General features: G+C 36.7%; 3 protein-coding genes across 3 annotated transcripts in view; 1 reads left to right on the top strand and 2 right to left on the bottom strand.

Moving 5' to 3' along the window:
- Positions 1 to 1,432, bottom strand: part of LOC140229608 (uncharacterized) — a 5,021-nt gene extending 3,589 nt beyond the window's left edge. Inside the window, exons 1-2 of the mRNA XM_072309853.1 lie at positions 1,372 to 1,432; positions 149 to 232 (exon numbers count right to left, since the gene is read on the bottom strand). Of these exons, the coding sequence (XP_072165954.1) occupies positions 149 to 202 (54 nt within the window). The 5' untranslated portion in view covers positions 203 to 232; positions 1,372 to 1,432. The remainder of the gene's footprint in view (positions 1 to 148; positions 233 to 1,371) is intronic.
- Positions 1,433 to 40,994: 39,562 nt separating this feature from the next.
- Positions 40,995 to 42,242, bottom strand: LOC140229607 (allatostatin-A receptor-like). The gene has a single exon (XM_072309852.1). It carries the CDS (start codon positions 42,240 to 42,242, stop codon positions 40,995 to 40,997), a length of 1,248 nt encoding a protein of 415 aa, XP_072165953.1.
- An 11,378-nt stretch (positions 42,243 to 53,620) lies between these two features.
- LOC140229606 (uncharacterized) lies at positions 53,621 to 55,722 on the top strand. The gene is made up of 2 exons (XM_072309851.1): positions 53,621 to 53,984; positions 54,614 to 55,722. Exons 1-2 carry the CDS (start codon positions 53,621 to 53,623, stop codon positions 55,720 to 55,722), a joined length of 1,473 nt encoding a protein of 490 aa, XP_072165952.1.
- Positions 55,723 to 72,089: the final 16,367 nt, after the last annotated feature.

The raw sequence follows: 72,089 nt of genomic DNA, 5'->3' as shown, positions 1-72,089 counted from the left end.
GGAACCCATTACATGGGAGACCAGCTATAGTACAGACGAAAATACTGTGATATCCAATCATCTTCTCAAATGGTAAATGAAGCAAACAAATGATTTTTAAGTTAATAAACGGAATAGAATTAGGAACTGGCGGGTATGCATCCCTTACCATTAGATTCTTGATCTTTGCATCCCCTGCGGTCAGCTGTTCCTTGACATTCATCACTTCTGCTGTGGAGCTCTCAGTCTGTGCCTGGATATAATATTAGTAAGATTGGTCTATTGAGATTGATAAGAGGTTTAGGACATTTTTCTCAGACATATAACAAATATATTCATAACGGGACTGCAAATTACAAGTGACGCTGGTGTCATCCCACCAGACCGACACCAACGAGTCATACATCTCACGAGTTCGACATTGAAAAAAAGGTCCATGAGTTATACAGCTCACGAGTCATACATCCCACGAGTTCGACATTGAAAAAAAAAAAGTCCATGAGTTATGCAGCTCACGAGTCAGACATCCCACGAATTCGACAATGAAAAAAAAAAAAGGTCCATGAGTTATACAGCTCACGAGTCATACAGCCCATGAGTTCGACACCAGCAAATAAAACCCATGAGTTCGACACTAGGTAAAAACAACCAATGAGTTCGCCAGATACAACACGGGGCTGATGTGTCGGTGTCGTGGGCCTTGTTAGCCTTAGTGTCAAACTAATTGGGCTGTATGACTCGTGAGCTGTATAATTCATAGGCTGTATGACTTGCGAGCTGTATGACTAAGTGGGATGTATGACTGGTGGGTGTCGGTCTCGTGACGTGCACCCGTGAAGAATTTTAGAAGTCCCCTCAATTTCGAAAAGAAAAGTCTGTCACGCTGTTCATTTCACCTCATATGCTTGTATTTCATTACACTATATTTTCCCTTATCATTATACACGGGTTTCTTTTATTTTGTATGATTTTGTTTTAGGAAATGTTATGCTGTATTCATACTTTGTTGAAAATAAAATAAATGAAATGAACAAATGAGTAGAAGGCGTACTCAATGGTTATTCTCAAGTTTAAAGGAAAAAAAAAAGCCTCCGGTGGTAAGTTCTCAAGTGAGCTTATCTTTGTGTTTCACAATTTGAAACCCATTGAACACAAGAACAATACCTTTGTCAGTGTTAAGTCCCGGGGTTAAGTCAACAAGGATGGGTCGTACAATACATAATCATATACAACAACGTGAGTCCAAGTTCAGAAATAGCAGCATGATAATAGTATTCTTACATTATGATACTCTTCAACCAGTATTAACATTTTGTTTCCTTAGGAAAAATAACAATTCAGTATCCACACAATTTCATCATCTGACAAAATGCGCCGCAATGCTAGTCTCACCTTTAGATTCTGAATTTCTGCGTCCCTTGTGGTCAATTGTTTCTTGACCCTTGCCACTTCCGTTTCGAACCTGTCGGCCTTGGCCTTAAGTCAGTGTGAAAAACACGGGAATATAACACCAAATCATGCATCGTGGAATGAATTAAAAGGAAAGTAAAATAAATATTACACGTGCAACATAATTATTTTGAGTATACAAAGAAGTCGATCTTGTGAACGCAACTCATTCAGAGTGCAGATTGGGATACATACGAGACTATAAATAATATTAATTCTGAAAACATCGGTTCTAGTAAAAGATATAATATTTTTTCTTTATCATATATGGAGATAGATGAAATTATATGTAGAACTAAAGAACAGCTGGTATGCGTCAGCATAAACACTGATGGGGGTGAATTGTGCAATGTATAATTTCATGTAATCAATCATAACTGAGTAATTGTTTCATGTCATTTCATACAATGTCTTAAAATTTCAGCTCCTTCTAACATCTAAGACAGTACAACTGCCAATAAATGATATTCGAAGTGTTGTTAATAAGAAAGACTTTCAAACCTTACCTTGATGGTCCTAATTTCTGCCTCCCTCTTGCGTAGATGAATCTTGGTCTTGGTCAGTTCACCTTTGAAACTGTCGGTCTTGGCCTATGAAATAATATATATTCCCGTCGATATAGTAGGGTGGTCAAGAACAAGAGGCCTTAGCGAAAATTATGCACTGAAGTGTAGTCGCTACGCATGAATTCCTATTGAAAAAAACAAGGAATTCTCATACTAAAAAACAAACAGACAAAAAAAAAAAAAACAAACTACGCGTTATAATGCCGGTATAGATATCTACCTTTTCTTTTCTTTTTTGAAGCACCATGAGCACCGAAATGTTGGACTGTGCCCTGTACAAGAAGCTATTATTATCATAATTATCATTTTTATCATTATTATTATTATCATCATCATCATAATTATTGTTTTTATTATAATTATAATAATAATAATTGTTATTGTTATTATTATTATTATTATCATCATTATTGTTATTATCATTATATGTTTGATGATTACAAAATTCTCGTGTGTGATTCTTAGTAATCGCTTACCTTGATATTCTTGATCTCGGCCTCTTGTAGGAGTAGTTGCTCTTTGGCTCGAGTCAGCTCCTCCTCTAAGCTCTTGGCATGTGCAGCCTATGTCAAGTACGTAATAATTATTACAAAGAAACGACTGAGAAAGAGACAAAGTATCAGAATCAACAAAACCTACAATTATCTCCTCCTAATCGATATGCTCAACGTTGTGCATATAAGTCCAGACTGTCTTTTGTTTTTGTATGCATCTTCTATGTGTTTGCTTGATTGATAGCCTGTATATGCCTCAGGAAATTTGTAGTGTTTTGTGAATTTCACAAATTATGCCATATTACCATACAAAAGTAGAGTTTTAAACTTCCTAAGGATGAAAAACAAATACTGTTTATCATCTTTCGTTCTTCGACACGTTGAAAAAAAAAAATACGTTTGATAAAAGAGTATACATGACGCGAGTAAGATAATGACAAGAATATTGAACAATGTTCCATTATGATATTTAGATGAGTTTCTACAACTTTTGTAACAAGGTCTTCTTTCTTCAAAGGCCTGTGCGATATTACGACGAAAAAACAAACAAACAAACCACCAACAATAACAACAACAACAACAACAATAACAACAACAACTCTTTGTCGGGGCTATGAATCTTAACCTATATTCTGAACAAATTCATTAAACTCGCGATATTCACCAACCTGTCTTCTCTCGAGTTCTTCCCCTCGTTGCTTCTCCTGCTGCCACTTATCATGGAGAAGTTTGTTCTTCTCTCTCTCCTCGATTAGTCTGTGTTTCAGACTGGTCAGTGATCTCCGCTGTCTCTTGTCCAGTCTGCGTCCCCGCCTTTTCTCACGGCGGGCTTCCGACCCGAGCATTTCTTCGACGAATCTCCTCTCGTCGAAGATCTTCTGACGGACACCTTGCTCGAATTTTTCAAGCTCATTGGCCTAAAGTATCCACACCAAGACGATAATTTTTATTATGATGTCATTCAGATCAATTTTCTTAAATCTTGCGTTGAGTTGTATGGAGGTGATTTCCTTAAATGCGGTCTTGAGGACAGTTAAGACATACATTATTCTTATATTATTTTCATAGCTTGCGTGTAAGGACGTATTGATATCTTTGAAGTGAAGATCTAAGTAAGAGGAAGTAAGGTAGGAGCAGATCTAGCAGTTCATCTTACTTTTCTTTATTCATAAATACATAATGCTTAGACTAACTCAATTGCTTGCATGTGATGCAATTAAACCACTACAAGCATTAATCAAGAAAGAATGGTATTAACATCAGTCATGGAGGATGCGGTTTGAGTTATATGCAATAATTTCTGCACATGAATGGTTCTGCATTTAGGCCTACTTGAAACAGGAAAAAGAAAGCAATATTGAGTTGTTTTTACTGCAAGCATGATTCATAAGTACGATGAAATATTTGAGATCATCGCAGTCTTTCAAATCGCATGGCAAATTATGACTTGGGTGTACCTTGATGGTCAAGATATCTTTGTCCGTCAGGAAGTGGACATCACCTCGGGCGAGTGTTCCGTCCAGAGATGTAAAGCTGATGACCTGTCGGAGGTACTCCTGGGTAGGAATGTAATTATAAAAATGTCATTGAAATACTATAAAAAAACACAAGGAAAATCTACATTCCCGAGAGGTGACTGCAACCCATCATAAAAAAACCAAATGTGAAAATGCTGAAGATGACTAGCAACTAGTTCTGCACACGATATGTAGCACCTATAATGTACATCGATGGATTACTAGTATTACAAAGGAATTAATAATAATCTAAGTTCATGAATGTAAAACTCGGGTATTGAAGGCTTTGATACTCGTTGACAATAAATTTGGTTGAGTAGAACATTTTCTTGATCCATGTTTCCTTTTTTTTTCTATCTTCTATGACAATTCTATTTTGAAACTCATAGACAAGTACCTTTTTCCTGTCCAAGATGTTTTGGCGGGAAGTGGTGTACACATCCTCGAGGTAAAATGCACTGGTGACATGATCTTGAGCCTGCCCAAAGAGGGCGCTGTCAACCAGGCCTCCCTTTGGAAGCAAATGTTCCACGAGTTCTGGAATCAGACTGCGGTAAATGATATGGAATTTCGAAATTAAAAGAAACAAAACCAAGGGTGGGGGGGGGGGGGGTCCCTTCCTACGATGTAAGATTTAGCATGTTACCTTTAAGACTCAGCAGCTTTAACATTTATAAGGTCTTATATTGGATTTACAATGAATAAAAGACAGAAACCATCCGGAATAAGTGCCTGTGAAGAAAATGCATTTTATCACATATAAATTATCATATAAATAAAAGTAAATATGAACTTGCAAAATATTCCTCAAAATATCACTGTTTGCGTAGGACAATTACATCGTACAAAACGATATAGTTTGACTGACTTTCCACCATGGCAAGGTTATTCGTATGCGAGGATATCAAATCGTTATTACCTCATTGTGGAATGTTTCCGTGAAGGAAGATGATAGTATTGACAATTGAACGCCGAATTCAACGAAAAGTTGTCAATGGAATAACTTGATCGCACAGCAACAAGTCTACACTCGTCAGCTATAAAGAGCGAAAAAGCAAGTGATAGTAACCACTCAATACAGCCTGTAATATGAACAATGTTGCTGCAGACACGTTTTTGAGTCATAGCAACGCGTACGCAAATTCATTGACATCACAGTGAAGAGAGCGCATAGCGCGTCATATTCATTGTTGCGTACATCTTATTACAACGCATTTCTGCAGTGTCAACCCAAAGCGCGCATGAATACACATAACAAGTCATGCAAATAATAATGCATCACTCAAATACGCGCAAAATGAGATGGCTAACTTTAGGTTCAGACTGTGGCCAGAATGATGGGAGAGACGCCCGTTGAATTATAGATTGCAAAGAATGACTTTCTATATATCATTATTCATCAGCGACATGCAATTCATCGTCGTATATAGTGACCTCGATGATTTGACTTGGGTTAAACATGAATGATTAGAAATAAGCTATATTGGCAAAATTTGGCTTGAAGATTTAGATATCTATTGTAATGGATAGGCAATTACATCAGCTCCAAAACTGGTTTATTCACTCGAACTGGTGAAGTAATCTGAAAAAAAAAAAAACTTTTCTATTGCATTTTTAAAAATAATTTTGTGTTTAGTCCCAATTAATTTTGGATCTTTCTTTTTTCCTGTTTTTTTTTTTTTTTTTTTATTCGAATGAACAAGCCAACACTTATTTTGCCTCCTTGGAGCTGGTTGTAGATGACACAATTTAAAGTAAAAGTAGATCAATGCCACCTGTCCAGTTTGATGTTGTAGAATGAGTGGCAGGGCACCACTGTACATATAGGTCCACCCCCTTTCATTGATAGACATGTAGATATGTCAAGGTTCAATTCTATGTTTACATAACATACCCCTCTATATAGATATAGTCTATATGATATGGTTGGCATCCATTCGTATTGAGAAAGGATGACGTAGCACTTGGAAAGAAGCTTGCATGGCCTTGAGTGGTCGAATCTAGTACCACTCTTGAATGACAGTCTCTGGAGGTTTATCCAATAAGTGCTACTTCTCACGTTCTGTCGATGTCTTTCGACGTTGCTAGAGTGTCTGTTTCAGAGTGCATTCTACCGATCTGGGCTAGTAGCGTCACACATTCCAAGCTTGTACTTTATCTCCAATTTTAAAAAGCGCCAAAATATAATTGTTAGATTGCCCGTGGAAATAAAGAGGTCAAAAGGTATATAGCAGATCTTCAAAACATGAGTGACAGTAAAGTATTTGAACATAAAGGAACGTTTTCTCTATGATTCAGACGTACAGGTAAAAGATATAGCTCACAACAGCAACATCAATATGAACATCTACGTCTGAAAATAAAACAAAATGATCCTTGAAAACATCAAAGCATTTCTACTAACTTAACAAAATGTAAGCAGTAATTAAAGTGTGTGTTATGCGCTGCTGCAGGGAAAATGCCTTGAGTCTCAAAGCCGGACTATGGTTACACTTATAATACAAAATACATTATCAAGATCTTTAACTCACTCCAGTTGTACTATTGATAAAATAGCACACATCACTAGCTAGAACCTATATAGGCATGCTACATAAACTTGTTTTTTTCTTTTGCGTAGCTCATGATTAATGCGTCCAAAATTACATTGAGTTTATAAACAGCAAAGACATTGTATAACAATTTTCACCACACATATCAATCTATCATAATTCAAATTGAATAATTTGGTTGATATTTTGTTTAACTGCATAGAACTTTACACCAGTGGAACCCTAACACCTGAACCTGCATGCTTTTTAATTCATGTGACTAACACGTTCCAAGTAATTTCACAATATTATGATGTTTATTAATCGAAGTGCTGACATTACTGAATAGCTTAAAATCACAGAGGTTTATGCTGAGATTTCAAAATTGTATGTAGAGAGAATACGTCTTTGAGTATGAGGTGTGGACCCTACTTACAAGCATGCAAACTTTGAACAGGGGAATAAACTTCTTATACTATCCCGCAACAGTGAATACCCCTGCACTAAGCAAACATAACATATTAGCGAACAAATTTCATTGAGAAAATACTGCATAACATGCTTTACATGGATAACACATATTCGAATTGATCTTGATGTCATTTCATTTCATTACGTGCTTTATCTGATGTTTGAGTAACTTTACTGTAGTCCGTTCTTTAATAAGCAACCATGTCAACTGTACTTTGTATGTCACATGCTCGTGATAAAGTTACTTTAATTGCCAAAAGTAATCAAACAGATATGTTGTAAGTAAAAAATGAGCAGCGCGACACGGCGTTTAATCCTCGGGGCCTTGTTGCATAAAGATACGATCAAACATGAATCAGTTATCAACCAATCATTATTGAGCATTCAAAGATTTATGTTCTGATTTCTAACGTAACCTTTGATCTTAACATTAATGTAGCAGAGCTGTTGGCTCCCCTTGTACTAGAGTCCTGACTGTCTCCAAAGAGGATTGACCAATACTGGATGCATGGGTGTGTTTGACTATCGCCTCTTTTGGAAAATTGTGATTTGACAGGCTGGCTGATATCACTAACAAAAACATATAATATGCCGTTCACTTTCTTCTCTACGTAAGCTGTCTCTGTTTTTGGCTATCTGCGATGGATAGAGCATACAACCTCGTTCTGTGGCTAGCATTGGTTGTTTCTGTGTTCTGTGGCCCCGCTGTAGAAGGTTAGTAAAACTCTCCAATCAATAACCAACACTCGTTTCAGTTGAGCGTTGTTGAGTCTTATAACCTACAACTGACAATATAAATGCAAGATGTAGGCTAACATTTTTTTTTTTTTATTACAGTAGTTAATTTCAGTGGAAATGGATTGCTCAGACTTCGTTTGGCTTTGTTCGTATAAGCACACCACACTATTAAAACCTGAGCATTATTTTTCCAGTTTATGTATATAGTGCGAACTTCGTAGCTTTCCGGACTTTAGGCGAAAATGTATTAGAATGGATCAGCTTACTTTGACTCTTCATGACTCTTTATTTAATTTTCTATAATAAAATGTTAACCACGCCATTTCTTTCTTTCTTTGTTTGCATTAACACAGGAAAGCGTTTCATAGTAACTCTGTTCAATCCTTTAGTTATTTTTATAAACATATTTTCTCCTTTTTTTGCGTAATAAAAGAGCACCGACGCTTGCTCGACAGTTCCGCTCTTCCTGCTGGATTTAATCAATAGTCGACTCTGAGCCTGATCTCGACTTCTTCGGAAAGTAGTAAAATCAATGATAGTTATCATGGCACGCCACATTCGATTTTAGAGCAAACTTTTCGGATAATTCGTGTATTTCACCAATAAATAAATTATAAAAAGCTTTCTTGAGATCGAGAAAGAGAAAAATTGTGACACGAAAACATCTGAAATTATACGTCATTTAGATTTTCTGTACCCATGTGTGATTTGTGGGAGTCAGCAAAACACACCTAACACAGAAATGTCCGTCTCAGTTTTATCTAAACTTCATAAAGTGCATGCGCTTATAATTTTTGCATCTGCCTTCGAAAGAAGTATTTGGGCATTTTTCAAAACGTCTTCTGTGTATGAAGGGCGCTGGTTTAGATTTTTTAAAAAGTCCTCCTTCAGCGTTGAACCTAATAGCGCGTCTGGCGCAGAATCAGGATTCGCACAGTTCGAATAGATCTAGGTAGGTCGGAACCGTTTGACAATCACTGATAATGGCTGGAAATGTTCTTGAATAAATATAATGTGGTTGCAAAATGCTTGAAATCTACACTTAAAGGTGCTAGAAATTAAAAAAAAAAATCGTCTCATGTACCATTAAGTGATCTTTGACCCCTGATAGGAAGTTGTACGTGACAAGTAGGCATAAATCTTGCAGTCAATGGGCATCCAGCCGTGCTGCACTGTTGAGACAGTATGTCAGCAAAATGACTATCATGCCATTCAGTATTAGATATGTTATCTTCTAGTCATGATTTTTTCCAAGATGAAAAAATGAGGTTTTACAGAATGAGCAGTGATTGGATATTTTAATACTCTATGTGTAACTTAAGTGTCCTCGTGGGATATACATTACTATAATTATGTGAGTTTGTGTGTGTGTGTGTGTGTGTGTGTTTGTGTGTGTGTGTGTGCATTTTATGAGTATTGATATACCAGTGTTTACGGACATATTGTGTGTATTAGTATCATTATATAGGCCCTTTATGAAAAGCACGAATATGCTTCTTTTAAAAGAACCAAACAAAAAATGCCATTTCCTGTCCTATCAGCTTTGAGCTCACTTTTCGATATCAGATAAATCTTTTCATATTAAAAATCCAAGTTTTTCGCCATCTGGCAAAGTAATTGCAGGCAAAAAAAAAATAATAATAATAATTTGAAGTAGAAACGTTGTTTTATCCTAAATGCAAACACATTTATTGCTCACATAAGCAATGAATTGAGGTCCAGATTATTGCATCTGTCCAGGAACATATATCTAATGCATCCAAATTAGTACGTGTACATGCTCATCGTAGTTTATAAGGAGAAGACTATGTGTAATGTCAGTTGAATAAATAGGAGGGTAACCTTGTGATGTTTTTGATATGATATACGTCATCTTCATATTTCTGTTATTTTTCTTTCATGGTGAATTATGGATACAGAGAATAAAAAACAACAACATATCGTTGCATCGTTAAGGTTTTTAGATAAGCACTGGTTACGTGATTGATTTTACCCGAATCATTTGTTACAACTTCTCTCAGGTGAAAAAAAAGAGAAAAAAATACTTTAGGAGTTTAAAACCTTGGATGTAGAACTGAGCTCCCTCAAAGATTTGCGCTACGAGATCGCACTTGAAAGAGATTGTTCATATTTTCATAGCGTACTCTTTTAGGCTTAGAGGGGAGGTCAAACAGCAAGTCTCTAAACATTTAAGCATACAGGGCATAACTGTGATCCCTCTGCTGTTCTAACAGCTTGCCCGTGCCATGGCGTTGTTCAGATAGCATACAAAAGAAGACATAAGATAGATACAACCGTTAACATTCATACACTGGGATGAAATTTTTTACCAGTACATGGACTCACATTTCTATCGCGTAGCTTCTGTGGTAAGCACTGCCCCCAACGTTCGAGGATGGAAGGGGGAAGACATTCGACTGCCATGTGACACCCAGGAGGAACCCTTCGCTGTGTTCTGGGTCAAGGAGAGCATCTCAAATCAGCAGGTGAGGGAGAACAAAGCCGGATTCTTAGATGGAAATTTCCAGAGCACTGAAGAACGGTTCGACATCGACAAGAACTTCAGCCTCGTAATCGCTGACCTACAGGTGGTAGATGAGGGTCGATACTTTTGTCAAGTTGTGCTGCAGGATCTAGAGAATCTTGAAAATTCCACCTTCATGACGGTTAACTGTGAGTAATATGTTTTCACAACTGTCAATGAGGGGTAGGAGGTCATCTTATAGGGAGGACATGAAATCTCAATTAATTTTGTGAAATAACCCAGTTTGCTGGACGAGCAAGCTGAAGGAATTAAGAAGCACCGAAAGAATCATGCAGATATAAGCTAAGGATATTGAATGGGCTTGAAAATCTTGTTTGTATCTATTAATAATTTCATCTGACTCCGTCTTCCATTTGTATTCCATTTGAACGTTGAACATATAGGTTATAGAAATCTTGTCTAAGACATAATAATTTTAATAACACAAATAACATAGATTTCCAACAAGAAATGATCTAACACAAATTATCCTGCAGAATTGTATACAATTATTGGGTATGTGTCTGTGAACATGAGTTTTTGTTTTGTTTTATCTTTTTCTGTTTTTAAATTTGTACTGGCAATTTGCCGCAGTTTCATTAATTCACTACATTTATTTGTAATTATATTGCACATGAGGGGACTGCAAATTACAAGGAAAGCTGTTCAGCCGTCTGCTCCATTTTCAAAATGTTTTTTTTTTATATATATTCTTTCATACTGTAAACTCCACAAAATTTGAATGTATTTTCCCTTATCCCAATGAAGTAACTCTTTGATCTTGTGTAACAATGTCATGCAGCATTCATACTTTGTTGGAAATGTATAAATGAAGTGAAACAATATGGAAGAGTTTAAGAATGTCAAGGAAAGTAAGCCACTTGGAAATTTGGTTAGTGAAGTAATTGGTAAGCAGAAGAAAGGGTCAATATTTCAAATTGTATTCTCTCATTCCAAAGTTGTAACACAATGTTTTAATGATTGAGTATATGAATATAAAAACGACCCAAGTCCAATTTTTGGCCAAATTCAGTTTGACATGGGAAATTGTAGCTTATGCATGGACTCATCTTGTGTATAAATGATAAATCCTAATTACCCCCGGAAGTGGCTGAAATAAATGAGTTAAATCTTATATGAATGTAAGAATGAAGGACTTGGGTCATTCTTACATTCATATTATAGCGCCCTCTCTCGTCCTTCTCTCATCTCTATAGCAAAATATCATGCATATGAATCAAAGAACGACCCAAGTCCATCACACAAAATGGCCTCTCCATAATTAATGTTAATGTTAATTGTCATAATAATATATGTTCTAATTTGTATATACAATGTTGCCTTCCCATCACAGTTAAATAGAATATTATTGGACAAACAAAAATGATATGAAGTTTTTTTTAGTTTACTCGAAATGGTCTTCCATGGACTTGGGTCGTTCTTATATTCATATACTCGATTGTTTCGTGAGGTCCTTGTCAAACTTCGAACATGGATTTGACTCAATTTTTGTTTGAAGTATTTAGTCAAGTCTAATGACGATCTATCATTTCTTAAACTAACAAATCTTAGTAAAAGCTGCGACTTGTTTATTCAATAAAATCAAGCTACTTGTGGACGTTTTGAACAAGATGACTCGTGTGACATATTTTTTCATAGTCTCACATTTTTCTTTACTTTTTTTCTTCTATTACGTAATAGGCAGAATTTAATTCCCGTTGACTTGTACATGATGAAAAGTCTTTTTTTTTTTTACCGAAACTGTCGGGCGATGAAAAGACAAAAGATATCATGATTACATTATGTTTAGAAAATATAACCGCTCCCTTTACAGCAGCAGCAATTATATGTCATCTAGATATTTGATATCACTGATGTTGTACAGATGGGATGTGTGTGATTGTGAGAGCTCTCTCGTTTTGTTTTTTGTTTTTTACATATATTTTCCTGTTTCCCTATAGCGATGGCATTAAAACATGAAATCGAAGAGTGCACCGACTATAAGAGTGAATCTCACCAAAGCCTGTGTACATACCAACCTCCTTCAAGCGGTCCTTCCTTTAATATTGACCTTACCTGTGTCTTGAGTGGATTCAAACCGAACGTTTCCATGCTATGGGCCGATGAGTCGGGAAAGAGACTGGAGTCGACGGTTTCACAACAGTCAACACTACCTGATAATACATACGAGAGGTTCGAGGTGATCTCTATTCACGCTAAACATGGGACACAGCAAACCTTCACGTGCATGGCTAGCGGTGACGCGGTGAAGAATGGAACGTCGATCACGGGAATCATCGTTCTGCCTATACCAGGTTTCGGGATACGTTTCCACTTCTATTTTTATCATAACAGCTTGTGACTTGTCTTCTCCAAAATGCTAATGACAGCAAAAATCCGACAAATGTTTCTAGTGAGATTTGCAATGATTAAGTTTAACGTGCTTCTGCAGCATTTACCTTATTGTATTGTTGTACAAGATTTTATTCATTATTTTCAGAGACATATGCATACGGGAAATATTCATAAACATACTTCACAGTGACTTCTAATGTAATTGTTATCTTTCACCAGAATAATGTAATGATGTCAAAATGTTTGTTATTGTTCAACTCTCATCTTATTGATTGAAAAAGAACTAACAAACATATATAACCGAGAATTTCATCCTCATTATTTCACTTGATATATCATGTATATTAGGTCTAAACACATTAAAGCACACTTACATTAGTAATAACTGAGCAATTTGTTTTGCCTCTGTGTGGATTAAGTTTCAGCAAAGTGCACTAATTTTATCCTCATTATTTCACTTGATATATCATGTAGGCCTCTACATTTACATTAGTATAACTGAGCGATTTGTTTTTTACCTCTGTGTGTATTAAGTTTCAGCAAAGCGCACTCATTTCATCATCATTATTTCACTCGATATATCATATAGGCCTATACACATAAAGCACATTTACATTAGTAAGAACTGAGCGATTTGTTTTGTCTCTGTGTATATTAAGTTTTAGCAAAGCGCGCTAATTTCGGTCTCATCATTGGACCAGTCGTCGGTGTACTTGCTGCCATAGTTATCCTAGCTCTTGTTGGAAAGTTCATGCAGGAATGGTACCCGGATCACCTACCGCGAAAAGGTGTGAACAATTGACTCTTTTAAACAATGCTAACCATTTTTGTTGAAAGAGAGAAAATCTGTATTCAACTTACACCCTTAAAAAACTGAAGAATGGTCTACTGTGATTGAAATGTTGCATATGTAAGCTTCGATTAATATGATAAGAAATGGAAATTGTACTATCAAACCAGTTTTAGATGATCGTTCAAGCAACATACAATAACAAAACAATACGATCAATGGTAGGTCTGCAACAGTGAATTCTCAGATGTTTGATGATACTGAGTTACATCTGGTATACAGTCAAATAAGACCAACCCAATGTCTATTATAGCTATAGTGAAACGACGATCGACGAAACCATTGTTTCTACGACAGAAATAACCGACACACCAATCATAAAGGTATTGGTCATTCTCACATTTACTGAACATTCTCGTGGTTGTTGTTGTGGTGGTGTGCACAGGATGTGGCTGGAATCCCTGCTGGCGGAGACCCTTTACACCTGATGTGGAAGAACACGTGCCACTAATGAGCACTGGTAGGAGAAACAGTGGCATAGATACTAAGTCTGGTTAAAATGATAATGATGATAATAGTAATAATGATAATAATAATAATAATAATAATAATAATAATAATAATAATAATAATAATTATTATTATTATTATTATTATTATTATTATTATTATTATTGTTATTAATATAATGATCAATTTAAAAAATGACGGTCTTTGGGTGCCCAGTGACATCCACATTGAAGTCTCATTGTAAGCATGATACTCCACATAATTTTGATTGTCGGATTATTATGACTTTTCATGTACTTAATTTTTTTTTAATACCTTTTTATCAAAGTAAAAGAAATCTCGAAGAGACATTTGCTTGTTTGCTTCTTTGCTCGCTTATGGAAGAAGATGGTCATATATTTCATATCATTACACGAAGTCTAAACGCAAACAAAATACACTTTATGGGAAAAGTCTTTATCAGCAGAAATCTCGAAGCTGTCTAAAGGCTCTTTCAAATTGTAACACTTTTTTCATCGTTGAAATGTGTTTATCAGTGTATGGGATCAGTGCAAATCAGGGCCTGAAATATGTCGCAATACTAGTGTTGTGCAATACTAGTGTTGTTTGACATGTTTAATGTAATGGTAGATTGCATCGTCCAGGTAGCCCATATAGAGTGCATAGAATGTTTATATTCCAAAGTGATTACCTAAAACTTTACACATTGCTTACTAGTATGATGCCGTTATAGTTTATGGGGATTTCGTGAACTCGTAGAGAACATATTTAACGTGGTTGTTTTTATTGGTCATGCGATCTCTTGTTATTCTATCATGTAATGTAATTTCAAGGAATACTTGTCTAATATATTTGTTTACTCGTAGCATGAATGACAATGCAACTATAAGGTCCCAAAAACTTGGACCGTGTTCAAATATTGCGATCATTGATTGCCCATACGTATTCGACACTACCAAGTAATTTTGTTTATTTTTTTCTCTTTATTTCAGGTTGGTTCGAAAAAAAAAAACCCACCTCTACATTACATTAGTTGAAATAACTACCGAGACACAAAATTCAAATAAAGAGTTTAGCTCGAATTATGTTACATAAAGGTAGTCACCTGTACGCGGTACTACTAATTCTGTAATGAAGCATTTTTAGTTTCCTGCAATAATCATTTCATCGGAATCAAAGCAGAAAATCAAAATCGCCTAATAACTTAAAAATTTTATTTGATTCATTCATTGTTGTTGTTTTCATATCATATATTGTATGCATGGTTCCAGAGCGAATACGTTGTAGAAAGGAAATATTTGCTGGATTTATTTTATTGAATGTTGTTTAATCATCAATGACAAGGAAAAATAGGTATCAATTCGTCGAATGCAGCTGCAAATTCCACCAAGTATCACAAGCCGATGTGAAGAACTTGGACGTTTATAAATTATCGACAGATGCTTTACTTTTTCGAGATTATATTATTAATTTCTTTCTCCCTCCCTCGCTCTCTCACTCTCTCTTCCCACACACACACACCCTCACACACACACACACACACACACACACACACACACATATATATATATATATATATATATATATATATATATTGAGTTTCTTTCTCTTCACTATAAACAAGGAGATCCATGGGGCTCGTTGCCTCTCACAAAGGAACAAGTACAGCAGTGCAAAGACGAACTGAAGAATTATTACGAGGAGTCACGACGCAACGTTGCAGTGAGTCCACTGGACTTCAAGGAAAGTGTAAGATTAGAAGACATTTACACCACTTTGCGCCTGACAGATGAGAATGCCATGCGTCAAAAATCAATAACTTATGAAGATCTTGTGACCGACAAGGAAATTGGAATTATTGCAACGCGCCTTCTGGTCCAAGGTGAGGGAGGTGTCGGCAAGACAACGCTTTGCTCCAAAATCGCCTGGGACTGGTGCCAAAAAACGATTCTCCAGGATCTGGACATGGTTCTAGTAATTCCTCTTCGAGATGTCACCAACGGTATTAGTATTGGTAGTATTGTGAAGAAATATCTCTCAAATTCAAATGCAGCAACTCCAAACCAGATACGCCACTATATCTCAACAAATCAAGAAAAAGTTCTTTTTATGTTTGATGGGTTCGACGAGTTTAAGGGAAAATTGAATGAAACGAACAGCAGTGAGGTCATTCGGATCCTGGGATTAAAGCAATATGCGTCATGCAAGGTACTTGTGACCACACGACCTTGGAGAACAGATGAATTTAGGGAGGACAAGAGTCTTGCCAAAGCTTACACTTTGATCACCATCGAAGGATTTAACAAGGAGAATTTAAAAACTTATATCAAAAGGTATTTTAGGATCAAACGGAAAGAAGCACTTGCAGACAACTTAATCAGTTTTATGAAAGAAAATGATGTCATCTGGTCAAACATGGCCCCGTTTCCAATTTACTGTGCCATGCTTTGCTTAATGTGGAAGGACTTCAGTGAAGAGAGACGAACGAAAATGCAAAGATTACAAACTTTCTCCGAGGTATTTGGAGATATGATCGCTTTTTTGAATGAACACTACGCATCAAAAATGTGTTCGAAATATGAGAACGCTTTTGAGTTTGTAGGGAAAGCTGAAAGTGCAATACAAGACATAAGCGAGCTGGCACTGGTCGGTTTAATGGACAAGATGCTTTCATTTCCTCAAGAAAAATTTAAACACTGCCGGAATGCAATTGAGACATGCTGTCAAGTCGGAGTTTTGACAAAAGAGACAGATGGAAAGAGTGAATCTCCTGGTACGTCAAGGGTTTTGTTTCCCCATAAATTATTCCAAGAATATATTGCAGGAATTTATGTGAAGAATTTATTCATCAATGATCATGTCAAGTACCACATCCTGAAGCACCAACTCCTTTCCCGATTTAAGGAGTTCCGTTACCTACTCTATTTCAGCTCAGCTTTAGAGAAAGACATTGGTCTTGATATCGTTGACGGTTTGATAGACCATGCTGACCAACATTTTTGTGTCGACGTTGCGTTTGAGTGCCATACTGTGGAGGCCGCTCGAGCAGTGGGAACACGATGGAAAGAATTCACTTTCTCTCATAGTATGTCAGCACATACAAAGTCGGGAGTTGCTTTCATGGTGCACCATAACAAAGTTGTGAGTTATACAGCTTGTATATCAGTTTGAATGACCTCATTTATTATCATGAAGAATGGAGATGCAATTCTGAGGGTGTGTGATATCTGCAATTGAATTTTCATCTTATGAGCACAAATTCCTTATATTCACAGCCGTGGTAAAAACCGACAAGGAGTAGGGAACACATTCTTAATTACAAAATCATGCAAAAGAGAAATACTCAATTCAAAGTTATTTTGCAAAGTTTTACAATTGTCAAGTGGATTTCTCTCAAAATGTCGTAAGATAAAGTAAGTGAGAGTTAAAGGGACTGTCATGTCATTGCTTTTGCTATATACCGTGTTTTGCGAAACAAAAATTGAGGGCTGCGTTGAATAAAATCAATGCCTATTCACGAGCCTTTGTATAAATTTGATTCAGTCAAGTTATGTGTATTATGCCATCATGACTGGACAATGACATTTCATAGGAAGAGAATTGCATCTCTACTTTACGTTCTGATAATGTAATCAGACCGATCTGCGAAAAATTTCAGTTGCCAAACGGCTATTATGTTAGTGTAAAAAAAAAAAAAAAAAAAAAATCAGGTTTGGCCATGACGCGGCTGTAGAAAGTCCTGTAGCTTCGTATGTGTACAGGTAATGTGTAACGGACGCTGATGAAATCTATTACCTCTCTGCCGTGGCTCATTAAAGAAGAAGAAAGAAAGAAAACTAATTGACCACACGCTCTGTTCTTGTCAAACTTTTATCCTATTTCTAATCAGGAAATGAATTCAATGTGTCGAATTTATTGCATTTGCCTTGTTTTTCACTACTCCAAACATATGCAAACATCACGCATTTGCATGTTAAATTACTATTCCTTACTGTCGACACCGTTCGTTCTAACTATAGGAATCGTTATATATCAACTTTGCAAACTGCGGGAAAACTGTGTCACGTGAGTTGGCGGATGGTATGTGTTCCAGCTGGGTGCTTCGCAAAATGGAAATAAGTGACTCAAAATTTCACACCGACTTTTATTTGAATCTCAGCTCAAATGCTGTGCAGTGTCAGGTAAGACTCTATTACAATATTTCAACATCACGTATTATGATCATGCAGACTGGAAATGAAGATGTTTCGCAGTACGTTGCAAAGAAGTGTAACAATTGTTTGAGTGTTTAATGGCTGATGAATGTGGCATGTGCATAGAGCTTTTGTTTCCCGAACAGGGTAATTTTAATGTAGGTGTTCGCTTAAGAAATAAAGTAAGCGATGTGTGAATTCAGTGCTGTGCATGGGAGTAGAATAATAATAAATATGCAACAATAGAACATTGACGAATACGTCACCATGGATTTTTGTTGTTGAAGTGAACACTCTTGCTCTTTTTTTTTTTTTTTTTTGGGGGGGGGGGGGTTCTATCCAGAGGTCCCTATATCAGAGAATTAGACGAGAAATCTTCATGGAAAGCTCAACCCCTCTATAATTATGTTTATCCAAGATCCATGGCAGGCCCTAGGAGACCAAATTAGGGGCCAGTTTCCATATGATCTCTCGTGCATTGTCATCTTTTAAACAAACTTTACAGGTATTGAAATCGTCAGTGTGCCCCCAAAACATTCACCGCCAAGTTTGCTGTGTCTTGAAATTTTAGTAATAGTTTGATATACCGATAAAAGTATTGTAATTGTCAGTGTGCCCCCTAAAGCATCTCCCCCTCCACCAACTTTGCCTATGTGAAACTGCGATACTCACGAGAGCCCTAGAACTCTTGCATACGAAGGTGGCAGATGTTTTCGCCAGTGTGATGTAACAATAATACAATGGACACCAAATGCATGGAGAGTGAATTTGAAATTCTCACGCGAGTGTAGTGGGCCTCTTGTTATGAATGAAAATTGAATCTGGAAACCACTTCGGATGGAATATTTTGAAAATTATCAATTGAGCAACAACACCTAAAAAAAAACGATCGGAGAGAGATTTGCATGACATTTGAGGATGTAGGAATTTACGAAACATGCCTTTTCAATGCTTAGTGACCAAGGTGGTGACAATGTCTTACATTCATAAGTTTTAGAAAGTTAAGTCAAGCCATTATCAAGAATTGTGAATTAGTGAGTGGATACACTTGTAGGAGTGAAAACAAGATTTGCTGTCACTGGCATAAGATAACATTTAGAAGAGAAGATAAGTTACTAACTCCATTATGCACTGTAAAAACATCGGTGTTAAATATAACACCACGGGTGTTAAATCTAACACCGATCAAACTTCAATAGAGGACCACACCCACAGATGTTAAAAATGCACCGTGATGGTGTCGAAAAGTGTTCACCTGACACTTCGTGGTGTTAATTTGACACTGTACCTGGTGTTATTTTGACACTGTACTGGTGTTGATTAAAACATGACACCACATGGTGTTGATTTGATATTTGTTGGTGTTTCTATCAATGGTTTAACACTCGTCCAGCTTCAATAAGAGACCACACCAGCTGGTGTTACTTTGGTGTAAATTTATTTTCACATTTTTTCAAAAATCTAGTATTTTAATGTAAAATTCTTGATCGTCTTGTTTAAATTAAAAATCAACAAGAAGTGCAGTTACTAAGAAACTCTTCAAAAAACAGTTTAAAATTTGGAAATGACACCCGGAGGTGTTAATTTAACACCATAAATGAGCACCGAAAATTTAACACCAGCTCGGTGTTCACTATTTAACACCGGACTTTTTGCAGTGTGGGATAAGAATGGATTCCTTTGAGACACTTCAATGCATGGTAAAGTACAAAAATTTAGTTTATGGGGGTCCTTACTTACCATGCTTAATGGCGGCTGTTGATACCATGAAACAGAGTGATCAATACCATTTAGAAAAAGTCCATTTTATAGGGGACTCACTGATTACCACGACGAAAGCAGGCAATTAAATAATCATTTCCACTATCACTCGCTTCAAGGGCATCAAGCCATTAAATACGGCGATACCATCCTTGTCAACTATAGACATCTACTTCTCTTTAAATATACTGTAATGGTACTCTGGAATAGGGATTAAGGTGGTGCCTCGGTCTCATCAAATCTTAATCAGTTCTGGTCAAGGTGAGGATTTAGCTTCTAACATTTTGCGAGATATTCAAAAATCACTCTATGAGATGTCAAAGAGCATGCAGTTTTAAGGGGTATCAAAAGTTTATTCGATGAAAATCGGTTTTGAAATGGCTGAGATATCCAAAAACAAGGTGAAACAAAGAGATCCTAATAAAGTTGTGGCATGTCGCCTTTTATTATTAGCACTTTTTTGGATATCTCAGCCATTTGAAAACCAATTTTCATCAAATAAACGTTGAATCCTTCTTAAAATTACATGCTCTTTCATATGTCATAAGAGGCTTTTCATTTTCTCACTTAGGAATGTTCAAAACATGAATCCCCACCTCAACCAGTTCTGTACAGTCCCTTTAATTTCATTTGGTATCAAACCACTGGTAATAAACATGGTTCAATACACTGGGCAAAATTATATATTATGTTAAAGCATTCGTCTTATGTGCTCATTTCATCATCTCTGTCTACTCGATATTTTGGTTCCTTTGTTTGTGTGTGTGTGTGTTTGTTTGTTTGTTTGTTTGTTTGTTTGTTTTTTCCACAGATTGAAGAGGTAGAGTGGTATTTTTACAGCAGCCGTGGCAAATCTCAGCTTCAGTCCTCAATGGGAGATGGCTTAGCCAGATGGTTGTGCACTGTGCCACGTCTTTCGAGCTTCAGTCTGACATGCTATTACTTGCCTGATAGTTTCTTCTCAACAACCGCAACCTCAGCATCATCCTGCCAGGTGTGTAACTTTGAGGGTGATGTTTATTATTTCGAAGGTTCCTTAATCCGAGAATGAAATAAGGTTAGAAGTAATTATTCCGAAACACAAATTCCGTATACCTAGAGGTTCGTTATTAAATCATAGGATGAACAAAAGTGGCGATATTCCAAAGGTACGTAGTTCCGAAAATGAAATAATGTTCGATTTTTCGAAGGTTCGTTAATTTGAAATCGAATCAAAAGGTTCGGTATTAAATCCGAAAATGTAAAGACGGTGCGAACTGACGACCCTTCGGACTTACAAACCTTATTTTGTTTACAGATTAACGAACCTCTTGAATAGCGAACGTTGTTTTCATTTTGAGATTAATGAACTCTCTGAATAACGCAACTTCAGAATAATGAATTGTAACCTTAAAGGTCTAGTTTACCTTTGGGAGCAGTGACTTCAAAAATTTTCAAGATATCATATTTGATGCATATGTGTAGGTCTGTTGTATCATAAAACATCCTACCATATGAAATATTTACAATAAAACCTAAAATATGAGGAGATATCAGGGTTTTTCTCAATAAACCGTAACTGTATACGGTTTAGTCTGGAAAATTTTTTTATTATAGCTATTGTTCACATTTTGTGTATTTAACAACACTTAACATCGATTATACGGATTCAAATTTTGACAGTGGTTGTTTCTATCCCTAACTCACATTTTAGAACTATTTTATAGCACTAATGCTTTCATCTGCAAATGGTAAATTATGCCTTTAATCCTTACAATATACTTTCACTGTCAGTATTGCTGAATCGATATCCTATAAAGGGAATGGTCTAAACGAACCTATGAAATATTTTGATATGATGAAACTGATTGTACAGAGTTAGAAACTACTCATGTTCCGGCGTGAATGAAAATATTAAAGTCAATATGAATGTCAATATTAAAGCTAAATGATTCTGCCCAGTTATATTCAGAACAGCGGTAAATGTCACTGTGGTGTCAGCTGTCGAGGGTCTATGGAAACATTGTTGCTTTGTTTGATTGTATGTCAATGTATGTCAATACACTGTTCAATACATAGTTCAGGATTCTACATTTACATTATTCTCATGTTGTTGTATTCAATTTGTATTGTCATTTTTGTTTACTGGATGTGCACGTTTGTTTGTTTGTTTGTTTGTTTTTTCTACAGATTCAAAATCTGAAGTTGACATTTTACAGTGAGAATGATTGTCAACATCAGTCGTCAATGGAAAAACACCTGGCCCAATGGGTGTGTAATATGCAACGTCTTTCGAGCCTTGGTCTAACATGGCACTACTTGCCCGATACTTTCTTCACAAGAGCCGCGAACTCAGCATCGCCCTGTAAGGTATGTCATCATTTCCAATAGGGAGCATGACACACCTTCTTCGTTACATGTGATTTTCTGCAAATAGATACAATAACGTAAACCAAGTTTACACTGGTGTTACGATCTATTATTGTATATCTTATCATACAATGTTTGATCACATCCTTGAACCAATGATGAATTTAAGGAAATTAGCTAAAAAGCTAAAATCGCCATAAAAGTCCATGACATGTACTACGAATGAGGTTTAATGCGGGGTCATCCCACGAGACCGACACCCATGAAGTCATACGGTCCACGAGACCGATATCAAATATAGGTCCATGAGTCATACAACCAATGAGTTATACGGCTCACAAGTCTTACCATGCTTACAGCCCATAAGTTCGACACTACACACAAAAGGCTCACGAGACCGACACTATAGTAAACAATGAAATCCCACGAGACCGACACTTATATAATATTGGATGCGCTTGAGTGGTATATCAGATATATTGCATTCATCAACATGAATATTGCACGAGTCGAAGACGAGTGCAATATTCATGTTGATGAATGCAATATCTGATATACCACGAAAGAAATCCATTATTATTATTATTATACATACAAACCAATTTCCAAGACAACACCACATTCAATTTCCATTAAAAACAAATGAAAAAGGGTTTCACTCATCATTATATTGTTTACAAAATCTAACATTTCAACTTGTAGGTCCTATACGGACGTGTATCTACGCACAGTACGGTACAGTACAGAGCATATCAGCGAGCGACTGCCACAGACAGCACAGACGATTTACGCGTACTCTTATGGCATTTCTCAACCTCATCGCGCAATGCCACTGCACTTTGCTTTCTCTGTAAGCGATACTGCGCATGCGTATAAAGAAACATTTGAGTGTGATATTGACAGCAGAGTACAATATTGGAAACAATATTGTACTCCTTTTCTCCATTGATACGGGTAATGTAAAATGCATAGGACAGGTATTATGCTAACAATATTGTATGTCATTAAGGCAACGGCGTAAATCCGTACTGAGGAGTGGGGGGGGGGGGGATGGTCACCATCACCACGATTACAAGCCCATAACCGGACCGGCGCAGCCTCGGGCGGGGGGGGGGGGGGGGAGGGAAGCTTGGTGAACCCCCCCCACACACACACACACACTTTACAGGGATCGGATGTCCCACTCTTTTGCATAGAATAAGTTATAGTGGGAGGAAAGTGGCAGCAAAAATATGAAGACATTTTGTTCTTGTTGCTTTTTTTTTTTTTTTTTTGCTTGTGAGATGACTTTCGGCGGAAAATGAGACCTTAAAAGTATGAAAACATTTTTCTTTTTGGTTTTGAAATATCTGTGAGAGGGAGCGGAACAACCGAACGGGGGGAGGGTGTGTATCCCTCTCCCACACGAGGAAGATTTTGCATTTTCAGACCTGAAATTCAGCGATCTGGTGCACACTTTTGGTGAAATTTTCTTTTCTTTTCTTTAAAAAACAATAAGAAAATGAAATATTCACAATATATTATTGAATGACTAAATCGTGGTATTTCAGCTCTTGCTCCGCCTGTGCGACATCACTGTGAAGGCCTACTAAATAATGGGGCCTATCACCGGCGTAGACAGGATTTGATCTTAGGAGGAGCGGTTATGTGCCACGGAGGGAGCAAAGCAAGCGAGGGGGGGGGGGGGAGGGTATGGTAGGGAGGTTTCCCCCTCCCACGATGAAATCTTTTTGCATTAATAATTTAGACATTTTACAGTCCCAAAACTGCCGTTTGTAGCTATATTTTTTCGCTTTGGAAACTAAGGAGGGCCGCACCGGGAGCAACTGCTGTCAATCACTGGCAGCAACAATGGCATAGCAATTAAATGCGAGCGAGCGGAGCGAGCGAGCTTGAAATTTTTGACATTTTACAGTCTAAAAACTGCCGTTTGTAGCTATATTTTTCGCTTTGGAAATTAAGGAGGGCCGCACCGGGCGCAACTGCTGTCAATCACTGGCAGCAACATCAGGAGAATGACATAGTGGTTAAATGCGAGCGAGCGGAGCGAGCGAGCTTGAAAATTGTTGACATTTTACAGTCCAAAGTCGTTTGTGGCTGTATTTTTTCGCTTTGGAAATTAAGGGGGGGGGGGGGGGGCACACCGGGCGCAACTCCTGGCAATTACTGGCAGCAATATCAGGAAAATGGCATAACGATTAAATGCGAGCGAGCGAAGCGAGTGAGCTTGGAAATTTTGATATTTTACACTCCAGAAACTGTCGTTTGTGGCTGTATTTTTTCGCTTTGGAAATTAAGGGGCACACCGGGCGCAACTCCTGGCAATTACTGGCAGCATCATCATGAGAATGGCATAATGATTAAATGCGAGGGAGCGAAGCGAATAAGCTTGAAAATTTTGATATTTTACAGTCTAAAAAACTGTCGTTTGTGGCTGTATTTTTTTCGCTTTGGAAATTAAGGGGGCGCACCGGGCGAAAACTACTGGCAATTACTGGCAGCAGCATCAGGAGGATGGCATAATGGTTAAATGCGAGCGAGCGAAGCGATCGAGCTTCAAAATTTTGACATTTTGCAGTCCCAAAACAGCCGCTTGTAGTTACATTTTTCGCTTTGGAAATTAAGGGGGCGGCGCACCGGGCGAAAACTGCTGGCAATTACTGGCAGCAACACAAGGAGAATGGAATAATGATTAGTAATGCGAGCGAGCGAAGCGAGAGAGCTTCAAAATTTTGACATTTTACAGTCCCAAAACTGCCGTTTGTAGCTATATTTTTCGCTTTGGCAATTAAGGGGGCGCACCGGGTGCAACTGCTGTCAATCACTGGCAGCAATATCAGGTGAGAATGGCATAGCGCTTAAATGCGAGCGAGCGGAGCGAGCTAGCTTTAAAATTTTGACATTTTACACTCCAAAAACTGCCGTTTGTAGCTATATTTTTCGCTTTTGTTTGTCCCACTTTTATGGGGGAACCACCCCCCCCCCCATCGACGCCTCTTCATAATATGAGGGTAAAGATCTGCTCCACACTCTTTGATAAATTAGGGAAATACATACGTCCATATCAAAAGTGTACAAAGTTTATCGAAAGGGATCCTGTATATCAGAGCATTTGCATGTTTATGATTGCAATACGACGATCTGGTGCATAATTCTGGCGATATTTGGACAATATTTTCCATTAAGAAAGTTCGAGATTTGTCCTCATCTCGGGAATTGCTTGGGGGATAAATGATTTGTCTGCCTAAACACATCCGTATAGGGGCGGGGCAAATGCCCCTTTGCCCCCCCCCCCCCCCCCCCATAGATTCGACGCCCCTGATCTTCCCTGGGTATGCCCATAGATGTATCCTGACTGAGTCATCAGTCACTTTCGTTTCTCAATAATGATTCAGGAAATGGAGGGGGTTCAATTATGGCGATATATTTTTTGTTATTGTTTGTTTGTTTGTTTTCGTACATATTTTGCAGATGGTCCCCACTTACTCGCGTCATAGGATGTTTACATGTAGGCCTATACTATTTGACGTTGTCAACGTCTGAGCCATACCTCGCAGTGTGTGTCGATGTTACTTTCTTCGCGAGCGAGCGAAGCGAGCGAGCGCCTGAGAAAATTGTGTATACATATTCCTACAAGATAGCATATATTGTTCAGCTCTGTTACCTGTCTGAAGGCCGGCGTACAAACGTCATGCAATATGCCAAAATTGATACATATCACATTTCTGCTTCCTCCATTTTTTCCTAAAAATTCAGGGGGGGGGGGGGGTGATTGTACAGGCCATCCCCCCTCCTTCATTTCAGGGGGGGGGGGATATATCCCCCCCCCCCCGGATTTACGCCCATGCATTAAGCAAACCCCTTGTAGGAATATTGATACATGGTTTTATTGTATCGAAAAAGTGGCTTGTATGTATGATAATACACAATAAATGCTCACGAGACCGACAATGCACAAACGAGGCTCACGACCAAAAGACCGACAATAGACAAAGAAAGCCCACGAGACCGACACTAAGCAAAGAATACTCACGAGACCGACAATAAACAAAGAAAGCCCACGAGACCGACACTAAGCAAAGAATATTCACGAGACCGACACAAGGCAAAGAAAGCCCACGAGACCGACACAAGGCAAAGAAGGCTCATGAGACCGACAGGATGAACAGCGCCATCTACATGTCAATTACAAATATGTACCTGTACAGGGCGTTCCATGAAGGGGAAAATTACATACTGGCTGGTGCAATTTTGTCACGCTGTCGAGAGAGAGAGAGAGAGAGAGAATTAAACAGCACCATCTACATATCAACATTTCTACACACGTGGCTTTTAGGGGGCAGGTCTGTCACGCCACGGGGAGCGACATTGTGATCAATTTTTCTTTTTTTTTTCATACAATTGTCCTCTTCATGGGACCCCCCCCAAAAAAAAAGGATTAAAAGATAATAGAGGACAAGAACGATGTATGGTTGAATTTTCGATGCCATTGTGCTATTTTTTAAATGCTTTCCTAATTTCTAGCTTGACGGTTGACCAGTGGCGTATCTAGGGAAAACGGCGCCCGGGGCAAGCACGAAAATTGCGCCCCTAATTTCTGAAAAAATGTTAAACCCCAACCCCATCCCGGTAGGGACTTTAAACAAAGTCCACATGATGCTTTTTCAAGCACTTAAAAGGGATCTTTTTGAGGGTGATTTAAATGTAATGAATTTTGATAGATTCTGGCGAGCGAGCGCAGCGAGCGAGCCGAAAATTTTTGTGTTTCAGCTTACAAATCATGAAACTCTTGTCATTTTTTGCTTATTAAAATCTTACAATTCTAATCAAGATATAGTGACGGCCTTACAGATAACGATTTATACCAACAAACTGAGGACTTGAAAAAATACTCTAAAGTAGTACGTGCGAGTGAGCAGAAATTTGTATATTTCCGCGTCATCATTACGTTTTGTTCTTATCTTGTTTGATTTGTTGTTGTTTTTTGCGCCCCCCCATGTTCGAAACCGTTGACGCCCTCTTTTGATCCAATTGGCGATCGCTTCAGAACGAATGAAATTGCAGCCGCTGCTCCGTGAAACATTTTGCCTGCTAAATATAAAATGACATGTGTGAACACAATAGACACTGTCATTTTGTCATCATCACGTTTTGTTCTTACCTACTTTTTTGTATAAATTGTGGCGAGCGAGCTCACAGAACATGGAATTTTTGTGTGAACACAATAAACATTGTCATTTTGTCCGCGTCATCATCATGATTTGTTTTTATCTTGTTTGATTTGGTTTTCTGCCCCCCCCCCCCCCCCCACCATTCTCCCTCCCCCTTCCGGGCGAGTTTTTTTTTTTCTTCTTCTTCTTCTTCTTCTTCTTCTTTTTCTTCTTCTTTTCTTTTTTCTTCTTCTTCTTCGTTTTTTTCGTTTTTTGCGCCCCCAAGGAGTGGCGCCCGGGGCACGTGCCCTCCTTGCCCCCCCCCCCCCCTAGATACGCCACTGCGGTTGACAGAATCTACGTTTTTTTTCCGTCCTTTTCTCTCTCGTTTTACAAGTTAAGTAGGCCTTATTAGATATCCTGTCGGATTGCTTACACCCGCCTGCTTAGAGTAGTACATTTGCAATTTTCTCTGTAACTATAATGTATGAAATTCAACGGATGTTATACGTTTTATATCGCAGCGATTCACCTCTATTTGTGGCTTGTTTTTGTAAAACTATTCTCAAAAAAGTAAATTTTTCATGAAATACAATAGTTGTTTTCATGGATGCATCTTCTTTTTCCAAATTCTTCACCCTACCATAATAGACGATTACATTATTTTCTGTAAATTTATACTAAATCAACACCTTCGCTTATGACTATCCTCCCCCCCCCCATCCCCATAATCATGAAAAGCAGGTGTGCAATGCAACATTGACCATTTTGTGAACAATTTTCTTGTAGTGAACTTCATTTCATACCTATTTTTCTAGTTGCCTGATCTGAATGTCCACATCATTTTTGTTTCTAAGTAGGTGTATACCGGTATGGGCTTTGCGGAAAGGGAAACGGAGGTGTTTTGACATTTTCGAAATTAATATTGAAACATCTTGTGCACTTTTACATTCGGATAGCCTACGCACACACAATGAAAGATCTTGAACCGTCTAGGGGGTGAAGGAGGGCAATTGACGGGGTAATACCCTAACAACTCTGCTTTTCCATCTCTTATATCTTCATCATGCCATTATCTGGACACTCTATACAATTAATTGGTCTATAGGTGGCGCTGTTCATTCTGTCGGTCTCGTGGGCTTTCTTTGCTTAGTGCCGGTCTCGTGAGCCTTTTGCGCGTAGTGTCGAAGTCATGGGCTGTATAACTCGTGGGCTTATTTTACTTGATGTCGAGCTTGTGGGCTTTATTTACTCAGTGTCGAACTTGTGGGTTGTATGACTTGTGGGCTGTATGACTTGTGGGCTGTATGACTTGTGAACTGTATGACTTGTGGACTGTATGACTCGTGGGTGTCGATCTCGTGACGTGCACCCGTGTAATGCTGCGTTTACACCATGTTCCCGGCGGCCACGGCAGTCACGTTTCAGGCCATTGCGTGACAAAACGGAATTGACGTGAAACAACGCGATGGGACGGGATGAGCAAACGTAAGGGCCGTGCTTGCCGTGGATGCGTGGAAGACTTTTTAACTGTCGGAAAAAAAAATGCCATGGCAGTTTCGGTGCTAGTGAGAAACCTTGTTGGCCGTAATAAATCGAGGTTCACGAGCGTTACAAGACTTGATAGCAGCTAGAAAGCCATAACAAAACTTGGATGCGGTCTGTCGTATTACGCGATGAAAATATTGAGCAATCTAGACTGACCAGATGGCGTGAGAACGGTTTCTGATAGCTACACATTCACCTGAGCGAGGACTGGAACGAAAAAGACACACACACACAAAAAAAAGGAGAGGAAAAATCAGGAGAATATCCCATCTACCCACGGCACACTACGTTTCGGGCAAACGGGGCTGCCGTGGTCGCCTGGAACATGGTGTAAACAGCATTAAAGAAAATAATCGTTATAGCTTCCTTGAACCACTTACTCAGCTGAATGTCTGAAGTCTCCTTTGCTGTTAAAATCAGAGTGCGTGTTCATTTCTTTATTTATTCATTCATTTATTTATTCATTTATTTATTTATTTACTTATTTATTCATTCATTTATTTATTTATTCATTCATTTATTTATTTTTTTCATTCATTTACTTATTCATTTAGATTCAGTAACTGTTTAGTTATTCAATAATCAGGATTTTCCTTGCGTTCACTGCGTGCTTTCATATCGATGGCAGACAAAATGGCGAAAATCGTATGTAATATCACACGCATCAAAAATATTTTACCATCGAAATTGAGATTGTCAACCTCTCCTTATGAATTATATTGCATCTTGTTAAACTGAAAACGTTATTGTAAAGTTTATGTGGAAGAGGGCAGAGAACAGATATGCATTTACATTCGTTTTATATCCTTCATTTTCAATCGCTTTATCATTGATTTTCATTATTGATTTTTTTCTTTAGTATAGGTTTTTTTTTTGTTTTTTTCTAACAGAGAATGAATTTTTCAATAATTTGTAAGATCGCAAATAGTCTCTCTTTACATATATTTTTTTTTTCACAGATTCAAAACCTCCAATTGTGGTTTTACAGCGGGGATGAAGATTCTCAGCGATGTTCTGAACATCAATCCTCAATGGAAGAATCTATGTCTCAGTGGGTGTGCACTATGCCACGTCTTTCGAGCTTCAGTCTCAAATGCTACTATTTACCTGGTACTTTCTTCTCAACTGCCGCCAAGTCAGCATTATCTTGGCAGGTATATTAAACTCTGTCTTTTGGGACCAAAGAAGGTCTTGTAATGAATTTCCACTTGTGTAGATTTTTTGTTCATGAAAAATAATTCCTTTGAGATAGACTTCAGTGCAAGCTAACTTCAACGAGATTGAACACATTAGTAAAGTATTTTCATGAAATGAAAGATATTTTGCAGAATAAGAACACATTTTTTGTGTGTTCTCGTATTACATGTCACTATCAAGCTATGATAAACAATTATGATCATTAGAATGACATTGCAGGTTAGCTGTTATGGATTGATTACCATGGTAGAAGAGTTGCGTAACTGAGAGTAACCTGTCGAGTGGGTATTTAACCATTTGTTTGTTTGTTTGCTTTTTTTGTCGTTTTGTTTTTTAGTAATATCAGTTAGGATGACTTTGACTAGAAAGCTCCATATCTGAGCACCTCACATTTAAAACCCAACGGATAAATCCGTAGTTATTCACTCACAGGAATACGGGATTACGTCTTTGTTTTGTTACTGTTTTCTTTTCTTCATTGAAGCCAGTGCGTTAATTACCATTCCTTCATATTTAAGTTGTTTCCTTGACATATTCGCAAATGATGCCTTCCATTTATGTTCTACATTTTCAAATTGAGAGTCATTCCTGACATTTTAATTTCGGACGTTTTGATTTAAAACAGGGTGAGAGAAATATCTGGATGATTCTCCATTTCCTTTGGCCGTATAGGGTCTTATGCTCATACACGTACTTTAACCAATATTAATTTGTGCTCACTCAATGTCCTGATTTTTTTTTTCTGTCTTATAGATTCAAGATTTGGAGTTGTCTTTTGATAGCTTGGATGAAGATGCAAAAAATAGTTCTTCGATGGGAGAAAACCTGGTTCGATGGGTGTTCACAATGCCACGTCTTTCCAGTCTCAGCCTAAAATGGCGCTACGGGAGCTTGCCCGATGATTTCCTCTTAAAACTCGTCAAATTAGCGCCATCATGTCAGGTACGACTTCACTATAAAATGTGCATACATTCGGTCGCGAATGTATGTGTGTTGTAATTCAGCTAACTGACTGGAAATAGACATTGTCTTTGAAAAATGGATAACCATTTGTCAAGTTTTTTCTATTAAGTGGTAATACGTTAACACAGCAACATTAATCTGAAGCTGTTTAACATTTTCTTCAACATTACATATACTTCATTGTGTGGAGGAATAGGTCAGCAAGTAAATTTTTGCTGCAGTGGACATTTAACTATTTGTTACGATGTCTTGGCAGATGCTAAATATCTTATATTATGGTAATCATGAAAAGACTAAAATTACAATGGTTACAAATCTTCACGATCTGACATCAAACTTTATTCTCTCTGCGCAACCTTCTCAGACTTTCAATCTTCTTTGTCGTCGCAGATCACATTGTATTTCATGTTTAGTCCTCGCTATAAGTTTTGATTATTGTCATTACTCAACGCTGTACCCAACCATTATCTTGTAACATGGCATTACTGATGCTCCGATCGTATTAAAATACCAGTGGGACTTTTTATCAATCGTATTGTTGCTGTTGTTTTTCTTGTCCAGGCTACTTCTTGTTCATTAGTATGTGTGTCATATTTATATTTTCCTCTGTCAGTGTTTTTATCTTATTACTTTTGAATAATTTTCTAATGGAACAGTCCTAAATGTATAATGGTCAGGAAGTGTTGTGCGCCTATATACATGATATTTCAATGACAACTATAGCAGAAACCCTTCAGTAGAACGCATCCAGCATTTGTGAAGAATATAATTATTAAAGATGATTACAAAGTCAGTTAGATACTGCGGCATATCGGTTGTCATTAAATCTTGTATGTCTTGTTAAGTCGAAATTTCTTACGTCGTCATCACTTTTGTGATATAGACGTGGACATATCATGGACAATTTGACAGTGGGATCGAAGAATTTGAAAATTGATCAAATTTTCAAATTAGAATTTAGCAAGTGATTAGAGACAAATGATAATATTGTGTAAACTGTATAACTGGGCAGAGCCCAGAGTCTATGCAAACATAACATCTTTTTTCCTTTGGATTTTGTTTCGTTTTATTTTGTTTTGCTTTGGGGTAAATGATAAAATACAATGGTATACATTCAACTTCAGATGAGGTTTAGATCATATTTACGGTTTTTTTTTTCTTCAATACTGAAAATAGATGGTGATAAGGTTTAAGAGGGCAAGAACCCGTGTAAGCAAGCAGCTGAAAAAAAAAAAAAAAAACCAGACAAACACTGATGTGCATGCGACTGTAATAAACATCCATCTTATAACTGTTAGAAATGTCTAATGTAAGACCATTTGGCTATACGACTCCTATATCTTCAGAAAATGTTTGAAATTTTCCCGGTTTGTCTCTTCTGGTCGTTGTCCATCGTCCTGATAGGAAAGTTTGGATCTTACTGTACTTGCGGGGAAAAGATATGTTGATTTCTCCGATGATATACTGCAGCATGTAATCAAAATTTTACAGTTAGACCTCTTAGAAAGGAATATGATGTTGTTAAAAAGTTTACGCACCTCAGAAGATGGCAGGATCTCATATTCTGTTTTTCATCTGACAACTGGTTATAATTTCGGTTATTATATTTTTATAGTCTAGAGTAAGACAATCCAGGTGCCTTAAACCATGAGTATTATTAAGCAATCACTTTCTACGATAGGAAATAGCACACTGCAGTTACATTTTTTAAGCTGCAGTATCCCTGAGTAACAGGAAGAAATAAAACAAAATCTAGTTCTGTTTTATCATATTGAAATTATCTCAATCTCAGAATCATTGCTTGCTCACTGGCCAGTGCCATGTTCAAGTTATATTTGCAGCTTTCGTATTTCCAGTGTAAGTTTTATCAGTGGAAAATGAGCAAAGAAAATTGGATTCCATAAGCACTTTTTTTTTTCGCTCTAAATTTTCAGGGTTTTTCGCCATGATATTGCTTTAGTTCCTTTGTTTGTTTCCACAGATTCAAGATCTGACGTTGCGTTGGTACGTCCTGGAGTGTGATCCTGATCGTCTGCCATGGATTGGAGAATGTTTGGCACGATGGATGTGTACCATGCCAAATCTTTGGAGCCTCAGTGTGCAATGCGTTGTCCTTCCCGATAATTTCCTCTCGACAGCCGCCGCGTTAGCATCGTCGTGCAAGGTGTGTCACATTTGACTTTAATAACCTGTTTCTGTAAGAGTTCGTAATTTTCTCTATTCAGTGATTGGTGTTTATTGTCAATTATGTCCTTGTTTGGAGCCAATGTACTCATTTCGTCACAGACACAAGATTCATGTTGCTGAGTTCAAGACATAGAAATCTATATCCAACACGAATGCAATAATAGTACCAGACGCCGCTGCATTGTATCAGTTATGTTATAATCGTATATGTGTAATATTTAGCAATAACAGCTCGAAGAAATATAACGGCTAATATTTATTTTGCATAATAAATTACCCTTCAGCCCAAAACCCGTAATCTACTTTCAAACAATGCACATTTCATTGAAATAGGGATTCTATTAATGTACGTATACTTATGAATAAGTATAATACTCCAAAAAAAAAAATAAAATAAAAATAAAAATAATGTCCTAAATCCGCTTTCAGTTGTAAGTATAAAAAGACGGATTTGTATTTCTCATGCTCGTAAGTGTTGTCACACAATTTTTATACTTTAACTCCCAAACTAGCACCCACAATGGGAAAAAGAAAACTTTCGTGTTTACACTAATTTTTAAAAGAATTAACATGTTTTAGGATGTTGTGAGTTTAGCACCTTTTGGAAGAAAAATCTTAGCACGGTAATGTACAATACGTTACTTTCGTCTGGTGATACTACAAGAGCAGAATGAGAATTTACCCCCTTCTGCCCGTCATCTATATACATTTTCTTTGTTCTTCAGATCGGCAAACTTTTCTTGGAGATTAACGACGTTCGGCTTTCAAAGCGACACGAAGCTGGATCAAAGTTGGCTGAATTTCTGTGCCGTATGCCTCATCTTGTACACGCCGAGATCAAATGCTACGAGCTACCTAGGACATTCTACACGACAATTGCTCCACATGCTGCACGTTTTAAAGTAAACATCAGACACTTTGAGTTATTTCTTCATGATGTTGAGGGCTTTATCACAGTGCAATTACATATTAAAGTGCGGTATTTTGGGGGGTTTTTTCCGACATCATGCTTTTTTTACTAGTATAGATGATGACAATTCTCTAGAACCCTGACGCTTTCGTTGTCACTATACGTCAGTAAATCTGTCGATACTCTTTTATTCCTCGTCAAGATTACGGTAGTTTGATGGATAAGGCTCCTGACGTCCAATCCGTGAATCCCGTCAAGAGCCTACGTCCTTGAATAAGATGTTTAAACCCATAATGCCCCTATTGACCCTGAGGTGTAAATGGGTACTTAGCAACGCTAACGAAATAATTATGCTAGGGCCATCGGGTAGAACAGTAATAAAACGCAAGAGGCTACCTTGGATAAAAGTGATGTTATGTAGATGATGATGATTATTATTATCATAATAATAACAATTATAATAATTATTATTATCACTAACAATACTATTATTAACATAATTATTGATATTATCATCATTATTGTTATGATCATTATTTTCATCATTTCTATTAGCAAGAACATATGATGCAAACTATTCACTGCATGATGCAAAAGCATCGTCGAGAAAAAAAAAAAAATATTGACATTACGTCTGTACACACTATACCGACGTCTAAATTTCAGTTTGTTTTTATTGAGTTTTCCAATAATATTATTTCTTTTACTATTCATTGATCCGTCCATGAATGATACAAATGTAATTAATGCGCACAACTAATAACTGAAATGACATGAAATGTAAGTATGTTAATACGTAGCTTCAGTTGTTGCCCATTCGTTCTCTACTGTATTCTGCGTGCTTCAGCTGGACAGCGTTACCATCAATAAAAAGCCTTTGAACGACTTGCTGCCAGATAATCGATGATGCATGACTGAGGTACAGTTATTTTTTTTTTCTGGCATCTTACTTTTACCTATTGTAATAATGAATGAAAAATAGTGGATCAGCTTGAAAAATTATAACATTCATGCATCTGCTCTGATGCCATCAAATGTTATAAGAAAATCTCCTGCAACCTATGGGAAGGGAAATCCTCTCCTTGGTTATACACTGTAAAAGAGCAGCAACGATGAAGTGTCTTTCTTGCCAACCTCCGTGACAGCATAAACAATGTCACGTATTTTACTAACAATGTTTTTGGGCCACGCGACCGATTTTTAGAGCAGAGAGAAGGCTCTATAATGTATCATAATGATATCCACATAAACGTAACTCTTGCACTAATCATTATGTTTTTACTTTATATTATCATTCTTCTGCCACACAAAGCCTGCTTTCCTACTTTTGTCATGTGCAGCAAGGTACACGTTTATATATACGGTTCTTCCTTTCCGATCGCCGAGTACTTCACATTATTCTTATAATATTATGTCGTAGTACAAATTAATACAATGTCTAGATTCAGTCCATGACTTTTCTGGGGAATATCATGTAAAAACATACTTGCAATACTCGGCTTGTACACAACTCTAAAGTTGTCCAAATGACATTATATTTAACACTTTTATAGCAGTAAAAATAAGCTTCATCATTTTTGTTTACACATGGCCGACGGAAAAACTATGAAGTGATGGCATCATAAGCTCACTTATCTGCATATTCACTTGAACTGTTCTAGAACTGTTTTGCAAAAAACAAACAAACAAACAAACAAAAACAAACAAATAAGTGTCCTCTGCACAGGCATACACCAATGAAAAAGCTATCGAATGGTACATGTGCATGGGCGTACAAACAAAGGAACACCGTTATCTGAGAAAAAAAGATAAGATACTTCCATAATTACTTCTACACATAAAGATATCACACCTAATACGTTTATAACTCATGCCATTTTTGCCACTCTCCCGCACAGACATGTAGTGACTGCAGCAGCTCGGAATATGAGATGGGACACGGACCAGGCCATGCACCGCTTTTGATACGAAAACTCCGAACCCAAAAAGAGTACTTGAGAATGAAATACCTTGTTTCAAGAGAATCCTTTGTTTGTTTTGTTTTGATTTGTTCGAGAGGACCAAAAAAGAACGCGAGGACATGCCCTCGGAAGTGGGGAGAGGCAATATGGGCAATATTTAAGATAATGAGGTCAAGACATTGAGTGAGAACGGGTGAGGGTGTGGAGCAGATGAGAACATGGGAAAACATGCCACAGGCAGGAGACATTGAACGAATTGAAAAATGAGAGTGGACTGGCATAGGAAGGGGTATACAAGAGGAGAACATGGACAAATGAAAAGGAAACCACCTAATAAGCGACGCCACAGCGAGTGTCGCAGAGCCTCAACCTCTTGGACTAGCAAATTGAGAGCTCCCATTGATTTGACATATAGATGTGTTTAGATATCTAGAAGAATATTTTAAAACACGTAATAAAACACACACTTATACTTATACTTATACAAGAAGTACCATGTAGGGAGACACTGAGCCAAAGTTGTGAAAGTGCCTGAAATGTGGAAACATTTTCATACCTGGTACATGTGTATATCTTTGAGGTTTTGTGTGTGTGTGAACCAGTATTGTACATATATCTCCTTATTTCCCTTACTTATCTTCTTGTACGTTATTTTTTTTTTTATTATCATCATTATTATTTTGTTGTATTTTTTTAGTCGATTGTATTGACTGATACCCAGCCTTCAATTTTTGCTTAGTTATATCTACTTGTGTTTGTAGGATTGCCAACAGCAAACAAAATTTATTTCCCGGGAAAAAAAAAAACATATATTGTAATATGATATAATAATGATGTAATAAAATACATTATAATATAATGACATCATATTATGTTATTTAATATAATAATGATGCAATGTGAAATTATAATGAAATTAAAATCGAAATTGAAATATAATTATGATACCATGATGATATCATAATTATAATATATGATGGAAATGTGCTTATATGGGAGAGTTCTTTTGTAACATATGATAAAACACGTTGCTACATCACATTGGGAAGAAGGAGCACACTGTTTGAAAGAAGATTACAATGTGTCATGAGTTGGATTAACTTGGGGGAGTGCATATCTTTCATCAATACAGATATTCGAAAGTATCCATTCATTCGTGTAAAACGTTGACGTTCTCCACGGTAGTGTTATTTTGATCAGGTTTGGAGTAAAATGACAGCCTTAACAGGAGAACCTTTCCAATCAGAATATGCAATTGCCATTATGATTTTTGTTCTTTTTGGAGTGTCTGTCCCGTGCTCTTGCCATTTCTTAAATGTTTCTTTTGCCATTATAGACTTCCTTAATGCCTTTTGCCATTAAGGAAGTCTATAATGGCAAAAGAAACATTTAAGAAATGGCAAGAGCACGGGACAGACACTCCAAAAAGAACAAAAATCATAATGGCAATTGCATATTCTGATTGGAAAGGTTCTCCTGTTAAGGCTGTCATTTTACTCCAAACCTGATCAAAATAACATTACCGTGGAGAACGTCAACGTTTTACACGAATGAATGGATACTTTCGAATATCTGTATTGATATTTTTGGTTTCGAATTAGGCTTAAGCTGTCTACGATTTACAAATTGTGCTTCAGCGGACCCATATTTTTTTGACAGTTGAAAGATACCACAATGCTGAGTTAGAAACTATGCATGCAAGCTTTTGTTTTGGTAATTAATGAATTAAAAGATGAAATTAAATGTTCATCTTGCAGGCCTGTTCTACAACGTATATCAGAGATCATTTGTAATTTTCTTATGTCACTTTGTATGGAAGAAGAAAAGGAAATTATTATGCTAAATGTAATGAAGGCAAAAGTGTATTTAAGTGTATGTCTCGTATTTGCTACATTTTTCCCTTTTTCTTCAATGTTGATATTTGCTTTATGCATTTTTCCGCTGTAAATACCTCTCACACTATGCCCGTGTATTATACCTTTGTGGGACTGTAACACCCCCCCCCCCCGGAAATCTCGGCCATCGGTGTTGTGATCGCGACGAAATTTGGCATGCGTGACACCCACGTCATAATCTACAAGATTGTGTCATAAGATTTTTTGAAACAATCAATTTTTAATTTTAATTAATTATGCAATCAAGCTCAGGGTCATATTTTAGCCTAATTAAAAGCATTGAGAGTTCTAGCATATTCAACAATTGAAGAGTTTGTTTGCAAAGTCCATTTTTGAAGATTTTGAAGTACCTTTCCTGTCATAAAGTACAAAATAAGACCTTTGAAATGATATATTGGTCACTACATATAAATAAACATTTTTGAAGTTATGGTGAAAAGAAACAAAAACTTTCTTATTATTCTCTTTATTTTTCTTGACCTTTAATCGCAAATATCTCCATTTGGCAAATATGGACTTATCGGTTTTTGCAAACAAACTCTTCAATTGTACATCATAAAAACTTCCAAAACTAATTTCAATTCTTATGTATTTTATTGTTGTCAGAACTTCTCATGCATTTCTTTGTTTTTCAGCTTTTGTTTTTTCTTTGTTTTTTTATTGGAAATTGTCACTGACCACTTTTTTACCATAATTAGCATTAAATGAATCAATGAAAGTATTGAATTGTAAAAAAAAATATTCCTTTTTTACGACTTTCATAGCACTGTTTTCCATAGGAAATGCACAAAAAATCACAAAATTATGCCCGTTTGGGGGCGACATGCCGTTACAAAAATGGGCGTGGCTTCGAAAAAGTATGCGCGGACGTTGCAAATTTGGTTTCAAAAGTTGCGCGAGACTTGAACGAAAAAAGTCAAGAAGCCTCGCGACGAGGCTTTCTCGCGTATTCTCGAAATTATAGCGTGAAATGTCGAGGGTGGGGGCGGATCCTGCCCCGCCCTATTAGGGTTAAGAAAAATAAGTAATACAACTTTAGATTTGATAAAACGGTGTCAACAGTTAACCCTAAGACAGGGCGTTCATCATTTATTTCATTTTACTGATATATGAAACGCTGAAATTTCATTATAGTATACTATTAAATGATATCAACAGTTTACTGGCGTCCATTAGTTTTGTACGATCTCGACAGAAGAGTTCATTAATACGAAAGTAGAATACGGTTGTCTTATTACAGTGCAATGCCGAACTGTATAAACTCTACTGCAAATTGAATTTTGCTTGTACGAAAATACTCCAAAAGTGAAACTATGCACTAATATTACCATGTGAATTCGTTGCTCCTTTAAACTTGTACAATGAGTGTAATTCCTTTGTTGATAATTGCCTTTTTAAACTACTTTTATGCGTTATGTATAGTCAACTATGGCTGATAAGTTTTCGTTACTGTAAACTAGAAAGACACGTTGAAACATGTGCATGAAAATTGTAATTCGTGAAAGTTCTTCATGAATTCAATGCTTTTATGCTTACAAAATGAATAAAAAATGTTTTGCTGATTTCTTTCCTCTAAGATGACTGTTAATTTTGGTAAATGTAGTGATATGATATTACCCTATTACCCGAGTATATTTTTCTTGATTTTTCTTGTGCACGTATACCGTAATGTATTTTGAGGGTAAGTTGTCTTATAATCACCGCATGCAGATTTTGCCAGGGTGTTCATTGTAGTGCATATAAGTGCACACTGACAATACCCTGTTCCTCTTATACTTATGTACAAATCTAAAAAAAAAAAAAATCAAAACCTCCTTAACTTGTTTCGGTTCACACACGCCAATCCTCACGGGTGACGAAGAGAATGACGGCTAACATGTTTTTCACCAGTAGGTAGAATGATGTACAAACAAATAAACAAATCTTACACTTCTATCTCAGCAATTGGAGCCGGGCATTACGTTGAGACCGGAGAAGTATTTCTATGTCAGTATTAGTGAGAAAGTAAATTATTAGACATCGAGGCCATAACTGACGGAGAAGAGAACATTAACAATGTGAGATATGCTCAGTCTTCATGGCATCCAAATTGCATTTCAAAAGTGACGGGGACGAAAGATCTGGCTTTCATATTCGTTTAATAACAGAACAGAGTGAATTCATGAAATGGTTATTTGACTGAATTAAATGAGAGAGCACTGTAATGTAAATAGTGGCTACATAGTATATGTATTTTTTAACCAAAACTTTTCCTTTCCATAGTACGTTGCATTCCTAAAATGCCGTTTTCATGATTTTCCAGAATTAAGGAAATAAAATGAGACGTTTAGGTATTGAGAAATTACAAAATGTGTCTCTGTGTAGTCACTTGCTTTTGCGTTAGTAATTACGACAGCAAATGTCATTTTTTTTTTTAAAGTAATTTGTGATCACATTGGGAATTACGATTATGCCTATTCTGCAATTATCTTTCCTGGGTTAGAAGTGCACCGAGATAACATTCTGCTTGAAGAGAAATTTAATGTGCCTTGTACTTGAAAGTATTGCATAATTGCCTCTGGGCTTTCTGTGGAACTGAGAAATAACTATTAAAACGTATAACTGATTTAGGTGCTAAAAAGACACCGTCGAATTTTGTAATGCAACTCACCTATAGGACGTGCCAAACTTTTGTTTTTGCAGCGCATAAAAGAATACCGTTAACAATAATTGTCACTATACAGAGATCTATACACACAATATGGCAACATACTATAAAATGTTTTGACGTGAAATTACAGCTTACGAAAAAAAATCGTGTATAGCGAATCCGGTCATGAGCAAATTTTAACTATCTAAAGCATTTCGTGTTTATTGGCTAATCTTATTTTTCTATTGCGTCATATTTCAACAAAAACGCCGTTAACATGTCAAACAATTCAGCTCATATTTTTCTCTGAACGCAATAACATTTTGCTTAGGCTTGAACTGGTGATTCTGTGTACTTGGATTTGATGGTCTGCTCAGTAAAGCTAAACAATGATTTCTTTTCCACCCTACCGCGTTTGAAGAGATCTCTCAGTGCGACGCGAAACGCGGAATGACGAGCGGTGTATATGAACGGGTTGACGCACGGATTGCAAAAGGCAAGCAGAGTCAGGAGTCGGTGTAGGGGCGTGTCGAGGTGAGAGAAGGAGATCAGACCGAGATTAAGTCCAAAGAAGAAGATTTGATTGGGGCCCCAGCAAATGACATAGATGACAACGACGATGTACATCATCTTCAGAATACGGTCTCTCGCGGCGAGATGGGAAGATGACGGCCGGGCTCCGGACGAACTGGTCTCGTCGAAGAAGCGCTTGGACTGTCGGTAGAGTGAACCAGCGATGAGAGACTGGGACACGAGCATGGTGACGGCCGGGAACACGAAACGGTAACCGAACACATATACGCCATAGGCAAGTTGGGTCTCTGGCGAAAGGTAGCTGTAAACGCAAGCGTGGGAGGACGCGTCGTAGTAAATGATGAACCCGCTTTCACAGAGAGCGATAAATAGTATTAGCATCCAAATGAGCACAATACACACGTTCACTCTCCTCCTAGTGACCCAGCGGGAGAACTGGAGAGGGAAAACGAGGGCGATATAGCGGTCCAGAGAAATGGCGACTAGGATGTAGCTTGAAGCGGTGATTGCCGTCCACTTGAACACGCTGCCAAACATGAGTTTGCAGTACACCACGCCCACCCAGGTATCGGGAATGAAACTCGCCTCGGGCCACGGCAGGATGAGGAAAGATGACAGGGCGTCGGCCATGGCGAGCGTTCCGATGAGCACGTCGGTGGAGCGACGCACGTTTCCACCCCGAAGGAGAACCAAGACGACAAGCACGTTTCCTACGATTCCGACACCAGCGCAAATGATCTCCGCAATGGCCCACCAAGACCACGACGCATCGAACCACTGCCAGGTGTGAAAATCATTTCTTGAACCCTCTTCAATTTCTGACTTCAACGAAAACGCTGAGAGCTCTCCCGTTGTGTCCAACCATATGCTGCTCTGGCTGTCAAACTCCATGCGACGAGTGCCTGGAACTTGTGGCAGCCAGACGGTAGAAGCCTCCTCGTTGTTGTGAGTCGTAGACTCGAGTCCAGTCGCAATGATAGGCTTGCTTCGGACGGACAACAACAATAACAACAACAGCAAGTTGAAGATTTGTTTCTCCATGGTACGTTCTTCAAAGGTGAAACCAACAAAACGAAACGGAATGTAAAGAAATATATCAATATTAAAGCGTTTGAATAGCAAATTAGACATGTTTTGAATATAAAGAAATTTTGCGGATTAGTCCGTTTGAACTTCTTATTGTTATTATCATTGTTATCATTATGATCATTATTACTTCAATATTGACTCATTATGTGACATAAGGGGGAAAGCCATGGGGTGGTTCAGAAGTTACATGCAAAACTGAAAACAAAACGTATATACCTCTGAGTGATGACAACTCAAGTCTCATATTCATTAGATTTGGCGTCCCACAAGGTAGCTTGATAATTATGATCTTTACTTTTTTATTATTAATATTAATGTATTTTTACAGATTATCTGACATACTCTCATTTATGCTTTTTGGTTGATGATTCAAATGTTTTCTTTTCACACCAACACGTAGTTTCTCTCGTACACATCGTTCATTCTGAAGTAAAAAAAAAAAAAAATTACTCAGGTACATTAGGGCTAATAAATTATCACTCAATCTGCTTTTTACCAAATCCGCGCAGATATTAATTTTGACGTTACAACTAGAAAGTGTATCTCACATAAAATTTCTTCGTGTCACAGTTTACGATACATTTTCGTGGAGGCCTCATATCATTAAACTAGTAAAATAATTTCACGTAATATTGGTATCATTAACAGACGACAGTGTCCTCTTTCTTGACGTTGTATTTTTCATTAAAATTCACCTTATCTTAATTACGGAATTTTAACACAAGGTAGCGGCCATTAAACTTTATTCGATTAACTATTATTACTACATAAATACACTCAGCAAAAAACAACAAGAAAGTAAATACTTTTTTCAAGTATACATTTCTCATTGAACATTTTGCTAAAAGTTATTGTATTATATACCATATTAAAGGTAAATTAATTGGCTATCAACCTGGTAGGACAACAAAAAGCAAACTTTACACATGAGTGGACACCTTTGTTTTTCTCTTCCAGAGCACAAAAGTAAAAAAAAAAAAAAATGCACAACTGAACAAGTTGTCATTCATGCGTAGGTGCTTTTCCATATAACAATAAGAACAACCAACATAGATTTCACAAAAATAAAATGAATTAAGTTGCAAAAATAGAACTATGATCTCTATGATATTTTTAAAGCTCAGAGATCAATGAAGGCTAACGAATGATTGAGGAAAATGAAAAATCTTCTGTCAATCTAAATTCAAATGAAATAAGAGAAGGAGCAATAATCAAAAATTGGTAGAAATCTGATTTTTTTTTTCAAATTAAGAAATTGCACATTATGTTTGGTTCTTGAATTTGTTTTATGAGTTCTTACATTGCTAAACAAAAAAAAAATGAGATCAAGGAATTCTGTTCACTTCATCATCTTTATGCGTATTACTTCCTATGTCAGAAAATTCTTATTTTCCTCCTTTAGTTTCATATTTTGTTTTTGTTAGAGGTTATAAAGAGATAAAGAGAACGAAAATTTATTTTTGCTATTTCTTTCATGTCTCTCCTTGTGTTAAGTGGTCATTTGTTGTCATTGTTATCGAGAAGGCCATTTGCAAATGAAAGGCAACATGTCAATTTTTGCAATTTTTACTTTCCTGCTTTGGAGGACAAAAACAAATGTGTTCACTATTTAGTATCAATCTACTAGCTTGATAGCCAATTAAATTCCCTTTAATGTGGTATATGATACATCGATTTTCATCATAATCTTCCATGAAAATATGAACTCGAAAAAGTATTTACTTACTTTCTTTTTCTTTTTTTTTTCTTTTTTTTTTTTTGCAGAGTGTATGTACATATAAAGCACTTATTGTCTGTGGCGTCCCGCCACGTTCCTATTCAGATCCATTATACTAAATATAAGATCTTAAAAATGAGAGATTTGTTTTTCTTTCACATGGATTATGTGTGAGTTTGTTTAATCACAACGCAAATGCACTCACCAGTATTTACAATTCAATGTTCCCATAAATCCATTTAAAAGAATGTAAAAAAAAAAAAAATCGTAATTTTCCCACTAAGCGATCTAATGAGTTTCATTTACCCCTCCTGGAAATGTTATTGGCTCAGAAATCAGAATACATTTATGTTCACCGGCCTTAGATGTTTTGTTTATTAAGCTGTGAAATTGAAAAAGAAAAAGAAAAAAAAATCTCCATCTTTGTAATTCTTTAAAGAGCAAGTTAGAATACTTTCTGTGAAATTCCCGCTGAGATATTCATTATACATTACAATCTCAGGGTTCATCACCAATCACTGAATACATCTTTGTTGCATATTCCTTGTTCAGGTGCGTGTAGCCACCAGCTGTAAGAAGCACCCCAAATGCCTTCTTCCGTTTTCCTTGTTCAGTGGTCAGGCATTCTCTTTGTTTTATTTTTCTTTCATTCCATTTATTTCTATTTTGCCTTATTCCCTTCAATAGTATACCCCTCAGTCAAGTCATGTTATGTTTTGTTTTTCCTGTTTTTTTTCCGTCCTGTCCTATATATATATTTTTTTTGTGTGTGTGTGCTCAAGTATTTGTAAATATTTTCATTATACAATCTTTTGAATGCTTTACAATACACAAACATGCTTTTTAGTGGACTTTCTTCCCCTCGAAACATAACCTTTTACTTTGCCTGTATGCATTTATATCTTTATTTGTTACCTAACCATTTATCCTTCGCGCAGTCGAATGTATGCCTAACATATATGATTCCTGATTTATACTGTGTTATGTTTTGTTTGGAGAAAAACGAAATTAAAATAACTGAATTAATTTGAATTTGATTGAATTGAATTGAAATGCATCATTATTTCTTTTTAAGTAAACAAGTAGCACTGCCCTCCTATGACAATAAATAATGCGTTAGTTTTGTGTTCTTGTCTTTCATTCCGTTATATTACATTGTTACACATTTTGTCTTTGCGCTATAAATTACTTTTTATTGCAATGGCATAATTGCTGAAAGCAGAAGATAAGCAGAGGGGTGAAGATATGAAGTGTGAGTTTTCTTCTATTTTCCTACCTCTGTAGAAAAAAATGTGTAAGATCGCAACTGCTGGTCTTACATTTTTTACAATCATTTCGGAAAAAGAAACCAGTGGGACTCAAACCGTTCATGTTAGGGAGGAAGATTTGAAGTTCAGATCTACCTTCAAATTAAACGCACACCTTGTAAGAGGTGCTACGTGCACTCACATAACTTGACAGACATGGCCGTGAAATAGTGAGTATAGAGTAAACGTTGAGAAATGGTCGAAAAATGAAATGTATATGAATACGAACTAGTATATTCCTATTGCAGAAGATGAAACGTTAATCGGGAAAAACAGATAAGAACTTGCTTCAAAATCGAAATCCGTGTAAAGACTCCAACGTAAAGGGGATTCAGCTACTTAAACAAAAGGATTTTATTTGCTATTGACCATTCGCCTTAGTATTAGATGTAGTTTTAATTCTCATCTATTGATGTTCACAATCAAAGCATAATTTTCACGTACATTTATTACAAGTATCTAATCAATCATTTTAGAGATGAAGCACAATAGACCAATCGGTGCTTATCAAACAAAAATAGTCATGCAAAGACAATTCAGAAGAAATTACTCACGTTAACATCTGTCAGCACTTCTTACCATGCTGGGAGAACCAGTGGAGAATGACAAAATAAAAGAGAAGTCAACCCCTTTTAAATGCCTGTCACTTTTCCTCTTAATAATAAGTAGACCTGTGGTCAAAACTCACAAGGAGTCACTTCGTCCTATATTACTTCTCATTTTTCCATAGCACTCTTTCCTTTTCTTTTTCCAACTCTTGACTCTGCACCTTCGGGACAACAAAGAGATGATCGATTCTTTTTTGCGTTTATTCGTTTGAGTTTTTGACTTAAATGATGGATGCTACTCATTTATTATTATCGTAGATTCTTAGAATAGAGGGTTACTAAATGCGCAGATTTAGCCCATCTTCAATTCACAGCCTTTATAACGGGTTGTCAATCTCTATTCACTTGTCAACTCACTTGACCACTCGATATTTTTCCCTATCCAGTGTGTAACTTACGAAACCGAGAAAACAGAATAGAAGATCCAGTAGCACTATTCATAATCATTGCCTCCAAATTGGTATTCTTATCTTCTTCTTTTCATAAAATTTATGAATAGTGGGCAGTATCTTTGGGAGTATGGCATTCCCGTCACTGCCGGTGAAGGACAATATATGTTGTGGCAATCTATGCAATTGTAGTTCTATCGCGAGCTCTCTGCACGCTTTGCACCATTGTTTGGGAATGAAAGCTCTTTTCAAGCAGCGGGAAATGGCACCGTGTTATATATCACAAGATTCCTCTATTAATAAAGAAGAAAAGAAAATCTGGTCCTGGGTTTCTTGTCATTTTCTCCTTTCAGAATCTTCGAAAGTTCCGGTAATAAAAGAAAATATAAGAACGTTCCTCTATTGGTATTTTTAGTACCGAAAACACTTGAAAATATACATGTGCATGTATATACCTTACTGTAACATAGAATATATATAGTATGTTATACATAGTGCTGACTATAATTTGTAAAGGGCTCAAAGCACTGCATAATCGCACGTTGTATGTGTTACCATTTGTAGGCTGATCGGTTTTCCTTGAAACTGATGATGGCACTGCTTAAGGAGAGATTATCAAATGCATTTAAAGATCATGAATTTTGGGTTGTATCTTTTTTTAATAAAAGACTTCCATTGGTATCAAACAAATTTTACTCATTATGATTTTTTGATATCATTGAATAAGATGGGATGTTGTGTACTGGCAGGGCCCTGTTTTATGAAGAGTTAAAATTGATTATCTAGTTGATTTCAACTGTATGTCTACGACAGACTGTGTGGTAAGAAAATTTAAAATCTATTTCATCTTTTGATAAAACGGGGCCCAGATCTCACACAACATAAAGTTATGAATAATACAAAATCAGAATTGTGTCATGTAAAAACGGACGTTCCACAACTTTCTGTACCGGTTCCCCTTCTCGTTTTGCTATTTATTAATGATTTGCAATTTTCAATCCCTAATCTGTTTTCTATATCATATGCAAGTGATATAAACCTATTTTCCCCGGGCGGGATGTTAATGACATTAATCACATGATTAGTTCAGAAATGAAAAAAAAAAAAATGTGTTCTTGGTTTGATAGCAAATTTTGTGGTCTTAAATGTAGACAAAATTATGTTGTTATAGTTACATGTAGTTATAGTTACATGTACTTATGATTACTCGATTGACCTTACAAAAGCGTGCAAGAAGAACACTCTGCAATGTAGGTAGAAATCCTTTTACGCATATAGCGGTATTGTGTGAGGAATTGCAAGTTGAACAAATGATGAAATAGTGCAATTAAAAGTGCTACATTGATGTTCTCATATTTCAAAGGTGTCCTACCTATCAGGGTGCATAATTCGATTTCCCCAAATAGTGCAGTCCATACTAACAAAACCAGATGTTCTAATACGTATGTTTACCTTTTTAAAGATACAAGTTCTCAACGACCACAACCAGATACATTGGAGCGAAATGTTTAAATGAGTTGCCAACACGACCTCTTTAAACAGTGGGTCTAACTCTGTCACCTTCTAAGTGTAAATATAAGCAAATCAGGCTCGATAGGGTTCATGTGCTCTTTTCTGATAGCTTATGTGGTGATATGTGTATTTTTTCTCTCTTCTGCAGGTCTTGTAAACTATGTTTTTACCATGTGGAATAGGATGAATTGAATTAAATGGTGGAATTGACATGACTTTCATTAGTTTATAAAGAAGTTGAATCAATAGATACACTTATTTTTTATTTATCTATTTTTTTTGGGGGGGGGAGGGCCTTTGTTTCCTTTACCTTTAAGGTTAAATCGAAATTCATTATGATTTCTTCGTTTTGGAAATGAAGTACACATTTCACAATTCCATATGAAGTCTTATTTAACTTACCACAAACTCAGCTCTCCAAGCTACAGAGGCTTCAAAATGCGGCAGCACACATCATTACACTATCCAAGAAGTACACTCACATCACCCCTATTTTGAGATCACTTCATTGGTTACCAGTCAAAGATCGCATTATTTTTAAGAAATTTACTTCTGACTTTCCATTGCATTCAGGGCGCTGCTCCTCAGTATAACATTGACTTACTCCATAATTACATCCCTGCTAGATGTCTACGCTCATCCAACTCCGGTTCTCTAATAATTCCAAGATTCATTACAATATGGGGCACACGTGCCTTTGGCCATGCTGCTCCCACCATATGGAATAACTTACCTTTAGCCATTTGTCAGCCATAAAAAATTGTTCTTCATCAGACTCCTTTAAAAGCAGTCTAAAAACTCACCCGTTTAAAGGCCTCCATTTGATTACTCATTACATGTATTTGATATTTGTATGTCATTTATCTCCTTCACTTTCTCTTCCTTCTGCACCTAGAGCACTCTGCAGAGTGGATTTGGCGCTATATAAATCATATCAATTATTATTATTATTATTATTATTATTATTATTATTATTATTATTCCCGCGAATCGTTACTGGCGTTTGTTAAGGGAAATATCATTATAATTTTAGTTTTTGAAATGAAGTACACATTCCCACGAATCGTCACTGGGGTTTGTTATTACTAAAAAAGGGAAAATCATTCCCCTCGCGTTTTGAAAGAAGCAAGTGTTTTTTTTTTTATCATTATTTTGTGAGAAAGTCGAAATCAGGTTAAACATTCTTCCATTTTCCCCCAACTTTCTATGCGTGTAATATCACATGCTGCAGTAATCTTCTCATTCAGCGATTGCGGCACAGATAGTTCAATTCTGACCATTCATAACTTTTAAACGAATTTCAAGGTTAACGTAGCCAGATGAGAACATAAAGCCATGTGATGCAATCGAACCTTTTTTTTCCCTGAGCAACAAGTGAACAATGTCGAACTCGTCGGATTTGTTTTTGCCTAGTGTGGAGCTCGTGTGCCTTGTTTACAAGATAAGTGCGTGTTTAAAAGTGTAATGAGTACAGTGACTTTATTACAGCTAGGTCGCATGAGCCTGTCCCCATAACTTGCGAGTTTGGTATGAACATATCCAAAGTGCAGGGCGAGGGTACTGTAACATGGCAGCTGGCCTTTAACCGATTAGTGATTTCGTTTCCTAAGCTCACACTTATTCAATGGGCTACTCAGCCTGACTGGCAACACAGTCGTCTTCGTGTCCCCCTCTTGGAAACTCGTATAACATCCGTATATACTTGAAGGTATCGAGTTATTACAAGTTATTTCATCTCAAGCTTGTTACGAGTAATGCAAGTGTATTACGAGTTTAGAACAAGTTACAGGGATTTGCTACCGTTTAATAAAATTTTGAACATGTCCAAAAATTGAAAAATTCCTCGTAACATCAAGAGATGTACAGAGCCGTGTTGAGTTTTCTGGCGAGTTATCCGGAGTTTGATGGACGAAGAGCTTCTCATGCGAATTATTATGAGTACCCCCAGCTCCCAACAACTCGCCATAAGTCGACAACACTCGAAATAACCTCGTGTACGATTCATCTACATATTTGGAAAAAGGGCATTTTTTCCTTTCTCATTCTAGACAAGGCGCCAAGGTGAGTGTTTGCAAATTATCTCCGTGATCTTTTCAAAACAGAACAACATGCATCTATACCGTGTACAAAAACAAACAAACAAATAAACGAATAACGGCTGCAGTAGAAACACCAAACATAGAGTCACTTTTGGATCCATAAACGACCAATACACGCGCTCAAAAGTAAACAAGTATAGATCCCTTCGTTTTACTTTGGTGCGTTCTTCGAACTGCAAAGTGATAAACAAGTATAAATAGCAGATACCCATCAGCAAAATCTAAAGACGCTTGATCTGAATTCAATCTTCGAAGATTTTGCGATTAATGGCGCTTCCGATTTCCAAAGCAGCATCCCAACCCAAGGTGGGATGTCATTTTGTACCAAACATTAAAACATCTAAATCTGAAATTATTACAGATTTCTAAATTTGCTGTAACCTAATACTTTCTCATGCATATTGCGAAAGTAGGTTAAAATTAAGAAGTGATGTGACTCTGTGCTTTGGACAGCCCATTGATTCTATAAGCCCAAAGCGTGTAAACTTCTACATCCCCCCCCCCCAAAAAAAAAAATCATTTTCAATAATATTAATGATCAACCAGAGGGACTGGTTTCGCCATGGCATTGCGCAAACACCTGGTAAAGTGAGAGAAATTCCCATTTATGGACTATTTGCCAGAACCTTCTGTTTTTCTGTATCTGCACTAAGCAGTCTGCTTTTTATAGCCCTCTGTTAGCAATAAAGAAAGGTTTGCCTTCCGTACCAATCATAAAAAAGGTTCACTTTCGGCTCCCAATGTGATGTGTATTCCTAGTATTAAAAAAAAAGTATTATCTCCAGTTCCTTATTACGTACTCACTCACTCACTATCAACATCAACCATAATGAGTAAAGAAGGCATCACAGACAACCAGAAAAATAATGAGATCGCAACCAATATCATTCTTTGTTTGATAGCAGACGTTGAGTCATTTTCAAGAATGAACAAAAATGTTATTAAGCATTACAAAGAGTACTTTTAGCTTTTTCACCCGAGCTTGGACTCTTGACCTTTGACCTCATGGTCCAAAATTTTCAATATAATTACTGTCAAGCAAAACTTGTACATCAGATAATCATAAAGGTTTAACGTAACAAATGGGTCCTCATGAGTGAGGTATACACACAAGGTTTCCGTCTAGTAACACTCTGATTTTAATAGTTTGAAGTCCTTGGAGATGTCTAAGAAAACAATCACTGTATTACAAGAATATAACATCATTTTGACGTTTGTATTACCGATGTTAATCGACTGGAATTGAAAATAAAAACAGTGATAAATGAATGAATGAATGAATAAATGAACGAATATGTGAATTGATGAATGAATGAATGAATGAATGAATGAATGTGCGCAAATGATAACTTCGGAAGCTTTGTTTAGTGAAGTAAACATGGTGTGAGAACTAATAGAAATGGGAAAAACATAAAATTTTAATGCAGTAAACCAAATTTTCAGGTACCAAGGTTGGTCTTCGAGACTCTCATACTGTTCAGAGCTGTCTTATTGATCAAATACACATAAAAATTAATATGTAAATTTGAATGATCAGTTGCTGGCGTATAACCTTTGTTTATAATCATTATTATATAACGAAATAGTATGCTGATTCATTTGTAAGGGGTTAATGTTACCAAATAAATTATCTCCTAAAGCAGAGAAGTGACCGAAGAGAGAATGATGGACAGAATTCTGTGAATGCCGTGTTTCAGGAAATAGTCCAAAAAAATGAATATAAAGTTTGATGCGATTCAAACCCGAGTACACGAAAATTTTCAGGGTTACTTTTATTTTTTTTTTTATCAAAAACGGAAAATTTGTCATCATGTTACTTAAAATTTTATATTAACTCATAGTAAAATATTCTTAAGTTGCACATAGAATGTCTTTGAATAAATCCACTCAAAGTAATAATATTGGCAAGAAAGTTCATTTCTCTTGCAATATTGTGATTATCTTTTGCAGATGTGTTTATACCTAAGCACACTTTCGTGGCCAGGCAAATGAAAGAACTCATCTTCATTTCACAAGTTGAAAACGTCAAAATGTCCTTGTCAGTCCAATGATTACTTCCAGGGTTTGTGTAGTGTAACATTGGCATAACATATTATGTACAAATAATCATTCGAGAAATAGGGAGGTTTGCACTCATAAATCAACAAGGACACAACTCAAAGCTGAAGTGGTTCCCTGTGCAAATTTACCCTGATAAAGCAATTGTATAAATAAATATTATATGTATAAATCTATACTGAAAAAAGATACAAACTGTCCTTCTGAACTTTGGACAATTTTCGAATCCTTTTTTTTTTCATTTCTAAATACATTTAAATTTAATAGAATGTTAACGTTAAATTTCACAAGAGCATGAATCACTCATGCGGATGTTTATTTATTGACAAAGTAACAAGTCTTCACACAACGGTCACGGTACAAATGATGCAAATTTGTGGGAGGGGGGAGGGGTGGATGTCGAATTTTTCCTTTTCATTGTAAATTGTTTATCTGTTAAAGAATATATATATATAGTTGTTGCGAATCGCAAGATAAAGAGAAAACAAATATATCATACTTACTAGGAGGGCCAATGTAAGTTTTGATTGAATCAAAATGTGGATGAGAGGTAAACGTGTTAATATGGAGTTGAGTTCGTACAATGGGAACGACTTGTTTTGTTTTCCTGACAGATAAATAATCTGCATTGATTTGTTATTGAATCAGGACCATAATGTTGCCAGTAAAATATCATATCATCAATGATATTAAAGTTATATCATTATGGTTCGAAGAGTCACGAAAAATGTCGTTGCTGTCTTACGACCTAATGAGAACGCACGCAGGATAACATTCCGTTTGTAAGCACCCTTTTAAGTACAGGATACATTCTAGTTGTCTGAAGAAGTAGCTATGACTCAATATTTTACATATTATCAAAGGGCACTACAAGGAAGTCACATGAAGGTTGAATTTATTTTGTGTTCGTAGGTTTGAGATACCTCACTGCCCCATCTGATCGCACTGAATTCTGCAATGTACTTCAACTGGAGATTTCCTTTTCAATTTCCTTTTTCTTTTTAATTTGTAGTGATTGGATTGTCTCTAATATCATAACCGAAACCAATGAATAGATTAAGTTATCCAGGCAGAAAATATGTTGACATTGAAGCCAGCAAGAGACGCTGAGCCATTGGAAATGTGTCATTGTAGTGTTGCCCTTCCTTTACCCTTTTTTCTGCTTTTAGGAACAACGCAAGGTGCGCATTCGTTTGAAAATCTTAGAGCCATCATTTTACCATTCGCTGCCGACTCGCAAAGGGGTGCGATTTATTAGCTCCTGATACTATTTAGCCACCGGCCCTAAAAAAGGGCGTATTAACTTATTTTAGTTTCCTTTGATTGGGGAACTGAAACACACTCTTTTAACACCAACTAGAAGCTATCACAGGCAACCAGGAAGTTTATCTTATCTCAGGCAATGTATTTTTTTTTTTGAGAAGCAAGCATGCGCAAAAGCGTCAATTAGGCATTTTTATGACATCACAGCAGAATAGAAACCTCTTAAAAGAAGCAATAGATATGTAAGGCGCCTTACTCAGATCATGTTAGAAATATCCAGCAATATTGACCGATGTGTGCTCGACGTGCCAAGATAACAACAGTCTTCAATAGCAACCGGCGCTATTTTCATTTGATTTCTTTTCTTCCCATCGTAAATGACGCCCTGTAGCATGCTCGATCAGAGGCGAGCGGATGCTGATGGCCGTCCATTGCTTGATGGAGGTCAAAATAGTGTTTATTCCGTGCAGCTCGAAGACAAAGACCCAGGGGAAGTAAAGCGAGAAAGCAAGGCAAGCTTGCCGTTTACAATCTTGCTGGCAACCATTCTGACAGGTCTGTGGCGTCCCGTGTGCACTTCGACTGATGTAGACAGCAAAGATACTAATGTTGATGATCGGAATTCCGGCGGGATGAAGGCAGACGATGACGACAGCCGCAAAAATGTCGATGACATCAAAGAGGAGGACGTTATGGCCAACGCAGAACACTGGAGTGTGGAGAAAATTGAGCTCCCCAGATGTAAGTATGGGGTTCCAAGGTGGGATATATGTTGTGTCGCACTGTGACAATTGTCACCATTCATGTAGTGTAGCAAAATAATGCATAAAATCCATCCATAATATCCATTTGTTGATTTTTTTATTCCTGCAAGTAATGAATTTAATTTATTACTTGCAGGAATAAAAAAAAAATCAACAAATGGATATTGTTGCATTATATAGTAACATAACATCAAAGGAGCACATGTCTTCGCAGAGACATATGCCGTCAATCTCTGCTGATGAAAAAAAAAAAAAGGTGGGGCGGGGGAGGGAAGCCATAAGCAGTAATTTTACAGCATTATTAAGGATTAAGGACATTGCACAGATTATACTGTAACCGCCATGTCGTCTATTGTATACAGTGGTATGATATGAGTGGTTCGATGGAATAGATTTAAAACTGTATTAATCTTTATTGAAATGCAATATTTGCCTAATTCCAAAATCCTTACTGGCTTAAAAATCACCCCTTTTACTGTCATGTAATCAATTTCATTATTCATTTCTTTTTTATTTCACTGTGTCTAAGGACATCATAATTTCTTTTTCTTTCTGTTAGTCTTGCAATTTCATTGAGAACCTTTTTTTTTTTTTCATGTTCCGCAGCAGTGAAACCAACGCTTGCTTTATGCTGCAACGAGGTAATTTTCTTGGTCATTCTGGCGTTTTTCACCTCCTGGCTGGTGTACAACCTGCAGACCTACCTCTCCGAAACGTGGGGAAAACAGGAATACGCCTTGGACGTGGTTACATACTGTTGCTTCATTTGTCAGATGATAATGGTTGTTGCCTACGCTCTAATGAATCGCCTCCGTTTCTGTACAAGGATGCTCGCCGGAGGGAAAGGCGGAGGCTCTATCTACCCGTTCGATATGGGGTTCATTCGGAATCGCGTCTCAATCATCCTGGCAGAGTCCACGACATCACGGACGTATGTGTCAACACTGAACCTGCGACGTTTTGCCATTTTTCTCCTTTTACCCCTGACAAATACTGTGATAAAGACCACCTTTTCTCTCCTCGTATGGCATTCTCTGTGTGAAGTTGGGTTGGGACATTTCAACGACTTTATCTCCGCCGCCTCCTTCATCCCGTACGGCTGCTTTTGGTACTTGGTCTACGTGGAACGCGTCTCGCTCCACTGCCAGTTCAATCGCGCCTTCCGAGAGCTGAGACGCGCTGCGCGTTATGATGATATTGACGGAGCACGTAGACTGATCGATCGCATTTACGCGGAATACTACGCCATTCGGAAGACAACCAGCAGGTGGATAGCGGTAACCATGGTTACAGTGCCAGTTATGCTCACCTATCTTGCAACATTCACTTATTCATACGACTGGAGCCACTCACAGATGAAGACAAAAGTGCATTGGATCTTCGGCCTTCTCTTCGTCCAGGGAATGATGTTTTCAACTCTACCGTTTTTCTCTCTGCGTGGCGTCAATCTCAAGTACATGTGGCGTGAATTTTGCCATGTCATCTGTAAGGCGAAACGCCAGCAGCAGATATCATTCTGGTTGGAGACGGAGCACTATGCTATCGAGATAGACACATTGGAAGGTCTGGAGCTAAAGCTGAGTATAATTTTTCCAATATTTGGAATCGTGGTCTCCCGGGCTCTGGCATCGAACCACAATTTGTTTGAGTATTGGTCCCACCAGTACGAATGTTTCAACGTAACGGCAGTTTCCCCAAGTGTCCCAATAGGTTAACTTTGAGGAATCTATTTCAAAGCATTTGTATATTACTATTTCTTCATGGCCATCCGTAGCAATGTTATAAAGGTGCATATATATGAAGAGCTATTACAAAAGGTACTACATCCATTTTCCATCAAAATCCACTTTTTTGGTCTCGATGTATTTTTAGGACTTCTTTACACCTATACAAACGAAAAGCTAGATTACATTTAAAAATCAATTCGGATTCAAAAGGTACTACATACACTCCAATGATATCTTTGGGAAATGACCCTTCAGAGAGCAGCATTGACTTGACTCTATACCATAGTCTACTGACTTAATCTGTAAACAATAGAAGTTGGCCTTGGGCTTTTTGGATTTCTGTTTAAATCACCACGCAAATCTGACATATCTTTAAAAACTCATCACATTTTCATCAATCAATGGAGGGATATGAAAGAATTCCCATTGACAATACAATCATGTACATTCATGTAGTCCCACGTACTGCATCTACTGTTAGTTACAGGTACCGTGCGTAACTGTTAGGGTGTTGAGTTTGAGCCATAAATTGTCCCCAGAATCAAATATTAGCACTTTGTTGGTATGGACTATGCCTTATAATAAATGGCTTTACAGCTAATTAAAATGTGTGACAACTAGTCTGAAAGCAAAGTTACTTTGTTAAATGTGTACAATGGCATGACACCTGACTTCCCTACCAACATGGCTTTATCAATGGGTATGCTGTCTTATTCTATACATACATAATGTAGGCCTAAAATATGAGGGCTGGAAAGTACGCAGTGGCATAAAGCTTTGAACACTAGATTCATATTCATTCTTGTAAATGACTCATTTACTTTAATACAAGTCACAAAGGTAATACCGAAGGTGTGTTTAGTATAGGTGGCCATATTACTCATCGACGGTCTTGATTTTATCAGCTTTTAGATTGTCAGATTCATCTTACCTGATAAAGAACATGAAAGAATGAAATTCATGTAATGAATTTGATTACAGCGTTGAGAAAATACAGCACATTCAGATGTTGCTTTTCCATCTTTTCCTTTCGAAGTTCCATTGAGAAAAAAAAAATATAAAGAAAAAATTATAATGAATACAGTATTCTTGAGACAAGTGAAGAAAGATTTCACAGAGAGACAAATAGCCAAAGAATTTAATACAAAGAAGAAAAAGAAAAGAAATCATGAGATAAAGCTCGTGACAAAAAAAAGGAGAAAATGGAAGAGAGAAACCACCTGGTGAGATATTGTGACCCCTCCCCATCTATAACCGTTTACGCATAAATGGATCCCCCCCCCCCCCGTTCGATTAATCCAGAACATTTGAAGCATGTGAAAATTGATTGAATGCTTATGACCAATGACAATCATTTATTCAAAATATTGGTCAGCAAGGGAGAAGTGGGGCATTAGCTGTGCACATTGGTTTGCTATTTTTGCTGCTAAATAGGGCAGGGCATTGTCAATTACCTAGGCCCCCTTGACATTGTATCCCATTCCGATCAACGCCATTGTTGGAAAAAAAAGATAAATCCGCGAAACATGTCACACCATCAGAAATATATCTCTGGCATGTGAAATTTCGGTCTCAAAAGGTAATACATCCAGTTTCGGTTTCAAAAGGTACTAAATCCACAAAAACATCCAGTTTCGGTTTCAAAAGGTACTACATCCACAAAAATATAAAAATTATTAATTCATTAAAAATAAATGTGTTGACCTGAATTTTCTTAGAGAGTGGTTGTAGTGTTGTGTCATGTCGAAGTATAATAGGTGGAAATATCATTCCAGTCTGAGTTTGCTAAATATGATGATCCAAAAATCACGTTTTTCTCAGAACTTTTTCTCAGAACTCAGAACTTGAAATTATGGATGTAGTACCTTTTGAAACCGAACTCTTCGTATATATTATATATATATATATATATATATATATATATATATATATATATATATATATTGTATCAAACATTGTAGTTGTTCCGCGTATTGGTAGTACTAGAAATAGCAATGATAAAGTCACAACAGAGGACTGCAGGGAATGCATTAATAGCCAATCTCGATTTAATGAATAATCCGAATTTTCGAGGATCCTTCCTCTTCTTCAGGGATGACAGTGGATGATTCGCACTGTCATCCCTGAAGAAGAGGAAGGATCCTCGAAAATTCGGATTATTCATTAAATCGAGATTGGCTATTAATGCATTCCCTGCAGTCCTCTGTTGTGACTTTATCATTGCTATATATATTGTATGATACACAATACGTTTCTGTTGATGAGATGTTAGAATGCATTTTGTGTGTGTGTGTGTGTGTGTGCTGAAGTGAATGATTGATTTGTGCAAAAGTAATATTACAGAAGATTGATATCATTATTATATCATAGGATTGAGCTTTATAATGCACCTATTACATCGCGATGTATACGTTTTAATGCCATCTAGACAACAACTAGAAGTATGTTTTCTGTTGGTATATGTTGTAGATCTTGATGAAGGCCACGACAGGCCGAAAGCTTAATTAAAGGGAAGAGTGGAAAGCAACGTCTGCCTCAAATTTGATTTCTTTCAAGTATAAAATATGAAACAAGTATAGAACGTTAAGTCGTCTCACAGCGGTAAGTATGGTATGTATTGTAGAATATATACATACATATATATATATATCCAATCTTCTTGAGTAAATGATTCATCAGCAAGTTCTGGAAGTGCCAGGTTTCTCCCTTTGATTTTTGACCTCACAACAACATCAAACCGCCCTTGTTAGATCGACATTGAGCTGTAATTTCTTCTACGTTTGCACATCAAAATGCAGGCATATCAGTATAATAGTTGCACTCGTGAGTCAACAAGAATTTTGTCATTTCTTTTTTACGATCCTGACGAGGTAACATGGGCAGAACAAGCCCTATTCAGCAATTTATATAGACTCAGATGATTCTAAATGTACCTTTAAACTTAGGACAATGTTACAGTCCTTGTTTTGTTATTACTATTAAAATCTCTTTTGTGATTCAATACACACTACCGAGCGAAATGTATGTGTGCGTTTGTGCGTGTGTGCGGAGGGTGATGGCGGGGCGGGGAGAAGGGGGAGTTGGGGCAGTCTTTATGGCACTGTAATAAAAGATTTATAATCACCATCTCCACAAGCCCATCCCCTTCTAATATGCCAACATTTAATGTTGATTCTCAGGCTTTTAGAATTTGATTTTCCCAATTTTTCCCCTGTTTTCCCCGTTTATGTTTGTTTGATTTATTTTTCTTCCAACACAATTTCATACATAAATCAAGATTACATTGTACATGATTCAAAGAAGGAAAATTATGTGAAAATTAATCAATTCCACATACAAACATAACTCGTATTAACGAATTTCCAAATAATTACCTGTGAAATTATGCGGAAGAAGGACTGCCACTGTAAGTAAAAGCTTGACCACGTGGCAGCCCAGCGACCTATCTACATAATACACATAATATTGTTTCCGGAATGGGGAAACACTACAAAATATGATATACTGTAAATACATTGTGTTTTATATTCTAGTGCATAGATACGAATAGAAATAAAGTGAATTATGATTATGATTATGATGATGATGACGACAGGGTAATGAGAGGGAAAATGTGATGATGAAGATAAAGTGATGGTGGTGATGATGAAGATAATGGGAATGAAATGAAATGATAGACACAGAAACATTGCGCATATAATCCAATTTACAGGAAAAGAAATGTGATCAAACAAAGCAAAATTTATATCCAGATGCTATGTTCATAGATTGTAATCCGAAACTAACGTATGTAAAACCTCATTCCAAAACACAAACAATACAAACTCTTGAAACTATTATACTACCCTATTGAATGATGACATTGACTTTTTTAATTGATGTCATTATGTACCATTGTTAATTAAAGGCAATCAATGCCAATTAATGACTTCCTTGATAGAGTTGTGCTCTGACAATACATGGTGTAGCTTTCTGTCATCTTTCTTCTCCTTGAAAATCTTACGCAAAGGTGATGAGATCCAGGGATGCAGGCCGTTTCTTATCATTGTAAAGCACTACCAAATTATTGAAGCAACGTTGATTCATTGATGATCTATTTAAGCCATGTCTTGAATCTTTGAGCTGTCTAAAAGCTCCGCTCTTCTACTGCGCTTGTTGATGGTTTGACAAGAAGCGGTTTGACACTCACGTGACAATCTTCACGATCGGTATGTATCAACTGATTGAGGAGAGGCTGATGCGCCTTTAGAAATATGGTGTTCAGATCATCAGAGCAAACTTTAACAAAGTACTGCAACTCATCAGAAATATCATTATCTCCTCAGCATTTTAAAGGAGTAGCTCTTCCGAGATTTGAACGCCTCGAAGACTAGCTGATTTCACAGATTGTATAACCAATAATATTGTGGTTTCCTGGCCATTCAAAATACAAACTACATTTGCCCTGTAAAACTACCCCATATGGGTAATAATAAAATGTATATATATATATATATATATATATATATATATATATATATATATATATATTGAAACAAGGAAGGAAAAACTGACCAGAAACAATTGTAATAATAAATAGCGAAAACTTTGAGCAAAGAAAATGAGCACCGGTCTAGTAATCCAGAGGTCTCGGGTTCGAATCCCGATGAAAACCCATTTTCTTTGCTCAAAGTTTTCGCTATATATATATATATATATATATATATATATATATACATATTATATTACCTCCTGTAGTAGTCTTTAGGAGGCAAAGGGAAGGAGGACTCTTGGTTAGAGAACATACGTTAACATCCAGGTGAAGTGCAAAGGGGAACACGAATAATTCCCTCTAGGTCCTGACACCAGTAACCCTGAAAATGTAATCCCTCTCTCGTACGGTAGGGGCCGCGGCGGGAGACCACTCATAAACCTCCCTCCCCCTCCTTATGACGGTTGCTCTGCTTTCGCGAATATCTTCAAAGTTTACCCCCCCCCCACACACACACACACAATATCAAATGCTACAAAGAAAGAATATTGAGAGTCACTAGTTTCGTTATTTACTCATGTACTTCCCTGAAATATTTCACAAACTCTACAAGTAATGAGGTTTGATTGGCAGATATTCCCAGTTCGGCGAAGAAAGCAATCTTTATGATATTCTTTTATTTGGATTTCGCTCTAATATCAGGTTCATTTTTACAATGAAATAAATATGGACAAAAGTAAGCCGCTGTATTCTCTTCACATGTACGGAGCCCGGGAAGGGCAATGTCAAATATCATTTCATTAAAGTGAAATAACTATCTCATTTAAACGAGATAACATCTCATTAAAACAATATAATTATCCCATTAGAGTAAGATAATTATCTCATTAAAACGAGATAGTTCCCTATTCTCACAACACATATAGGGGGGCATTTAAGTATTTAAAATGGTTGAGATGCTTGTATCCGGTGGAGAGTATGAACTTTTGCGTATATACAAATTTGATAAAAAATTCTGCATTAATCTTTGAAAACGTGATCCTGATAAACTTGATGAAATTATTCAATATCTGCTTCCCTACTTAAACAAGGTCAAACCACTCACTTGAGAATGCAGCATTTCACCAAAGCCTGTCGTAAACGAAAAACTCATAGTTTAATTAGCCGAATGAAATTTGTCTCTTTGTCGTTAAAATGGGTCCCTCCGTGTGTTTTTTTTTTCCACACAATCCACACTGCCAATATTGCCATACTGACAATTATTTTACTTTCGTTACCTAAGCAACCATTGCAATTTGTCAGTACTGTTAGTTTTCATTTATTGTTGTTTTCTCTGTACAAATTTACATGCATTATTTCTGTCACTGAAGAAAGTGAAATTTACGTTTACATCTATCATTTTACTGTGAAAGAAACGAAATGAAACTGAACTTGAAGTTGAATTTAATCGTGTGTTTTGTTTTTTCGTTACCTATCACCCTCCTATCTCCCTATTCAACTTGATCAAAATGAATTATTTCGTCCAAGTTATTTTGTTATACTTTTGACACCCTTTTTTGCAATTCATACCATACATGATATTATGTTATACAATATTCTGCATAAATCTTCGAAAAAAAAAAACACTACTGTATCTTTATCAACTTCATCAAATTAATCGAAATCTGCTTCATTACCCAAACCGCTCACTCGAGAATGCAGCATTTTACCAGAACATGCAGTGAACTTAAAGGTAGGGGATACCTTTTACAGAACTCCCAAAATGCAGTAAAACATTAAATATGAACCTCAGGGGACTTGTTTAGGCCACTGCTTAGAAATTTGGAAGTTAAAAGTTATCTACAATTTCAATAATGCACAAAACTCAACTACTCAGTAGTTCTGTGTGTCAGCCACACTTAAGCCTTTTTGTTGCAGTCTTCTGTATTTTTTTATCCATAAACACAAATCTAAAAGTATAAGAGCTGATGTAATAACATATAGAGTGTGTGGCAAGAATGTATATAGAAATGTTTGTAAGTTTTGATGAACTTTATTCACAAAATATACATGATGGGCACACATGCAGTGCATGGGTCTGCAAAGGTAGCCTAGTAATGTACTGGAATTTACGGTGAGCCCCGAAAAAAATTCAATTCAAAATCTAACGGTCAATAAAAATGTACTAAATTTTACCTTCCACTTTCAATACTTTATGGGAGTTTCTAAAATGATACTCTCTTCAACATACCACTGTGTTTATACAACTCTTCATTTAAGGCATGCAAATGGGATTCCCTACCTTTAACACTCATAATTAAGTGAACCGAATGAAATATTTTTTTTCTTAACCTATCACCATCTTTAAATATCCCTTTGTCGTGGTATTTCCAACTTGATCGGATTTGGATTAAACTTACACGAAAGGCTGAGAATGATGACACAAGTAATAGATTATAATATTTTGTTAGCTGAAAGTTGACGGTGTAACAAAAGCTTCTATATTGGAACAGTGGGCTGTTTTTATGCATGATTGAGTGGAAATCATGACTGATCTCTTATAGAAAAACAAGATCAGAGGTGGAAAAACCTGCTTGGCAGCAGTCTGCGCCCTCAAAGTGCTGTTCTAATTCTATTTCATAACACCTCAGATAATATCCTATAATCCACATTTAACAATGTGACTGGTCGGTAATTTTGGTATGCAACGTATCCCTCATTTCTTGTTCTAATAAAGTAACAACACCTTGCTTTCTGATCTTAATAATTCCCCTTCATGTTTCATTTAGAATATCTACGGCTATTTGCCCCCAAAGCGGCCAAAAGGTCGGACAGAATTTCGCTGTGAAACCATTATTTCCAGGAGCTTTATTACATTTCATATCTTTCAAACCCCCCCCCCCAAAAAAAAAAATTGTTCACGTTTACTTTACCTTCAAAATTTTCTCGATTCTATTTGCTTAATTTTGGAATATCACAAAAAAATACACAATTTCTGTAACAAATATTATCATCATGATCACCATTACAAAAATACACCTTTTCATCAAGTTACCTAATCATTTTCAATATTCCAATTACAATGTTTAATATTTTGTTAATAACAATAATCACATATTTTCATAATAGGCCTAACACTTTTCTGTTCATAAAAGTTAACAACGGTTCAAAATATTGAGATTTTGTGTTTCTTTCTCGAACCATTCAGCCCTAGAGCGAACTCTCAAATCTTGTCGAGAGTAGTCATACATTTTTCGCAATTCAGATCTTTTCTCCTCTACATCATCTACTACCATATTCCGAGGTGCTGGTTCTCCAATTCCCACATCTCAATTTCTAATTCCTCTATTCTACTTTTTCTTAATCTTGCCTTTTTCTTCCAAATAACTTATAACTTATGTGCATATAGAGAATAGGTCAGTGAAAATAGAACAATGATAAAATAGAGAAATGCAAAGAAGGAATGGCTACCTCTCATACAAAGCAAAAGGGAGAAGAATTTTTGCATACATTTTTCTTTTTGCCAAAGACAGCGTTAAAGACAGCGTAAAGCGCACTCACATTTTATAAATTTGTATATAACGTATTAAACATCTTCCAAACAACGAAGTGTACTACCGTCTTGAGAGAAATGTAATTTACTTCTGGAAATACCTCATGGTTAACGATCATACAATCAAATGCAAACAATCATACTACAATACATTAGTGACAAAATTTACTTAAGATAAGCAAACTTCTTTGCTATTTTTGATACACTCTGGAAGATGGAATTGCAACTTAAGACACAAAGTCAAAATGGCATCGTAACATAAGATATATATATATATATATATATATATATATATGTGTGTGTGTGTGTGTGTGTGTGTGTGTGTGTGTGTGTGTGTGTGTGTTGATTAGCTACAAAGAGATTCTACATGCATACAGAGTGAAAAATATATAAATTTTGCCTTCCCCCCCCCCCACAAGAGAACAGGAAACAAAATATGATAACAGAAATGATTCCATATCACGTTCAAACTCGTAACTATGCATCTCCAATGAGGAAAACATATATTAACACATGGAGAAGCGGGAGGGAATGGGAAGCAGAATACACATTGGAAAATCCTGAATATTCCAGGAAATCGTCTCAATGAGGGATGTATAAAAGTTGAAGATGAAACAAAACAAAATAAAATTCTCTTAAACATACTTCTTTGCATATTCGTTATATGCTCCTTAAGGACTGAATTAAATGTCTGTGCATACATAAAGAATTGATTTATCCCTTGATCGCTAAGGTTATGAATGTAACCTTCATTAATACAGAGAGAATGCATTTTCAATAACATCGTAATTTCTAGTGTCATAATTATATTCTGAAGCACTGACATCTTCCTCGAGGTCACATGATTAATCATATACAATCTGTACAGATTATGCTTTGGTTTCTTTTGTTTTGTCTTTCATTCATACCTATTCCGAATGACAGATGGAAACACCCCCACACACAAAAAAAAAACTAACGACAACAACAATAAGAACAAAAAGAAGAGATAGAAATAAAAGCATGAGTCATCTTTTCCATTAGATTACTGGGTAACGACCCAACAATAGTGGGATATTATCGACAAAACATGGCAATCATATACTCAATATGTGTATTTGAGAGCTTGAGTTGATAAACCAGCAATTTTACTCTGAAAGAAAATTACACTAATTGCAGAATATGAAGGAAACGCCCCCAATTTCACATATGTCTGAACGTGAAGGGTAAAGCTTTTATAATATCTATCTATTTTCTCAATCAATCAAGCTGATGACGCATTGTGATATTTTCTCAAACAGTGTAATCTTCACGCAGAACCGTGGATTATGATCTGGCCATCCCAGTGTCTTCTTTGACACTCTGAGCTGCTGCAATCAGAGGTTGGAGAGACAAATGAAAGAGGAGTTACAAACATACAAAATGTGATCAGGTTATGTCTTGAAGTGTATACAAGTCCATAGAAGTAAGATCTCTTTTTTTTTTCAAGATGGAGGTGTCTCTTTAATATTGAAGCGACATTGCGTATTAAGTAACATGATCGCAAGCTTGCACGTAATTCATCACCCATGTTCACTGAACATGCGTAGACCAAGAGACCAGAATATAGTTTGTCCATTTTCACTCGGAAAAGCATCTATTTTGGTATTTTGGATTGACTGTATCTACAACATTGTTCTATATATGTTATTGCATAGTAAAACTTTTGCCGTCATGTGTAAGGGTTAGGAGCACCGTTTGTAGGGAATACTTGAGGAATAATTCCTCAGTAATTCCTTACAGATGCTTATCCCAGTGAATTAAAAACCGACGCGCCCGTCTAGTACAAAATATTTAAATGACTTTTTTCTGCCCATGCGCAAAGTTGGACCCTTAACTGGATTCAAAAGGCAAATGAAAGCAGGAACTATTTGGTGATCGAAAAGAGAGGATCCTCATATTCCAGATAACATTATATGAAGGGATTCCTGAGGCTATTGCAGGAGAAATGAAACTAATGCAAAATACATGGCATCATCACAATTATTATGAGAAAGTACTGCCTCCTCTCTGGTGTACTCATCACCCGCATTGCAAAAATATGGCTATACAATTGCGCAAAACTGCAAATAATGTTATAACATCTATAGATGTTGCAGGAGAAAGAAATTTTCATTTATATGCGACGTCTAAGCGTGGATAGGATTTTCTTCTTTTTTATTCCCACCTATTGCTATCGCAAAAGGGATTTATTAGCACATTGATAAGACCAACAGATCAGAAGATCGAATAGGCTTATGTTACAAACAGATCGATTCGCAAATAGTCTGAAACACCTTGATGCCAAGGGTAATACGATATTTGGATATCCAATAATAAAAATGTTCACGAGTATCTGAGTCAGGCTTCATTTACCGTCACTGAGGAACTCGGTTAATGCCTCTCCATTGATGATGATGCCATCCAGCTGTATATAAAAGAAGGTAGCAAAGCAAATCAACTGAAACCTGCTAATTAAACTGCTCGGTGCGCACATTATCATCATAATCTTTCTATCTCTAGGATACTTCCAAGCAACATACAGCAGATGAATTGCATCTTGTTCTTGCTTGTTAGGAATGGAACAATATTTTGTCGCTGTGCTATAATTCTTCAAACATATTTTGATTGATTTCCTAACTTCGAGGCAACAAAGAAGTGAATGTTTCCAATATTTGAAATAGGATGGAATGCTTGAAAATAGACATCAGTCCGACGAAAAAAAGAATATCTCCGTACCAACATCATCATAATGCAGTTAGGCTTTGATATGAGACCCCCAAAATTAACGAAAATTTTACTTTTTATATTTCGTTACAAGAAGTGAACAAAATAATCTTGTTTTAATGTATCATTACTTTGCTGCGTGTGGCCGTTTGAGCAATTGTCGTGAAGAAAGTCCTAGGTATCTTATTCCATTTGATATCGGCATGTGAGAGATGAGGCAAACGAGTGAGAAATTCAGCCAAGTTTGTTCCTTCTTTATCTCGATTTGAAAACCCATCGTCGCCAATGTCCATGGAAAGTTTGGCGATCTGAAAAAGAAAAAAAAAATGAAGCACACTTCCACAGACACTTAACTCTTTATGTGCCACGGTGGAAACCCTCTGTGTGCCACGTTATTCTGAGACATGAAGGTAGTCATGCTTCGAGAAAGAATTATGTTTTTCCAATTTGTATAAGTTCTACAAATTCTGTTAAGATGGGCATAATAGTAGGCAAAGTTAAAGAGGAATGCCAAGCTTTGTTTCGATATAAATTGTATGACGACACAATTTTCCATTTTTCTTTTGAATGACCAAATGCGACATTACTGTAAAGGCATGACTATTGCACATAAAACCGTGACAGAAAGTTAGAATGTACGAGCAAATCTAGTTGAGAACATTTCTTGATAGTCGATCACCACATAGAATGCAAGCCGTATATGAAAGGAACAAATTATTAGCAGTAATTATTAGCGGGATTAGCAGCAATTAGCGGTTTATCGATCGGTCTTGGCGGCTTTGTTTGTTGAGCAGAATATGCGAAGTTGGCACGCCGTCGACTGAGTCGGACGTGCGAACGTGGCACATAAAGAGTTAATTTATCCCTGCTCTCAGTATTATGTTCTGTCATATTATACGTGACATCCTGCAATATCCTAGAGTGATTTTTTTTTTTTTTTTTTTGTGAGGGGGGTGGGGCTATATCGGCAAAAAAGAAAGTTATATGCTTGCTACAGAAAAAAAAAAAACAAAACAAAAAACAAAAGAACACGACTTGAGGGGATACTATTGGACAAAAATGAATAACTAAAGCAGGGGAATTTCCCATTATGGCAGTGACATTATCGAGGAAATACGCCCCTACTATGCAAGTGTCACATCACCTGCTTTATGTCTGATTACTGTCAACTAAGAGTTATCAATGTTAACAACACAAACAATAACTTAAAATCAAACTGATGATTAAAAATACAATGTCCACAATAAAACAAACATACAAGAACACACCGAATGAAAATAACAACACGATAAAACTCTATGGTCACTCAGAAATAACATCGATAATGTTGAGAAAGTGTTTTCCGTACTTGGGAGAATATTCCTTATAGTTAGGGTTGATTTCCCTATGCTACCAATATCTATTTCAACCTTACAAAGACCCCCTTTTTAACTTTAAAAAAAAAAAAATCTTTTGTTTTTCTATCTCGTTGTCCTGCAAAGTTAATTTTACCTACAAACGTGCATGATATCCTTCCTCAGGGATACACGTCTTGTTTGAAAGTGATATCAAGGCAGATGCCTACATGTTGCAATCAAATTTATTGTACAGTTTACACTGCACTCGTTCCAAAACGAACTAGATGTCATAGCTATAAGTAACTTTATAAGAACAATAATAGTGTAAAGTAGGATCATTTACAGCTTTTTCATATTTTGCCATCATATAACTCGGACTAGAGATATTGACCCTACAATCATTATCTTTGATGAAATGCAATGTTGTCTTTCAATTATATATATATATATATATATATATATATATATATATATATATATAAACAACATAAATCTTGCGTTTTGTAACAAAAAGTGTATCGACTTAAAACAATCACTGAGGGAGAAAAATACGAACTAACAAACTTTTTTTCAGACAATAATAATGTCATAAGATCACACGTGCATTCATCAAAAAATTATAATGTCCAGGCAGGACAACTGTTCAGAGATTTAGGGGGAAATAAAGTAGTTGAGATGAATGTCAAAGACACATGTCAAAGATTACATACCTGACAGGATAATGCTGAGACAGCTGCTGTTGAGAAGAAATTATCGGGAAAGCAGGGGCATGTCAGACTGAAGCTCGAAAGACGTGGCATATTACACACCCATTGGGCCACGTCACCTCCCATTGAGAACTGACATTGAGAATCGTCATCTTCCATGTACAAATGTAATGTAAGATCTTGAATCTGTACAAAAATAACAAAACAAAAGCAAAACCAACAAACAAATAATGGATAATCTCTGCTACAATCACTAGAAGGATCACGGAAGGATATAGCACGTACATCAGTCCTGGCATAATCTATCTTGCACTGTTTGTTATGCCCACGTCGAGGTTGATGGACTAGTCTGAAAAGGTTATAATCCTTATGTCTTATATCGACTTTGTCCTTTATCGTTTTGTACAGGCAGGTGAAACATGCTTTGCTCCTTTCTCTCGGAGTGGGACCTATCCTAGTAATTCTTTGGGAACTTTGAGGGTCAATATCTTTTTTCCATCTTTTCAGCGTGTTAAACACTCTCCAAGTCAGATATATTTTTATTGCTATTGGGATACCATACACAGATGGCATGATTTTCCTTGGTTTTGGCTGAAGTCTGGTATAAATTTCTCTCTATAAAATCGAGTGTCTTCATCGCCTTGCTTTTTACGTACAAAACTTGCTTGTTTCATCTCATATCGTTCTGAAAATCTGAAATCAGTGGTTTCTTATAATTCTAATTATGGTAGTACATTGTACCCATCATTTCATGTGTTCTTTTTGACTGATTCTCTTTCCTCGATTTCATCCCCCTTGTGTTTGCCCAGTCAGTCATACTATTTGGGGAAAATTGATGTTCCTTATCTTGAGCTAAATTCATTGAGCTATACACCAATCAGTCTCTGCAAATAATCTGACTGCGCTTGATATACCATTGGCGATGTTTATGAGAAGCAGGAAAAGGTGGGGACCGATGATTGTGCCTTTTGGTACTCTGTTATAAGGGGAAGCCAGTCAGAGTACTTTCCAATCTACATGACTCTTTGCATTCTTTTAGTCAAGAATGATGCGAGCCATCTCATGGAATAGGAGCGTATCTCGTACTCTCTCTCTAAAAAAAGGGAAAATATTAATTTTCACTCATTTTGGAGTGACCTCAGGGATCACTCGAAGACTTTGGATTGATCCCTGAGGTCACTCTAAAACGAGTGAAAATGAGCATTTTCACTCAAAATTCACTCCAATTTCACTCTAAATTCACTCTTTTTTGTATTCACTCTTTTAGGAGTGAATATTTTCACTCTATTTTTTTTTTTTAGAGAGTAGTTCAAGTCTAACTTCGCAAGTAAGCTGCAGTGTGGTCTTTAGAAAAGGCTTTAGAAAATAATTGTAATGATGATAGTTATAAGTCGCTTATTAATATTCTTTGTTATGTTACAAGCAGAAAGGAGAATTTGACTTCCGCAGGATATTGCTTTAGGGAATGGATGTGGATTTTCTGCAAGGATTTTCCAGTTAGTTGTAGGCGAGTCATGAAGTTTGGAGTCAATAATGTGCTCCAGGAATTTACAGCAAACATTATAGGTATAGGGAAACTAGGTGATATTTTACTGGACTTTGTTGTGTCCCATTTATATTCCAGCAATGTGAGCTTTCCTTCAGCCCTCGGGGGAGGTCACAAGAGTCCAATGACAATATGATAGCTCCTTGACCCGACCCGTTGAAACTTTCAGTCCCATATTCATTTGTACTCAGATACAAATTTTCAATAACTTGTCCAGTAGGTCTTGATACCAAGCAACGTTTAAATGATTCTCATTTGTTTGTTTGTTTGTTTTTTCTTTGATTTTGTTGTACTTGAGAATGACACTTCTCGTTATGATTGTGTGACACTTAGATTGCATTTTCGTGATATGTGTCACCACTCCATTCCTTGTCAGCGCTATGTACTTCCATAAAGAATCTATGGCACACACTGAAGATACACACGGGGAACAAGACGTGACAACCTTCCTGGAAAGAACACAGCGTCCCACAGCATGTTCACAATGTGTTCAGTAGTTGACTATGTGAAAACGCTAGAATTTAACAGTGTTAAGATGGTTTCACACTGTGTGTGTGTGGGGGGGGGGGGGTTCACAGACAGCTTACATAGTAATGTTCTATTTCACACTGTGAATTGATGATTCGCATGCAATGTGCTCACATTGTGCTACACTGTGTTTCGCATTGTGCTGCATACTGTGGAACACTGCTATTTCCCACAAGAAGATACTCAGTAGTACTTTCACCGTTGAAATCTTCCCTCAAAGTTCATTTTCTTGTATTTTTTATAGGTTTTTTTCCCCTTAAAATTCCGCCAAAAGTGTGCAACAGATCGATTTCTTTTTTTCGCCTCCTTACTTGCATGTTTGCCCATTATATTTAAACAATCCTTGTTCCGGAAGCACTATCGTTTCGGAAAAGTCAAGTCAATTATTGATAAGTAAACACAGTTGATAAATAAAAATGTGCTTGTAAGCGGCTAAAAAAGCAAGTAATGTTTGTACTGACAAATTTAAGTAGTTTACGCGGAGAGTATTTTCACACAAATTTATGATTGATAAAAAATGAAGTGAAACCCTCTAAAAATGAATATACATTAAACCCGATACTTGCTTTAATATATATAGCAAAATTCTTCTTGTGTTCGCGTTCAAATAGAGTTCTATTTCCAATAGTTCAACAATCAAATTCATAACACTAAGGGATTGTAGATTCCTGGAAAGGTAGCATTCCTTCTCGGATAAAAGGCTTGCTCGAGTTCACAAAGTGGATAGGGGGGAAAGAGATCTGGTACCATCTACGACTGGAGCACACTTGTGGTTAAATCTGGAGGACCAATCATGAGATTATCAAATATTATATCATATTGAGTGCTATATCATAATATAAATGTGACAATAGCTGTTGACTGCGGAACAGGAAAATCTTAATCCAGGTATTCGTTGTGTGAATTTGGTACCATGCGGAGCTATAGAATGATATGGAATGACAGAACATCACCATGACACTAACTTTCGCATAATTTCCGCAAGAATGCAATATATTCATTGTTGGAGTATCATTTCTTCTTTTTTCTGTCTATAGTCCCTATCATAAAATAAGAGGAGTGTACGTCACTAGACCGGCACCCACGAGTCATACAGCCCACGAGATCGACTTTGAAAACAGGTCTATGAGTCATACATCTGAGTTTGACATTGGGTAGATAAAGCCCATGAGTTCGACACTACTTTAAACAGTCCACAAGTTCGACATATACAACACATTGGTGGAGATGAAGATTGGGCTTTTAACTTTTTGCGAGATACAAAGAAACCGCCTATGAAAAAGAATCAGAGCATACCACCCAAAGAGGGATTCAAAAATCATTAAATAGATTTAATGAAAATCGGTTTTGGAAAGGCTAGGACATCCAAAAAAAGTAAAACAAAAGCGATCGTAATAAAAGGTTGGTCCCACCTTTTATTTGGATCATTCTGTCTTGGATCTCCCAGCCATTTCAAAACAAATTTTCGTCAAATAAACTATGAATTTCTTGAATTGAATGCTCTTTCTCA

Source organism: Diadema setosum, chromosome 6 (assembly GCF_964275005.1).
Source record: "Diadema setosum chromosome 6, eeDiaSeto1, whole genome shotgun sequence".
Classification (NCBI taxonomy): Eukaryota; Metazoa; Echinodermata; class Echinoidea; order Diadematoida; family Diadematidae; genus Diadema; species Diadema setosum.
This window is presented reverse-complemented; position numbering and strand designations above follow the sequence as displayed.

Coding starts and splice junctions, on each gene's coding strand:
- LOC140229606 (XM_072309851.1), top strand. CDS start 53,621: ATGACGCCCTGTAGCATGCTCGATCAGAGGCGAGCGGATGCTGATGGC. Junction 53,985..54,613: donor GAAAATTGAGCTCCCCAGAT/GTAAGTATGGGG, acceptor CATGTTCCGCAG/CAGTGAAACCAACGCTTGCT.
- LOC140229607 (XM_072309852.1), bottom strand. CDS start 42,242: ATGGAGAAACAAATCTTCAACTTGCTGTTGTTGTTATTGTTGTTGTCC.